General features: G+C 43.0%; 3 protein-coding genes across 9 annotated transcripts; 2 read left to right on the top strand and 1 right to left on the bottom strand.

Moving 5' to 3' along the window:
- Positions 1–16,006: 16,006 nt before the first annotated feature.
- LOC110492622 (peptidase inhibitor 16) lies at positions 16,007–24,436 on the bottom strand. 2 transcript variants are annotated; one of them, XM_036947640.1, is made up of 6 exons: positions 23,982–24,436; positions 18,386–18,610; positions 18,066–18,175; positions 17,397–17,488; positions 16,727–17,020; positions 16,007–16,657 (listed from the first exon to the last, which is right to left on the bottom strand). In XM_036947640.1, exons 1-6 carry the CDS (start codon positions 24,147–24,149, stop codon positions 16,419–16,421), a joined length of 1,128 nt encoding a protein of 375 aa, XP_036803535.1. In that variant the 5' UTR covers positions 24,150–24,436; the 3' UTR covers positions 16,007–16,418. The 2 variants fall into 2 exon arrangements, with proteins under 2 accessions (XP_036803535.1, XP_036803534.1); XM_036947639.1 differs by having other exon boundaries at positions 16,007–17,020; positions 23,982–24,435.
- Positions 24,437–37,289: 12,853 nt separating this feature from the next.
- LOC110491166 (tyrosine-protein phosphatase non-receptor type 7) lies at positions 37,290–51,203 on the top strand. 6 transcript variants are annotated; one of them, XM_036947635.1, is made up of 11 exons: positions 42,204–42,417; positions 42,544–42,602; positions 43,106–43,241; positions 43,548–43,737; positions 43,835–43,919; positions 44,028–44,113; positions 44,413–44,550; positions 47,682–47,792; positions 48,556–48,713; positions 50,273–50,386; positions 50,722–51,203. In XM_036947635.1, the coding sequence occupies exons 3-11, from the start codon at positions 43,123–43,125 to the stop codon at positions 50,870–50,872; spliced, it is 1,152 nt and encodes a 383-aa protein (XP_036803530.1). In that variant the 5' UTR covers positions 42,204–42,417; positions 42,544–42,602; positions 43,106–43,122; the 3' UTR covers positions 50,873–51,203. The 6 variants fall into 6 exon arrangements, 4 of the variants coding, with proteins under 4 accessions (XP_036803528.1, XP_036803532.1, XP_036803530.1 ...); XR_005036606.1 differs by lacking the exons at positions 42,204–42,417; positions 42,544–42,602 and adding an exon at positions 37,290–37,480 and having other exon boundaries at positions 50,175–50,386; positions 50,722–51,066; XM_036947633.1 differs by lacking the exons at positions 42,204–42,417; positions 42,544–42,602 and adding an exon at positions 37,291–37,480.
- A 2,597-nt stretch (positions 51,204–53,800) lies between these two features.
- LOC110492621 (ADP-ribosylation factor-like protein 8A) lies at positions 53,801–58,024 on the top strand. The gene is made up of 7 exons (XM_021567048.2): positions 53,801–54,419; positions 55,109–55,189; positions 55,415–55,488; positions 55,600–55,693; positions 55,875–55,942; positions 56,036–56,106; positions 56,215–58,024. Exons 1-7 carry the CDS (start codon positions 54,297–54,299, stop codon positions 56,268–56,270), a joined length of 567 nt encoding a protein of 188 aa, XP_021422723.1. The 5' UTR covers positions 53,801–54,296; the 3' UTR covers positions 56,271–58,024.
- The last annotated feature ends 5,491 nt before the right edge of the window (positions 58,025–63,515 follow it).

Raw genomic sequence — 63,515 nt, 5'->3', positions numbered from 1 at the left:
AATTGTGTTAATTATGGAACAGAGTTGGGTTTGGAATGCTGGGGAATTGTGTTAATTATGGAACAGAGTTGGGTTTGGAATGCTGGGGAATTGTGTTACTTATGGAACAGAGTTGGGTTTGGAATGCTGGGGAATTGTGTTAATTATGGAACAGAGTTGGGTTTGGAATGCTGGGGAATTGTGTTAATTATGGAACAGAGTTGGGTTTGGAATGCTGGGGAATTGTGTTAATTATGGAACAGAGTTGCAGAGTCTAATAATGTGTGTAGGAGGAGAGGGGATAATGTAAGAAACATTAACGATGGTTAAGGAGTTTTCATTGTAAACTCCAAGGAGAGAAAGGGCATAAACACACAGAACCACACATTCCTTCACTGACTCACACCCCTCGGAGTTCAGTTTGCAGTGGTGGTGCACCTCTAATGCATAGAGAGGGAAACACTGGTGTGTGTGTTGGTTTGTTTTTTATTTTTATCAAGTATGTTATTAAGAACAAATTCTTATTTACAATGACGGCCTAGGAACAGTAGGCTAACTGCCTTGTTCAAGGACAGAACGACAGATTTTTACCTTGTCAGCTCGGGGATTCGATCTGCAACCTTTCGGTTACTGGCCCAACGCTCTAACCACTAGGCTACCTGTTGCCCCGATGTGTGTGCGTGTGCGTGTGTGTGTCGGTGTTTCCCGGTGTGTGTGCCGGTGTGTGTGTGTGTGTGTGTGTGTGTGTGTGTGTGTGTGTGTGTGTGTGTGTGTGTGTGTGTGTGTGTGTGTGTGTGTGTGTGTCGGTGTGTGTGTTTCGGTGTGTGTGTGTGTGTGTGTCGGTGTGTGTGTTTCGGTGTGTGTGTGTGTCGGTGTGTCGGTGTGTGTTTGTTTCGGTGTGTCGGTGTGTGTTTGTTTCGGTGTGTGTGTGTGTGTGTGTGTGTCGGTGTGTCGGTGTGTGTGTGTTTCGGTGTGTGTGTGTGTCGGTGTGTCGGTGTGTCGGTGTGTGTGTGTTTCGGTGTGTGTGTGTGTCGGTGTGTCGGTGTGTGTGTGTTTCGGTGTGTGTGTCGGTGTGTCGGTGTGTCGGTGTGTGTGTGTGTGTCGGTGTGTCGGTGTGTGTGTGTGTGTGTGTGTGTGTGTGTGTGTGTGTGTGTGTGTGTGTGTGTGTGTGTGTGTGTGTGTGTGTGTGTGTGTGTGTGTGTGTGTGTGTGTGTGTGTGTGTGTGTGTCGGTGTGTCGGTGTGTCGGTGTGTATGTGTGTCTCAGTGATAAAGTCCAGGGTTCCAGTTTTCCTGCATTCTCACATGAACCCAGTGTCTTCTGTTTCTAAGATTGTTCTGCTCACCGATCATTTCCTGTTGTAGATGTTTAGTCTATTAGTTTGAGGGATAACGAAAGTGAAATAGATCAGTTACAGGCAGCCTAGCTGTTTCTGAGAACAGAGTGATTTTGTTTAGAGGAGAGGAGCTAGAAGGATAGATAAAGAGGTAAAATAGATCAGCTTTTGAAGGAGGGGGGAGAGAGAGGGAGGGAGGGAGAGAGAGAGTGAGGGAGAGAGAGAGAGAGAGAGGGAGGGGAGAGAGGGAGGAGGGAGGGGGAGAGGGAGGGAGGGAGAGAGGGAGAGGGAGAGGGAGGGGAGGGAGGAGGGAGGGAGAGAGAGAGTTAGAGGGAGAGAGGGAGGAGGGAGGGGGAGAGAGGGAGAGGGAGAGGGAGGGAGGGAGAGAGGGAGAGAGAGAGAGGGAGAGGGAGGGGGAGAGAGGTAGGAGGGAGGGGGAGAGGGAGGGAGGGAGAGAGGGAGAGAGGGAGGGAGGGAGAGAGGGAGAGAGGGAGAGGGGGGAAGGGAGAGAGACAGGGGGGAGAGAGAGAGAGAGAGAGACGGCACACTAGTTCATGTCATCTACAATTACATCCTCCCTCCCTGCACCTGCGTGTGGTAGTTTAAGTGTGCGTGGTATTCCCCTGTCCAGCTGGTGCAGTCAGTGTTCTAGAATTATCTACTGTATCACACCTAGAGTATCTATCTATCTATCTCTCTCTCTCTCTCTCTCTCTCTCTCTCTCTCTCTCTCTCTCTCTCTCTCTCTCTCTTTGATTATGATTCATTAAAGTCCTTGTGCACACACCCGTTAGTACAGGTATAGACGCTCACTTTAACAACTGACAGGGTTGGTTTCCTGCTAATGTCAGTGATGGGAGAAACCCAAAACATTTCACATCCTATTACCGGGAGTAAGTCATGCATTGTGATGTAATGTGACATTTCAGTGCCTGGTCTCTTAAAGCTGAGATCCACGTAAGGTGAAACAGCACCACTGGCACATTTTGTTTTGTTTTTTTGTTCTATTTTTTTAAACGTGACAGAGGATCATGTGTGCAGGGTTGCACATTTTGGAGAATATTCAGAGGTGGAAACTTTCCGTGGGAATTAACGGGAATTAATGGGAATATATGGGAATTAACAAAAATATATACAAATGAATATTAATATTTAAATGTAGATGTTTTTTGCATTGGATATATTTACCATAGCATATGGAGACATAAATGCCAGTTGCAAACCGTAGTCTGTCTTTTTTATGGCAGTTTTTGAGCAGTGGCTTCTTCCTTGCTGAGCTGCCTTTCAAGTTATGTCGATAGAGGACTAGTTTTACTGTGGATATAGATACTTTTGTACCTGTTTCCTCCAGCATCTACACAATGTCCTTTGCTGTTGTTCTGGGATTGATTTGCACTTTTCTCACCAAAGTACGTTCATCTCTGGGAGACAGAACGCGTCTCCTTCCTGAGCGGTATGGCGGCTGCATGGTCACATGGTGTTTATACTTGTGTATTATTGTTTGATCAGATGAAAGTGGTACCTTCAGGCGTTTGGAAAATTGCTCCCAAGGATGAACCAGACTTGTGGAGGTCAATAATTGTTTTCTGAGGTCTTGGCTGATTTCTTTTGATTTTCCCATGATGCCAAGCAAAGAGGCACTGGGTTTGAAGGTAGGCCTTGAAATACATCCACAGGTACACCTCCAATTGACTCAAATAATGTCAATTAGCCTATCAGAAGCTTCTAAAGCCATGACATAATTTTCTGGAATTTTCCCAGCTGTTAAAGGCACAGTCAACTTAATGTATGTAAACTTCTGACCCACTGGAATTGTGATACAGTGGATTATAAGTGAAATAATCTGTCTGTTAACAATTGTTGGAAAAATCACTTGTGTCATGCACAAAGTAGATGTCCTAACCGACTTTCCAAAACTATAGTTTGTTAATTAACAATTAATTTGTGGAGTGGTTGAAAAATGAGTTTTAATGACTCCAACCTAAGTGTATGTAAACTTCCGACTTCAACTGTATGTATATGGTGTATATGGTCTTCAGGCAGAAGGCTTCACGCTTTTTGATCTATTTCAGAACTGCAGTGTCCTCTGCTTGGAGCAACAGTGACGTGGGCAGGGCAGTACAGATTTCTTCTGTTACATCTGCAAGCAGAGTCTGAACATCAGACAGGATGGCATTGTCTTCCTCAATCTGTGTGAATGCTACTGCTATAAGTTTCAGGAGTTTCAGGCTGCTTACCACTCTCTCCCAAAATACATCATCCAGGATGATCCTCTTGATGGGGCTGTCCATATCGGCAGACTGTGATTTGGCCATTTCTTGGAGAGACTCCTTCCCCTCCAGGGGACTGTCAAACATTATGAAAACACCACCCCAGTGAGTGTTGCTGGGCAGCTTCAACGTGGTGCTCTTATTCTTCTCAGTTTGCTTGGTGAGGTAGATTTCTGCTATAACTTGATGACCCTTCACATACCTAACCATTTCCTTGGCTCTCTTGTAGAGTGTATCCATTGTTTTCAGTGTCATGATGTCCTCAAGGAGCAGATTCAATGCATGAGCAGCACAGCCAATGGGTGTAATGTGAGGGTAGGACTCCTCCACTTTAGACCAAGCAGCCTTCATGTTCGCAGCATTGTCTGTCACCATTGCAAATACCTTCTGTGGTCCAAGGTCATTGATGACTGCCTTCAGCTCATCTGCAATGTAGAGACCGGTGTGTCTGTTGTCCCTTGTGTCTGTGCTCTTGTAGAATACTGGTTGAGGGGTGGAGATGATATAGTTAATTATTCCTTGCCCACAAACATTCAACCACCCATCAGAGATGATTGCAATACAGTCTGCTTACTCTATGATTTGCTTGACCTTCACGTTAACTCTGTTGAACTCTGCATCCAGCAAATCAGTAGATAAAGCATGTTTGATTGGAGGGGTGTATGCTGGGCGAAGAACATTCCGAATTCTCTTCCAATACACATTGCCTGTGAGCATCAGAGGTGAACCAGTTGCATACACAGCTTGAGCAAGACATTCATCAGTATTTCTCTGACTATTTTCCTCCATTGAGTTAAAAAAAACTTCTGATTCCAGGAGGACCATGAACTGTTGCCATCGATAAGGTGTCTGATTCATCATTTTCACCTCGAATAGAAGTAGAGGTACTCTGGTCAGAGGTTGCTTGTTGTGAGCACTGAGGGAACTTTATGCACTTGGTCAGATGATTCAGCATCTTTGTTGCATTCTTCACATATGATTTGGCACAGTATTTGCAAATGTACACAGCTTTTCCTTCTACATTAGCTGCAGTGAAATGTCTCCACACATCAAATAGTGCCCCTGGCAATTTTCTGTAAAGATTAGAACAAAATGAGTAAAAAAACAAACAAATATAATTCCATGTACAGATAAATAGTTAAGCAGTTAAATTAAGCAACTCCTTAGTAAGATACATTTTTTTAAATGAAACATGTATGGAAACAGGTGAATTAATACTCCTCAGTTAGCATGCTCAAGCAAACTAAAACCCACATGGTAGCAAAATGTCACGGATCCCTGTGGAACTTTCATTGCGCACACCTGGCGCCTATTCCCACGGATTGTATTTGTATATATTTGCCCTTTGTTCACCATAGTTTTGTCCATTACTGTTACAATGTCCGTTGGTGCTGTTCGGACCTGTGCTGTGTGTTTTGGGCTTTCGTGCCCTAGTGGATTGCGCAGATGATTACGGATCTCGTCCCATGTGATAATCATTGTGAGCTAGTGTTATTTATTTGAGGTACTACTCCTCGCTCTTTTGTTTGGGTTTCAACCCTGTGTTTTTGTTACGTGTTTGTTTGGTCTTCGTCCCTGTGCCTTTACACGGCACGCCGTATTTTGGGGCTTAAATTTTTTAAATGATTACGCATTCCTGTGCCTGTCTCCCGAATCATTCATACCAGCGTGACACAAAAACTAACTAGCAGAAATTGTTAACAAGTTAGAAATGATTTAAACACACTTTGCTGTAGGCTACTATTTACTAGTTAACAAAAAAATATGTATGTCATATAAAACATATTCACCTCACCCAGTATTGTAATCAAAACTTACCAGAAAGCATGTAGTCCTTGGCTTATGTTGTGCATGCAGAGGGTTACAATTTCATTGAATTGGGGATAGTTTAACCAATATATGCCACAAGACCTAGAATTGCAACAAAAAAAAGGTTCCCTGTTATAAGTTAACTTCTTTAATTAATTTATGCAAAATTCCCCAAATTCCAGGGCTTAAATTCCCATGAAAAATGTCATGATAATTTACCGGGAAGTTTCCAACCCTTTGAAACCCTACATGTGTGTGACAAAATGTTTTGCATGTTTTACAGCATTGCAGTGTGTTGAGCCCAGGAGGTTGGTGACACTATGCCACTTTGTTTACATACTCATCTCATATGTATATTCTGCACTCAATACCATCTACTGTATCTTGCCTATGCCGCTCTGTACCATCACTCATTCATATATCTTTATGTACATATTCTTTATCCCCTTACACTTGTGTCTATAAGGTAGTAGTTGGGGAAGTGTTAGCTAGATTACTCGTTGGTTATTACTGCATTGTCGGAACTAGAAGCACAAGCATTTCGCTACACTCGCATTAACATCTGCTAACCATGTGTATGTGACAAATAACATTTGATTTGATTTGATTTGACACCTTAATTGGGGAGGACAGCTCATGGTAATGACAGGAGACTAATCAGTGGAATGGTATCAAATACCTGTGTTTGATGCCATTCCATTTGGTCCGTTCCAGCCATTACACACATGATCATGGACAATGCTACACACCTACTCCACAGCACTGCAATGCCACACACCTACTGTACTCCACAGCCCTGTAATGCCACACACCTACTGTACTCCACATAACTGTAATGCCACACACCTACTGTACTCCACAGCCCTGTAATGCCACACACCTACTGTACTCCACAGCACTGTAATGCCACACACCTACTGTACTCCACAGCACTGTAATGCCACACACCTACTGTACTCCACAGCCCTGTAATGCCACACACCTACTCCACAGCACTGTAATGCCACACACCTACTCCACAGCACTGTAATGCCACACACCTACTGTACTCCACAGCCCTGTAATGCCACACACCTACTGTACTCCACATAACTGTAATGCCACACACCTACTGTACTTCACAGCACTGTAATGCCACACACCTACTGTACTCCACAGCACTGTAATGCCACACACCTACTGTACTCCACAGCACTGTAATGCCACACACCTACTGTACTCCACAGCACTGTAATGCCACACACCTACTGTACTCCACAGCACTGTAATGCCACACACCTACTCCACAGAGCGGGGGAGCGGGGGAGACAGTGGGGGAGGGAGTGGGGGAGGGAGTGGGGGAGACAGTGGGGGAGGGAGTGGGGGAGGGAGTGGGGGAGGGAGCGAGGGAGGGAGTGGGGGAGGGAGTGGGGGAGGGAGTGAGGGAGGGAGCGGGGGAGGGAGCGGGGGAGGGAGCGGGGAGGGAGTGGGAGAGGGAGCGGGAGCAGGCGTGACAACTCCACAGCACTGTAATGCCATACAGGAGCATGCAGCTTATGTATGGCCCGGGCCTGTATCCACAAAGCATCTCAGAGTCAGAAGTGCTGAGAAGAGACATTTAACTCCGACTCTTATGGGTAAAAATAAAAGCTTTGCATGAAGCCTCTTTATAATGAGTCCCATGTCGACAGATATTTAGGAGACCTCATGAGCTGTCCTAACCAGTTGAGTTACCAGCAGATGTCTTGATAGTAGAAAAAGGCAGTGAGTCAGTGATTCCTGCGTCACATGCAATTGCTTTGGCGCTATTAACATAATGTTTTGTTATTTCTACATGTTCAACCTAGATGCACAACAGTATCTCTTGGACTTTTGACATTGATTTCACATGAGGCCTATTTATACACGATATGCCTAAATACTATTAACCACAGGATAATAAATAAACATTTATTTATATTATTTAACCTACTGCACATCATGTTATCTGGAACGCATCATCATGTTGTTAAAAAATATGCCTAAATTTGGCATGCTCATAAATTGGAAAAATGAAGACACCTAGTGCTTATGTTAACTTTGAGTGTGTTCGATGAAAACTATAGACTTTTCAATAGTTGTGTGCAACGTTGTATGCAACATTTTCGGCAAGTGGGTTGATGCCTACTGTGCCAAAGCGATTTAGAGTTGTTAAACGGGAGTGATGAGTGTTATTTATTCGAGGTACTATTTATACAACGGTAATATTGTCAAAATTCCACCTTTAACAACCATAAGAATTAATCTTAATTGATCTTAATTCACTATCTTTCCTTTGCGGTACTTCAAACTGTCGTGTTCACCAGCTGAGATAAACTTTTAGGAGTTGATTATACTACGGGCTCAGATTTTCTCTGGGCAGTGTCTTAACATCATTCTAAAAACTCTGAGCTTTGAGTAAAAAATAAATAAATAAACGATTCCCACTAAGGTCTTTTCTGAGATGCTTTGTGGATATATGGGCCCAAGTCTCTATCTTTTATGCCTATTAAGTGTTATTATGTGTTTGTGTTCATACAGGTCTTTGTCAGTCTATTCTACAGTAACATCTTTGTTATTGTAATATCAAATCAAATCAAACTTTATTAGTCACACGCGCCAAATACAACAAGTGTATATTGACCTTACCGTGAAATGCTTACTTTACAAGCCCTTAACCAAGAAGAGTTCAGAAAATATTTACCAAATAAACTGAAGTCCAAAATAAAAAATAATAAAAAGTAACACAATAACATAACAATAACGAGGTTATATACAGGGGGTACCGGTACCGAGGTTATATACAGGGGGTACCGGTACCGAGGTTATATACAGGGGGTACCGGTACCGAGGTTATATACAGGGGGTACCGGTACCGAGGTTATATACAGGGGGTACCGGTACCGAGGTTATATACAGGGGGTACCGGTACCGAGGTTATATACAGGGGGTACCGGTACCGAGGTTATATACAGGGGGTACCGGTACCGAGGTTATATACAGGGGGTACCGGTACCGAGGTTATATACAGGGGGTACCGGTACCGAGGTTATATACAGGGGGTACCGGTACCGAGGTTATATACAGGGGGTACCGGTACCGAGGTTATATACAGGGGGTACCGGTACCGAGGTTATATACAGGGGGTACCGGTACCGAGGTTATATACAGGGGGTACCGGTACCGAGGTTATATACAGGGGGTACCGGTACCGAGGTTATATACAGGGGGTACCGGTACCGAGGTTATATACAGGGGGTACCGGTACCGAGGTTATATACAGGGGGTACCGGTACCGAGGTTATATACAGGGGGTACCGGTACCGAGTCTATGTACAGGGGGTACCGGTACAGAGTCAGTGTGGAGGCTATATACAGGGGGTACCGGTACCGAGTCTATATATAGGGGGTACCGGTACCGAGGCTATATACAGGGGGTACCGGTACCAAGTCAGTGTGGAGGCTTTATACAGGGGGCACTGGTACAGAGTCAGTGTGGAGGCTATATACAGGGGGTACCGGTACAGAGTCAGTGTGGAGGCTATATACAGGGGGTACCGGTACCAAGTCAGTGTGGAGGCTATATACAGGGGGTACCGGTACCGAGTCTATATATAGGGTGTACCGGTACCGAGGCTATATACAGGGGGTACCGGTACCGAGGTTATATACAGGGGGTACCGGTACCGAGGTTATATACAGGGGGTACCGGTACCGAGGTTATATACAGGGGGTACCGGTACCGAGGTTATATACAGGGGGTACCGGTACCGAGGTTATATACAGGGGGTACCGGTACCGAGGTTATATACAGGGGGTACCGGTACCGAGGTTATATACAGGGGGTACCGGTACCGAGGTTATATACAGGGGGTACCGGTACCGAGGTTATATACAGGGGGTACCGGTACCGAGGTTATATACAGGGGGTACCGGTACCGAGGTTATATACAGGGGGTACCGGTACCGAGGTTATATACAGGGGGTACCGGTACCGAGGTTATATACAGGGGGTACCGGTACCGAGGTTATATACAGGGGGTACCGGTACCGAGGTTATATACAGGGGGTACCGGTACCGAGGTTATATACAGGGGGTACCGGTACCGAGGTTATATACAGGGGGTACCGGTACCGAGGTTATATACAGGGGGTACCGGTACCGAGGTTATATACAGGGGGTACCGGTACCGAGGTTATATACAGGGGGTACCGGTACCGAGGTTATATACAGGGGGTACCGGTACCGAGGTTATATACAGGGGGTACCGGTACCGAGGTTATATACAGGGGGTACCGGTACCGAGGTTATATACAGGGGGTACCGGTACCGAGGTTATATACAGGGGGTACCGGTACCGAGGTTATATACAGGGGGTACCGGTACCGAGGTTATATACAGGGGGTACCGGTACCGAGGTTATATACAGGGGGTACCGGTACCGAGGTTATATACAGGGGGTACCGGTACCGAGGTTATATACAGGGGGTACCGGTACCGAGGTTATATACAGGGGGTACCGGTACCGAGGTTATATACAGGGGGTACCGGTACCGAGGTTATATACAGGGGGTACCGGTACCGAGGTTATATACAGGGGGTACCGGTACCGAGGTTATATACAGGGGGTACCGGTACCGAGGTTATATACAGGGGGTACCGGTACCGAGGTTATATACAGGGGGTACCGGTACCGAGGTTATATACAGGGGGTACCGGTACCGAGGTTATATACAGGGGGTACCGGTACCGAGGTTATATACAGGGGGTACCGGTACCGAGGTTATATACAGGGGGTACCGGTACCGAGGTTATATACAGGGGGTACCGGTACCGAGGTTATATACAGGGGGTACCGGTACCGAGGTTATATACAGGGGGTACCGGTACCGAGGTTATATACAGGGGGTACCGGTACCGAGGTTATATACAGGGGGTACCGGTACCGAGTCTATGTACAGGGGGTACCGGTACAGAGTCAGTGTGGAGGCTATATACAGGGGGTACCGGTACCGAGTCTATATATAGGGGGTACCGGTACCGAGGCTATATACAGGGGGTACCGGTACCAAGTCAGTGTGGAGGCTTTATACAGGGGGCACTGGTACAGAGTCAGTGTGGAGGCTATATACAGGGGGTACCGGTACAGAGTCAGTGTGGAGGCTATATACAGGGGGTACCGGTACCAAGTCAGTGTGGAGGCTATATACAGGGGGTACCGGTACCGAGTCTATATATAGGGTGTACCGGTACCGAGGCTATGTGGAGGCTTTATACAGGGGGTACCGGTACCGAGTCAGTGTGGAGGCTATATACAGGGGGTACCGGTACCGAGTCTATATATAGGGGGTACCGGTACCGAGGCTATGTGGAGGCTATATACAGGGGGTACCGGTACCAAGTCAGTGTACTGGGGTACACGTTAGTTGAGGTCATTTGTACATGTAGGTAGGGGTGAAGTGACTATGCATAGATAAGAAACAGCGAGTAGCAGCAGTGTACAAAACAAATGGAGGAAGGGGGGGTTCAATGTAATAGTCTGGTGGCCATTTGATTAATTGTTCAGCAGTCTTATGGCTTTGGGGGTAGAAGCTGTTAATGAGCTTTTTGGTCCTAGACTTGGTGCTCTGGTACTGCTTGCTGTGGGTCACTGTAATAGTCTGGTGGCCATTTGATTAACTGTTCAGCAGTCTTATGGCTTTGGGGTAGAACAGACGTGGAAGTTTCACCACTTTGGATTCCAGCTATAAAAAAGCAATATAAAAAAGCAATATAAAATATAAATATAAAATCTAAATATAAAATATAAATCCATAGACAGAAAGACAAAGTCCTTCAGTTCTGGGTACCGAATGGGGAGCCCGGCCCACCTCCCCTCAACTAAATCTAATTTCCCTGTGAACGCTGTGGAGGGCTGAGTGTCTAAATGCTCCTCCAGAAATAGCCTCACAGAGAAGTGGTGAATTAATATTTCAGTTGTACTGCTGACTCCAAGCCAGCCCAGACTGTGCTAGATGTGTTTAGTTTTTTCTCTTTTCTCCCCAGCTATAAACATTTTGTTAACGTGACTTAGCATGTTCTCCCCAGCCTTTTGTTAACATGTTCTCCCCAGCCTTTTGTTAACATGTTCTCCCCAGCCTTTTGTTAACATGTTCTCCCCAGCCTTTTGTTAACATGTTCTCCCCAGCCTTCTGTTAACATGTTCTCCCCAGCCTTTTGTTAACATGTTCTCCCCAGCCTTTTGTTAACATGTTCTCCCCAGCCTTTTGTTAACATGTTCTCCCCAGCCTTTTGTTAACATGTTCTCCCCAGCCTTTTGTTAACATGTTCTCCCCAGCCTTTTGTTAACATGTTCTCCCCAGCCTTTTGTTAACATGTTCTCCCCAGCCTTTTGTTAACATGTTCTCCCCAGCCTTTTGTTAACATGTTCTCCCCAGCCTTTTGTTAACATGTTCTCCCCAGCCTTTTGTTAACATGTTCTCCCCAGCCTTTTGTTAACATGTTCTCCCCAGCCTTTTGTTAACATGTTCTCCCCAGCCTTTTGTTAACATGTTCTCCCCAGGTGTAAACCTTTTGTTAACATGTTCTCCCCACGTGTTAACCTTTTGTTAACATGTTCTCCCCAGGTGTAAACCTTTTGTTAACATGTTCTCCCCAGGTGTAAACCTTTTGTTAACATGTTCTCCCCAGGTGTAAACCTTTTGTTAACATGTTCTCCCCAGGTGTAAACCTTTTGTTAACATGTTCTCCCCAGGTGTAAACCTTTTGTTAACATGTTCTCCCCAGGTGTAAACCTTTTGTTAACATGTTCTCCCCAGCCTTTTGTTAACATGTTCTCCCCAGCCTTTTGTTAACAAGTTCTCCCCAGGTGTAAACCTTTTGTTAACATGTTCTCCCCAGCCTTTTGTTAACATGTTCTCCCCAGCCTTCTGTTAACATGTTCTCCCCAGCCTTTTGTTAACATGTTCTCCCCAGCCTTCTGTTAACATGTTCTCCCCAGGTGTAAACCTTTTGTTAACATGTTCTCCCCAGCCTTTTGTTAACATGTTCTCCCCAGCCTTTTGTTAACATGTTCTCCCCAGCCTTTTGTTAACATGTTCTCCCCAGCCTTCTGTTAACATGTTCTCCCCAGCCTTCTGTTAACATGTTCTCCCCAGCCTTTTGTTAACATGTTCTCCACAGCCTTTTATTAACATGTTCTCCCCAGCCTTTTGTTAACATGTTCTCCCCAGCCTTTTGTTAACATGTTCTCCCCAGCCTTCTGTTAACATGTTCTCCCCAGGTGTAAACCTTTTGTTAACATGTTCTCCCCAGCCTTTTGTTAACATGTTCTCCCCAGCCTTCTGTTAACATGTTCTCCCCAGGTGTAAACCTTTTGTTAACATGTTCTCCCCACGTGTTAACCTTTTGTTAACATGTTCTCCCCAGCCTTTTGTTAACATGTTCTCCCCAGCCTTTTGTTAACATGTTCTCCCCAGCCATTTGTTAACATGTTCTCCCCAGCCTTTTGTTAACATGTTCTCCCCAGCCTTTTGTTAACATGTTCTCCCCAGCCTTCTGTTAACATGTTCTCCCCAGGTGTAAACCTTTTGTTAACATGTTCTCCCCAGCCTTTTGTTAACATGTCCTCCCCAGCCTTCTGTTAACATGTTCTCCCCAGGTGTAAACCTTTTGTTAACATGTTCTCCCCAGCCTTTTGTTAACATGTTCTCCCCAGCCTTTTGTTAGCATGTTCTCCCCAGGTGTAAACCTTTTGTTAACATGTTCTCCCCAGGTGTAAACCTTTTGTTAACATGTTCTCCCCAGCCTTTTGTTAACATGTTCTCCCCAGGTGTAAACCTTTTGTTAACATGTTCTCCCCAGGTGTAAACCTTTTGTTAACATGTTCTCCCCAGCCTTTTGTTAACATGTTCTCCCCAGGTGTAAACCTTTTGTTAACATGTTCTCCCCAGGTGTAAACCTTTTGTTAACATGTTCTCCCCACGTGTTAACCTTTTGTTAACATGTTCTCCCCAGGTGTAAACCTTTTGTTAACATGTTCTCCCCAGGTGTAAACCTTTTGTTAACATGTTCTCCCCACGTGTTAACCTTTTGTTAACATGTTCTCCCCAGCCTTTTGTTAACATGTTCTCCCCAGGTGTAAACCTTTTGTTAACATGTTCTGCCCAGGTGTTAACCTTTTGTTAACATGTTCTCCCCAGGTGTAAACCTTTTGTTAACATGTTCTCCCCAGGTGTAAACCTTTTGTTAACATGTTCTCCCCAGGTGTAAACCTTTTGTTAACATGTTCTGCCCAGGTGTTAACCTTTTGTTAACATGTTCTCCCCAGGTGTAAACCTTTTGTTAACATGTTCTGCCCAGGTGTTAACCTTTTGTTAACATGTTCTCCCCAGGTGTAAACCTTTTGTTAACATGTTCTCCCCAGGTGTAAACCTTTTGTTAACATGTTCTCCCCAGGTGTAAACCTTTTGTTAACATGTTCTGCCCAGGTGTAAACCTTTTGTTAACATGTTCTTCCCAGGTGTTAACCTTTTGTTAACATGTTCTCCCCAGGTGTAAACCTTTTGTTAACATGTTCTCCCCAGGTGTAAACCTTTTGTTAACATGTTCTCCCCAGGTGTAAACCTTTTGTTAACATGTTCTCCCCAGGTGTAAACCTTTTGTTAACATGTTCTCCCCAGGTGTAAACCTTTTGTTAACATGTTCTGCCCAGGTGTTAACCTTTTGTTAACATGTTCTCCCCAGGTGTAAACCTTTTGTTAACATGTTCTCCCCAGGTGTAAACCTTTTGTTAACATGTTCTCCCCAGCCTTTTGTTAACATGTTCTCCCCAGGTGTAAACCTTTTGTTAACATGTTCTCCCCAGGTGTAAACCTTTTGTTAACATGTTCTCCCCACGTGTTAACCTTTTGTTAACATGTTCTCCCCAGCCTTCTGTTAACATGTTCTCCCCAGCCTTTTGTTAACATGTTCTCCCCAGCCTTTTGTTAACATGTTCTCCCCAGCCTTTTGTTAACATGTTCTCCCCATCCTTTTGTTAACATGTTCTCCCCAGCCTTCTGTTAACATGTTCTCCCCAGGTGTAAACCTTTTGTTAACATGTTCTCCCCAGCCTTTTGTTAACATGTTCTCCCCAGCCTTCTGTTAACATGTTCTCCCCAGGTGTAAACCTTTTGTTAACATGTTCTCCCCACGTGTTAACCTTTTGTTAACATGTTCTCCCCAGCCTTTTGTTAACATGTTCTCCCCAGCCTTTTGTTAACATGTTCTCCCCAGCCATTTGTTAACATGTTCTCCCCAGCCTTTTGTTAACATGTTCTCCCCAGCCTTTTGTTAACATGTTCTCCCCAGCCTTCTGTTAACATGTTCTCCCCAGGTGTAAACCTTTTGTTAACATGTTCTCCCCAGCCTTTTGTTAACATGTTCTCCCCAGCCTTCTGTTAACATGTTCTCCCCAGGTGTAAACCTTTTGTTAACATGTTCTCCCCAGCCTTTTGTTAACATGTTCTCCCCAGCCTTTTGTTAGCATGTTCTCCCCAGGTGTAAACCTTTTGTTAACATGTTCTCCCCAGGTGTAAACCTTTTGTTAACATGTTCTCCCCAGCCTTTTGTTAACATGTTCTCCCCAGGTGTAAACCTTTTGTTAACATGTTCTCCCCAGGTGTAAACCTTTTGTTAACATGTTCTCCCCAGCCTTTTGTTAACATGTTCTCCCCAGGTGTAAACCTTTTGTTAACATGTTCTCCCCAGGTGTAAACCTTTTGTTAACATGTTCTCCCCACGTGTTAACCTTTTGTTAACATGTTCTCCCCAGGTGTAAACCTTTTGTTAACATGTTCTCCCCAGGTGTAAACCTTTTGTTAACATGTTCTCCCCACGTGTTAACCTTTTGTTAACATGTTCTCCCCAGCCTTTTGTTAACATGTTCTCCCCAGGTGTAAACCTTTTGTTAACATGTTCTGCCCAGGTGTTAACCTTTTGTTAACATGTTCTCCCCAGGTGTAAACCTTTTGTTAACATGTTCTCCCCAGGTGTAAACCTTTTGTTAACATGTTCTCCCCAGGTGTAAACCTTTTGTTAACATGTTCTGCCCAGGTGTTAACCTTTTGTTAACATGTTCTCCCCAGGTGTAAACCTTTTGTTAACATGTTCTCCCCAGGTGTAAACCTTTTGTTAACATGTTCTCCCCACGTGTTAACCTTTTGTTAACATGTTCTCCCCAGCCTTTTTTTAACATGTTCTCCCCAGGTGTAAACCTTTTGTTAACATGTTCTGCCCAGGTGTTAACCTTTTGTTAACATGTTCTCCCCAGGTGTAAACCTTTTGTTAACATGTTCTCCCCAGGTGTAAACCTTTTGTTAACATGTTCTCCCCAGGTGTAAACCTTTTGTTAACATGTTCTCCCCAGGTGTAAACATTTTGTTAACATGTTCTCCCCAGGTGTAAACCTTTTGTTAACATGTCTTAGCATGTTCTCCCCAGCCACTATACCATCCCATTCCCATCCATACTCTCTTTCTGCTCAGTTTTTTCCCCATCCTTTGTGGTCAAAGGTCAAACACCTATTCCCAGTCCAGACAACGGTGTAGAGCATGGAAATGTTGAGACACAACAAGTAGAAGAAACAATATTTATTATACTCTATATACAGACATTTACAGAAATATGCAATATTGACAGTAGTTATGCTCCTTTAGGTTTACGAATCACATTCATATAGAGGACGTGCTTTGCTTTAAGAAAATGTATTGCTGTTACATTTGTAACAGGTCGTAACTGTTATTATACAACTGTTATAATACATTGTTAACTGTTGTATGTTGTGTGCTTATTGATATTGCTAATAAGGCATATGTTAAACTAGCAACTGTAATTACTAGCGAGCAAATAATAACAAAATAACCATCAACAAATCCCTCTGCTATAGACATGGTTATAGCACAATGTAATTCAACTTCCAGCAATGTTCAGTTCAATTCCAGATAGTGTGTGTGTATGTGTGTAATGCCTTACTCTCATACCTTCACCTCACAATCCTACTGAGAGTAATGCCATTAGGCTGGTAACAAGAAGTAGTGGTGTAGTTATCTTTCCTGCATTGGCCGGAGGTTGGTTCCTAGTCCTCTCCTTCTCCCTCTCCGCTGCTCTCTCCTCCCCCTCCCACTCCTCCTCTTCCTCCTCGTCCCCAGGCTCCATGCCTGTCTCCTCCTCGTCCCCAGGATGCGTGCCTGTCTCCTCCTCGTCCTCCTCGTCCCCAGGCTCCGTGCCTGTCTCCTCCTCGTCCCCAGGCTGCGTGCCTGTCTCCTTATCGTCCTCCTCGTCCCCAGGCTGCGTGCCTGTCTCCTCCTCGTCCTCCTCGTCCCCAGGCTGCGTGCCTGTCTCCTCCTCGTCCCCAGGCTCCGTGCCTGTCTCCTCCTCATCCTCCTCGTCCCCAGGCTCCGTGCCTGTCTCGTCCCCCTCATACACAAGCTCTCTGTGTGGGGTAGAGCTCTCTGTTGTCTCCTTCTCAACATCAGGCTCCTCTGAAGGCTCGAGGGCATCAGGCTCCTCAACATCAGGCTTGTCTGAAGGATCGGGGGCATCAGGCTCCTCAACATCAGGCTCGTCTGAAGACTCAGGGGCATAAGGCACTGGGGGAAACAGTGATGAAAATTCAAAAGGCACTCGCACATCTGAGCAATCTTTTTTGCAGGTGCATGATAACAATTAGACAAGATGAGGGAAAAAGGAAACCGCACACTGCTCTTAATAGTATGACTGATCTTTAATAAGCTTTGATGAGAAAACAGTGATGAGAAATCTAAAGTCTTAGAAAGTTATTACAGGGCCACTAGTCCATAGCAGTCAATCTATCTCCACAAAGATGGGATATCATGATCAACCACAATTGGCTGGATACTGAGGTCAGGTTGGAGAGGATGAAGTTTGACACAAGAGCGAGATAGTGCTGTGAATTAAATGGAGGGGGGGGGGGGGTAGTGTGATTGATAGGTGCTGAATTCTTACCGCAGAGGTTCTGATCACATTGCGGTACGTTGTCTGGGCACTTGGAGCACCATTCGCCTTGCTCATAGGGTTTCTCATCCTTAAACTTATCTCTGAAATGTAAATGCAACACAAGTCAATGGTCACTCAGCTAGGGCTGTAAGCCAGGGACCAAACCTAACGCAAACCCTAACACTAACCCTAACGTAACCCCTAAGTCTAACCCTAACGTAACCCCTAAATCTAACCCTAACGTAACCCCTAAGTCTAACCCTAACGTAACCCCTAAGTCTAACCCTAACGTAACCCCTAAGTCTAACCCTAACGTAACCCCTAAGTCTAACCCTAACGTAACCCCTAAGTCTAACCCTAACGTAACCCCTAAGTCTAACCCTAACGTAACCCCTAAGTCTAACCCTAACGTAACCCCTAAGTCTAACCCTAACGTAACCCCTAAGTCTAACCCTAACGTAACCCCTAAGTCTAACCCTAACGTAACCCCTAAGTCTAACCCTAACGCAACCCCTAAGTCTAACCCTAACGCAACCCCTAAGTCTAACCCTAACGCAATCAGTGAAATGCAATGGTAAGAATTAATTATGTTAATCGATGTATTCTTAGACATTGTCTAAGTGTGGAAATAGGACATAAGTGTGTAAAGTTGTACATGTTATTTGGTACCATACTTACTTTGGGTAATAATTGCAGACTAGGAAGTTAACTTTCTCGAAGGACAGCCCCTCTATGGTGTCACAGCGATGAGCAGCACAGCCCACAGAGTGAGAGTCCGCCCACACCATCTGAAACACCCCCATCAGTCTGATCAATTTACAATGTCTTCATCGTCACCACCATCATCATCATCCCCCACCATCACAGGGGTTTATACACACAGGAGTAAGCACACCAAGGAATATCCAACCTGTTACAGTTATAGTACTGTCTCAGGTTATCAGAAGTCTAATTCTACCAATTCAGTGACACTGTCTAGCTCTTTCTAGGTCTCTCACCTGAGTGTAGTGTCCACACATCCTGTCCTCCTGGCAGCTGTTGTTGTTGTAGTCGTAGTCTAGGTGCTCCAAGAACCACTTCTCCATGGTCATGTTGAGGTCCAAGGGCTCATTCGACACAAACAGGTTCTCTCCCATGTTCAGCAACTCTAGATCCGGGTTCGGTTCCCACATACACTTCACAGCGTAGCCCTCAGCTAGGATCTTCAGCTTCTCATCCCATTTCTGCAGGGATGAAGAGACAAACTGTCATATTACCATCAGTGGTCCTCAGTAGCTTAGTTGGTATGGCAGGATGGTGGGTATGATTCCCGGGCCCACACGTTCTGAAAATGTATGCACGAATCACTGTAAGTCACTCTGGATAAAAGCATTTGCTAAATGGCATATTATTGTATCAGTAATCTACCTGATTGCCTCTAACCTGTATACTAGATGTATGTAGGTGTAGTGCTGCAGAATGACAGACAGGGGGAGACATTAACCAACATTGAGGACCATAACAGAACTCTTTGTATTGTAGCCCCCTGGACAACTCTCTTATATTAGTGTTTCAATACATTACTGTATTAATATTAATCATACTATCCACCATATTGTAAGTAAGATTCCTAAACTCACATCTTATTGTCCTATTTCCTGATTCTAAAGAGGACAGTTTTTTTTTTATTACCTGTATTACCTGTTAAGAACAAATTCTTATTTTCAATGACGGCCTAGGAACAGTGAGTTAACTGCCTGTTCAGGGGCAGAACGACAGATTTGTACCTTGTCAGCTCGGGGATTTGAACTTGCAACCTTTCTGTTACTAGTCCAACACTCTAACCACTAGGCTACTAGGCTACTAGGCTACACTATACTGTACATTAGATTACATTGAACTATACTGTACATTAGATTACATTACACTATACTGTACATTAGATTGCATTACACTATACTGTACATTAGATTACATTACACTATACTGTACATTAGATTACATTGAACTATACTGTACATTAGATTACATTACACAATACTGCACATTAGATTACATTACACTATACTGTACATTAGATTATGCTAAACTATACTGTACATTAGATTATATTAAACTATACTGTACATTAGATTACATTGAACTATACTGTACATTAGATTACATTACACAATACTGTACATTAGATTATGTTAAACTATACTGTACATTAGATTATATTAAACTATACTGTACATTAGATTATATTAAACTATACTGTACATTAGATTATATTACACTATACTGCACATTAGATTACATTACACAATACTGTACATTAGATTATGTTAAACTATACTGTACATTAGATTACATTACACAATACTGCACATTAGATTACATTACACAATACTGTACATTAGATTATGTTAAACTATACTGTACATTAGATTATATTACACTATACTGTACATTAGATTATGTTAAACTATACTGCACATTAGATTACATTACACTATACTGTACATTAGATTATGTTAAACTATACTGTACATTAGATTATATTAAACTATACTGTACATTAGATTATGTTAAACTATACTGTACATTAGATTATATTAAACTATACTGTACATTAGATTATATTACACAATACTGTACATTAGATTACATTACACAATACTGCACATTAGATTACATTACACTATACTGTACATTAGATTATGCTAAACTATACTGTACATTAGATTATATTAAACTATACTGTACATTAGATTACATTGAACTATACTGTACATTAGATTACATTACACAATACTGTACATTAGATTATATTAAACTATACTGTACATTAGATTATATTAAATTATACTGTACATTAGATTATACTAGTCACACCAACATTCCCATGTAAACTATTATCCTTCAATATTAAATCAAACCTCTACTAAGGAACCCATACGGAGAACCTTTCGGTAATATGTGTATCAGTGGGTGAGGAATGTTATCTGATCATGTCAGTCCAATTCTTCTTCAAGTATTGAGATTGACAGAACAAGAGGACGTGATTACACTTGGCAGATAAGGCCGGATCGTGACTGAGATTGATCATTGTTGTGGTTGCTAATTTGTTTCAAAGAAATGCAGAGATGCAATATCGTACGAATGCATTTTGTGTTTTTTGCATTGTGAACTGTCCAGACAGAGAGGTGCAGTGTGGAGTCATGTGAAGTTCAGTTTATGTCCTGTCACAAACAAACACTTGTATTGGAGGATACTAGTTGAAATTCCACAACATCTGGCGTGCTAGCCTCAGGACATCAGATCTCCTCCTCTCTGTGCTTTAACAAACAGAGCAGTACTGTATATCATTGCTGTGCTTCGGGCCTGAGATAACAGAGGCGTCATCTGAGACCATCTGGTCAGTGGTACAGATGTGGGATCTTAATTTGAGCCAGTTTGCGACAGCAATAAAAAATTATCCTGCAGCAATAGGAAAAAGGAATTATTATGTGGATTATAATTCATGAACATTTCTTGTAGGGGCTGATCAATTTTTCGTTAAGGCAAATCAAGTCTGACACAGTCAATTAATCACCAAGTAGTGACATAGAAACACATAGTAACCAATTACATACAATAAGGTTGTGTTTTGAAACCTCCATTAAAATTTGATGGAAGCTTCCAGAATAAAAATAAAGAAATAAAATGTATTTCTCAGATACAGTGCCTTGCGAAAGTATTCGGCCCCCTTGAACTTTGCGAACTTTTGCCACATTTCAGGCTTCAAACATAAAGATATAAAACTGTATTTTTTTGTGAAGAATCAACAACAAGTGGGACACAATCATGAAGTGGAACGACATTTATTGGATATTTCAAACTTTTTTAACAAATCAAAAACTGAAAAATTGGGCGTGCAAAATTATTCAGCCCCTTTACTTTCAGTGCAGCAAACTCTCTCCAGAAGTTCAGTGAGGATCTCTGAATGATCCAATGTTGACCTAAATGACTAATGAGGATAAATACAATCCACCTGTGTGTAATCAAGTCTCCGTATAAATGCATCTGCACTGTGATAGTCTCAGAGGTCCGTTAAAAGCGCAGAGAGCATCATGAAGAACAAGGAACACACCAGGCAGGTCCGAGATACTGTTGTGAAGAAGTTTAAAGCCGGATTTGGATACAAAAAGATTTCCCAAGCTTTAAACATCCCAAGGAGCACTGTGCAAGCGATAATATTGAAATGGAAGGAGTATCAGACCACTGCAAATCTACCAAGACCTGGCCGTCCCTCTAAACTTTCAGTTCATACAAGGAGAAGACTGATCAGAGATGCAACCAAGAGGCCCATGATCACTCTGGATGAACTGCAGAGATCTACAGCTGAGGTGGGAGACTCTGTCCATAGGACAACAATCAGTCGTATATTGCACAAATCTGGCCTTTATGGAAGAGTGGCAAGAAGAAAGCCATTTCTTAAAGATATCCATAAAAAGTGTTGTTTAAAGTTTGCCACAAGCCACCTGGGAGACACACCAAACATGTGGAAGAAGGTGCTCTGGTCAGATGAAACCAAAATTGAACTTTTTGGCAACAATGCAAAACGTTATGTTTGGTGTAAAAGCAACACAGCTGAACACACCATCCCCACTGTCAAACATGGTGGTGGCAGCATCATGGTTTGGGCCTGTTTTTCTTCAGCAGGGACAGGGAAGATGGTTAAAATTGATGGGAAGATGGATGGAGCCAAATACAGGACCATTCTGGAAGAATGTGACTCCACCTGATGGAGTCTGCAAAAGACCTGAGACTGGGACGGAGATTTGTCTTCCAACAAGACAATGATCCAAAACATAAAGCAAAATCTACAATGGAATGGTTCAAAAATAAACATATCCAGGTGTTAGAATGGCCAAGTCAAAGTCCAGACCTGAATCCAATCGAGAATATGTGGAAAGAACTGAAAACTGCTGTTCACAAATGCTCTCCATCCAACCTCACTGAGCTTGAGCTGTTTTGCAAGGAGGAATGGGAAAAAATTTCAGTCTCTCGATGTGCAAAACTGATAGAGACATACCCCAAGCGACTTACAGCTGTAATCGCAGCAAAAGGTGGCGCTACAAAGTATTAATTAAGGGGACTGAATAATTTTGCACGCCCAATTTTTCAGTTTTTGATTTGTTAAAAAAGTTTGAAATATCCAATAAATGTCGTTCCACTTCATGATTGTGTCCCACTTGTTGTTGATTCTTCACAAAAAAATACAGTTTTATATCTTTATGTTTGAAGCCTGAAATGTGGCAAAAGGTCGCAAAGTTCAAGGGGGCCGAATACTTTCGCAAGGCACTGTAAATATTCAGAATGCTGCGGATTTGTTGGTCATGACACATAATTCCAGTCAAATCCCAATAGTTCTATAATGTTCTGAATGAATGTTATGAACCCGTTCGTTCACTCTGCAATCTCAGTCCTGTTTACTGAAACAGGCATGAACGTGAAATATGAAAATGGCCCCAGTGGGGCGTCCATCAAAACACAGAGACAGGCAGAGACGTCCCTGGAACCAGTCAATGGCAGATAGCAACTTAAGCAAGCACATTACACAGTATACACACATACACCCATGCGCGCACACACACACACACACACACGCACGCACACACGCACGCACACACACACACACACACGCACACACACACGCACACACGCACGCACACACACACGCACACACACACACACACACACACACACACACACACACACACACACACACACACACACACACACACACACACACACACACACACACACACACACACACACACACACACACACACACACATTCCCATGCATTGCACAACACTGGACTCAACTCTGAACACCCACTCGCACTGAGGCACAGACAGGCTCTATCAACAAAGTAATTCCAGTAACTCTGGAGGTCGACAAAAATCTTGGGATTACTTCTATAATGTATATTCAGATTTAAAACGAAGAAGCCCTGTTTTATGGCAACTTCCTGGCGTGGTAAGATTCATTAGTGACTAAAACAAGAGTGATTATTTATGTACTAAATGTTCTATACTACAACCAACGTTTGATCAGCAAAACGATGATATTCTAGATGGTTATGACACTGTAGATGGTTATGATACTGTAGATGGTTATGATACTGTAGATGGTTATGACACTGTAGATGCAGCCAGACTTTAGTTTTTGATACGAGACAGTTTTAAAGCTGAATACCAAACAGATAATTTAATAATGAACAGCTATCAGCATGACACCAAAAGGAATCTCAATCAAAAATTCCCTCTCCGGAATTTGGCTTTGTATCTACCTTCACCTGCAACCAACTCAAGATCAATTATACTCCAGATTAGCCCCATGAGAGGAAGTAATGCTGCGAACCATACCAGGAGACAGCGGGGCTGAACTCCATCAATCCTTGCAGCCACACAGTAGGAAATCTCAGGATCCAACAAGCTCATCACCACAAAGGGGTTCAAACACACCATTTCCACACCTGCTAATGCAGAAGTGCCCTGACTGAACGTGTCCCATCCTGCAGGAGACAGCAGATGCAGCTAGAGTTAACTGCCCATCCATCCTCCCCAGTCACGCAGCCCTTACCACTTTACGCATGTAGGTGGCACTGGGTACCACCTGGCCCCGATAGCTGTTGTGCAGCTCCATGAGGGTCTCCGTGTCCTCCTGGCTCAGCTGGCAGGTGGCTGGACACTGGGTGACGATGACATACAGTCCCACCAGGCCAGTCAAGAGAGCTGTCCCCCACAGCATGTCACTCTGGGAAGTGAAGTCCCCGCTCTCTCTCTCTCGCTTTCTCTCAATAATCACTTCAGATGTCTGCCGGTGTCAGACGTTGTGCCTTGCTGTTTGTCTGTTTCTGTATGTGAGTGCGTGTGTGTTTACGGTGTGTACGTGTGTATTTTGTGAGTGTGTGTAGTGTGTAGTGTGTGTGTGTACTCCAGCTGCTCTGCTTCTTCTCTTAAATGTAAGGCTCAGCCTCCTTAGCCTGGGTATATTAAGAGGGAGTGGATCCACCCCGTTCTCCACAGGAGAACCATAACATTGACTCCCCTCCTCACCCTCACTAGGTCACATTACACGCTGCTCTGACTGGTACGCACCGACACCGCACCACCCGAAAACAATCACCCTATTCTTACAAATCTGGTGTGATTTCAGGCAGGACACAGACACAGACTGAGCTACGTAGAGATTCGGATACATGTCTCTGACTCACACACAGTTGGCCTTCACTATGTGCTCATTTGCTCTAAATACTGAGTCAGGACACAGATTTCCCCGTAGTGCACCAAACAGGAAATATCTTAAAGCCAAGCATGATGAGTGAGCGGCATTAGGCAGTTGATCTATGTTGTGTATCTCACCCTGGTGTCATGATGACTTTCGTTCTCCTTCTGTTACAGCCCTTCATAGAGGAGACATTTCGACAGCTGATAATGTGATACTATGCTTTGGGTTGGGTTGGGTTGGGGACGCACAGGAGGCTGCTGAGGGGAGGACGGCTCATAATAATGTCCAGAACGGAGCAAATGGAATGGAATCAAACACCTGGAAACCATGGAAACCATGTGTTGGATGTATTTGATACCATTCCGCTGATTCTGCGCCAGTCGTTACCACAAGCCTGTCCTCCCCAATTAAGGTGGTTGTGGTTGGACGAGATACACTTGGCACATGCTCTGTATCTTCCACATGTCGGTAGCTGCCAGACGTCTTTCTGCTGGGTGCATACCAGTTCCTTTCAATTACATTTCCAGGAATTTCCAAGAACACGTTTGTTTTTAGGGACACGTTCCTAAACCCATGAATTGGGATTTTATTATTTTCATTATGACAAATGTAGCAAATGAAGCAGTTTTCCCAGGTCATAATTCATACAATCCCGATGGAACCATCTGGAATGTACCGTCGCTCACACCAGTGCCAGAATAAGGTTCACATCCAGCACACAGAGACCATACATACATCCTCTCCATGCTAGTTAATGTAATAATATTCCCCTTATAACTGTATGGGAGGCCAGCCAGAGGTTTGCACTGCAGAACATCAACAGAGCTGATTATGTGATGTTTGCTGTCATTCATTCTAGTGGCGGACGTTCCGTTATTAATGAATTACATATGCAGAACCGATCACATTGAAACGTTCCGTTATTAATGAATTACATATGGAGAACCGATCACATTGAAACGTTCCGTTATTAATGACTTACATATGCAGAACCGATCACATTGAAACGTTCCGTTATTAATGAATTACATATGGAGAACCGATCACATTGAAGTGTTCACAGTAAAGTGCTTTGTTTCATTTCTGCTTCACTGGACTCATGGAGGGTGACGATCTTTCAGATCCTCAAAACTTCATTAGTCCAAAGGCGTGGGGCCGTCCCTCACAGTAACCAAACACTCCAGCTGGCTAGTAGCTCAACATGTCTGCAGAATGAAGTGAAACCTGAGACCTGATCAGCTGAACCTGGACCCTCTCCAAAAGCCTTTCTCCTGCACATTCTCTGTGACGGTAATGCCACAGGGAGAACAAGTACTAGAGCCGTTCTGAGAAACCTTGCCTGAGAGTAAAGCTTTCAAAACAACTACGACTTACTCACAGGAAATGTCCAGTATTACTAACAGCTGAGGAGAGGATTGCATTATTTTATTACTTCAACAACCACAGAAATGATATCTCTGTAATGTGCTGTACCTCAAATCCATCTCCTGGTGTCCTACCAGTGGTGGCTGGTGCCATTTAAGATTATGGAGGATGATTTTTCTTCTCCGTATGTATATTACAACATATTGGATGACTGTTATTGATATTCTATCCACCCAGCTCAATGTAACGTATATAGGTTTAGACTACAGCATGATACTCTAATTCTCCCTATTATGAGGTCGCTCCAACCAGAACTAGAAATTAAAGTTTACAATGTAGGTGCACAGGTCAAGAAAAAAAAAATTAATCAGGGTGACAGACAGACATTCAATACCGCCTTGCACACTCTTGCCTGCATCTACAGTAGCTGATCTGGGGTGTAATCATTAGTCCAAACAGTTGCAAATGAGAGTTTCTATTGGACAAATGCAGGTATGTTTATCCCCATTGCATTCCGTTTGCTTCCATTTAAGAAACACTTTGGAATGAATATGCCCCTTGACCACCCGCAAACACAGTTTACTTTCATAGCAGCCACATACAAACAGCATGATCACTTTGCTCATTGTATAATTCTTTCTCACATCTACGTACTCTCCTCCTCTCACCTTTTCCCTTTGCTTGTGGACGTCAGTGCAGAACACAACAGCTGTCTGTGACCATGCAAAAACAACCTTTCCAAGCCAAACCTTCATAGCAGAACCGCTACAGACAGCCGACATCGATGTCACCATATTAGTTAACGTCATAGTCTACATAGCTACTAGAACTAACGCGTTGGTAAACCCACTACAATCATGCAGTACAGTGTAGAATCAGCAGTTTAGCAGTTACACCGGCAGGTCCCAGGTGGCAATAAACTAATACAACCAAAAGCTTACCTTGACTTGGGAGAGTTCCAGTGTTAGTTAGCCATAGTCAGTTAGCTAACATAGCATCCCTCTCTGTTGGATAGCCATAGTCAGATAGCTAACATAGCATCCCTCTCTGTTGGATAGCCATAGTCAGCTAGCTAACATAGCATCCCTCTCTGTTGGATAGCCATAGTCAGTTAGCTAACATAGCATCCCCCTCTCTGTTTGGGGTGGGTGTTTGAGTAGGCTAAACTAGCTAGCTGAATTCACTAGCTAAGTAAGTGAAAGCGAAAGTGAAAAAAATACAATGAAATATAGCTACAGTGCCTTGCGAAAGTATTCGGCCCCCTTGAACTTTGCGACCTTTTGCCACATTTCAGGCTTCAAACATAAAGATATAAAACTGTATTTTTTTGTGAAGAATCAACAACAAGTGGGACACAATCATGAAGTGGAACGACATTTATTGGATATTTCAAACTTTTTTAACAAATCAAAAACTGAAAAATTGGGCGTGCAAAATTATTCAGTCCCCTTAAGTTAATACTTTGTAGCGCCACCCTTTGCTGCGATTACAGCTGTAAGTCGCTTGGGGTATGTCTCTATCAGTTTTGCACATCGAGAGACTGACATTTTTTCCCATTCCTCCTTGGAAAACAGCTCAAGCTCAGTGAGGTTGGATGGAGAGCATTTGTGAACAGCAGTTTTCAGTTCTTTCCACATATTCTCGATTGGATTCAGGTCTGGACTTTGACTTGGCCATTCTAACACCTGGATATGTTTATTTTTGAACCATTCCATTGTAGATTTTGCTTTATGTTTTGGATCATTGTCTTGTTGGAAGACAAATCTCCGTCCCAGTCTCAGGTCTTTTGCAGACTCCATCAGGTTTTCTTCCAGAATGGTCCTGTATTTGGCTCCATCCATCTTCCCATCAATTTTAACCATCTTCCCTGTCCCTGCTGAAAAAAAACAGGCCCAAACCATGATGCTGCCACCACCATGTTTGACAGTGGGGATGGTGTGTTCAGCTGTGTTGCTTTTACACCAAACATAACGTTTTGCATTGTTGCCAAAAAGTTCAATTTTGGTTTCATCTGACCAGAGCACCTTCTTCCACATGTTTGGTGTGTCTCCCAGGTGGCTTGTGGCAAACTTTAAACAACACTTTTTATGGATATCTTTAAGAAATGGCTTTCTTCTTGCCACTCTTCCATAAAGGCCAGATTTGTGCAATATACGACTGATTGTTGTCCTATGGACAGAGTCTCCCACCTCAGCTGTAGATCTCTGCAGTTCATCCAGAGTGATCATGGGCCTCTTGGTTGCATCTCTGATCAGTCTTCTCCTTGTATGAACTGAAAGTTTAGAGGGACGGCCAGGTCTTGGTAGATTTGCAGTGGTCTGATACTCCTTCCATTTCAATATTATCGCTTGCACAGTGCTCCTTGGGATGTTTAAAGCTTGGGAAATCTTTTTGTATCCAAATCCGGCTTTAAACTTCTTCACAACAGTATCTCGGACCTGCCTGGTGTGTTCCTTGTTCTTCATGATGCTCTCTGCGCTTTTAACGGACCTCTGAGACTATCACAGTGCAGATGCATTTATACGGAGACTTGATTACACACAGGTGGATTGTATTTATCATCATTAGTCAGTTAGGTCAACATTGGATCATTCAGAGATCCTCACTGAACTTCTGGAGAGAGTTTGCTGCACTGAAAGTAAAGGGGCTGAATAATTTTGCACGCCCAATTTTTCAGTTTTTGATTTGTTAAAAAAGTTTGAAATATCCAATAAATGTCGTTCCACTTCATGATTGTGTCCCACTTGTTGTTGATTCTTCACAAAAAAATACAGTTTTATATCTTTATGTTTGAAGCCTGAAATGTGGCAAAAGGTCGCAAAGTTCAAGGGGGCCGAATACTTTCGCAAGGCACTGTAGCTCTCTCTCTCTCTTGCTTCTCCTTCATTTTTGAAGAAATTAATTTGTTCAAACTGTTCAACTATTGTATTTCTCTTTGAGTCAACTACACACCACATTTTAAGCACTGCAGTGCTAGTTAGCTGTAGCTTATGATTTCAGTACTAGATTCATTGTCTGATCCTTTGATTGGGTGGACAACATGTCAGTTCACGCTGCAAGATCTCTAATAGGTTGGAGGAAGTGCTCCAGAAGTTGTCATAATTACTGTGGAAGTCTATTGAAGGGAGTGAGAACCATGAGCCTCCTAGATTTTGTATTGAAGTCAACGTACACAAAGGAGGATGGAAACTATCTGTCTACACCATGGTGCTACCATACAGAGTGCTGTCGAGGCTACTGTAGAATCTAATTTTATTGGTCACATACACGTGACTAGCAGATGTTGTTGCGGGTGTTGTGAAATGCTTGTGCTTCTAGCTCCGACAGTGCAGTAATATCTAACAAATTACACAACATACACCCAATATACACTAAGACTATATAAAGACTAAGACTATGAATGAAGAGTATATTAAGACTATATAAATATGGACGAGCGATATCAGAGAGGAACGGACTAAGATACAGTAGAATAGTATAGAAAAAACAGTATATACATATGAGATGAGTAATGCAAGATATGTAAACATTATTAAGTGACTAAGATACCGTAGAATAGTATAGAATACAGTATATACATATGAGATGAGTAATGCCAGATATGTAAACGTTATTAAAGTGACTAGTGTTCCATTCCTTAAAGTGGCCAGTGATTTCTGGTCTATGCCTGTAGGCAGCAGCCTCTAATGTCCTAGTGATGGCTGTTTGACAGTCTGATGGCCTTGAGATAGAAGCTGTTTTTCAGTCTCTCGTTCCCAGCTTTGATGCACCTGTTCTGACCTCGCCTTCTGGATGATAACGGGGTGAACAGGCAGTGGCTCGGGTGGTTGTTGTCCTTGATGATCTTTTTGACCTTCCTGTGACATCGGGTGCTGTAAGTGTCCTGGAGGGCCGGTAGTTTGCCCCCAGTGATGTGTTGTGCAGACCACACCACCCTTTGGAGTGCCTTGAGTTTGTGGGCGGCGCAGTTGCCGTACCAGGCGGTGATACTTCCTGACAGGATGCTTTCAATTGTGCACCTGTAGAAGTTTGTGAGGGTTTTAGGTGACAAGCCAAATTTCTTCAGCCTCCTGAGGTTGAAGAGGCTCTGTTTTGCCTCCTTCACCACACCGTCTGTGTGGATGGACCATTTCAGTTTGTCAGTGATGTGTACGCCAAGGAACATGAAGCTTTCCACCTTCTCCACTGTGGTCCTGTCGATGTAGAAAGGGGGGTGCACCCTCTGCTGTTTCCTGAAGTCCACGATCATCTCCTTTGTTTTGTTGACATTGAGTGAGAGGTTTTTTTCCTGACACCACACTCCCAGAGCCCTCACCTCCTCCCTGTAGGCTGTCTCATCGTCGTTGGTAATCAAGCCTACTGCTGTTGTGTCGTCTGCAAACTTGATGATTGAGTTGGAGGCGTGCATGGCCACGCAGTCATGGGTGAACAGGGAGTATTCTAGGGGACTGAGCAAATACCCTTGTGGAGTCCCAGTGCTGAGGATCAGTGGAGTGGAGATGTTGTTTCCTACCTTCACCACCTGGGGGCGGCCCATCAGGAAGTCCAGGACTCAGTTGAACAGGGCGGGGTTCAGACCCAGGGCCTCGAGCTTAATGATGAGCTTGAAGGGTACTATGGTGTTGAATGCTGAGCTATAGTCAATAAACAGCATTCTTACATAGGTATTCCTCTTGTCCAGATGGGATAGGGCAGTGTGCAGAAAGATGGCAATTGCATCATCTGTGGATCTATTGGGGCGGTAAGAAAATGGAAGTGGGTAGTCTAGTCTCTCAAAGCACTTCATGATGACAGAGGTGAGTGCTACGGGGCGAGTGTGTTTTAATAAACGTTTTGGTGACGTGAATATATTTAGTATAGTTTTATCTAAAAAGGAGAACTTTTTTAATGTTTCACTGTTTTTTTTCACTGTGTCCTACCCTCTCTATACAATGTTAATTCAATAAAGACAAGTTATTTGAATTTATTTTAACCTACTATCCAGAGGTCATAGTAAATTGATGAATGGGCAACACAACAACGTAAAGGCATTAAGCAGTCCCTTAACCCGTCCAGGGGTGTTTCAGATGTTCCCCCCTAGATGTATCCCAAGTCCTCAACAGGCCTATGATTGACTCCAGATGACCAGAGGAGAGCTCTGGAGATCCATGCTTCCAATGATCTAGAGCCCAGTGCTGAAGTCATGGTGAGCCGTGGTACTGCACCCCACCCTTCCCCAGGTCAACCTGTATCCATGTCTTCTCACCCAAGCCATGGTTGAGTAAGAAGATTCAATCCAATCTTAGGGGCAAATTTGATTGGCACTTGGGTTTATTGTGAGTACCTGTAAACAGTCTGATAGACAGTGTTTACACGGGAGGAGACTATGATGGTTTTATGGGGCATTACCAAAACAAAAAAAATGATACAACCATTAACTTTGGCATGGTAACCAATGAAAAGCAGACACACTCTCTCTGGAAGTGATCCATCCTGCTTATCATGAGTTATTGTGCTTTTAGACATTAAGAGGTTTAGTAAACCCTTCACACTGAGTTATATTACAGTATGAATTAAGTAATAGGCCAGTAGAGTCTCACATGCATGTGTTAACCCGGAGAGCTATATGGAGAAGTCTGTGTGTGACAACATGGAGCTCCTGGGTGGCTGTCTCTGTCTTGTCCTTTGCTCTGGTGCCCCTCTGTTGCGTCCTCTCCGTGCTCTGGTGCCCCTCTGTTGCGTCCTCTCCGTGCTCTGGCCTGGCTATTGCTTTGGCCACCACTGTGGAAGAGTACAGGACGGTTTTAGGGTGGGGTGTCTGTCTTCTACAGCTGAGTATGACTTCTGCTCCAGGCACTGATTCATTGTGTTCGAGCCCTGGGGATTCCCTGCAAAGCTCTCCTCCTCATCTGGAACATATTACATCACAGGCCCTCAGTGCAGAGCAGCTCTTTCTCTCTCTCTCTCTCTCTCTCTCTCTCTCTCTCTCTCTCTCTCTCTCTCTCTCTCTCTCTCTCTCTCTCTCTCTCCCTCTCTCTCTCTCTCTCTCTCTCTCTCTCTCTCTGTCTCTCTCTCTCAGGGTGAGTGCTGTGGGGAAGCAGGGTACTGGGGAGTGGCGCTCGCTGTTCGATTTGATGAATACTTTAAAGTGCCCCAGGACAGGTTAAATGAACATGTTATGCCTTGTGCTCTGCTTTGATGACAGAGACATATAAATTGTGATCGGTAACTTGTTTTGATACTCAGGTCTTGACTTCAGATGTTGGCAACAATCATCGTACATTACTTATACAGAAGTGATTACAAATACGGATGTGTAATCAAATCCATCAATGCAATGCTATAAACTTTTTCCTGAGCTAGAATTTGAGTATGACTTATCCTCTGGACCATCACAGGGACTTTTATCCTCATGGATATTACAGGGACCTTTATAGTTGGGGATATTACAGGGACTTTTATCCTGTGGGATATCACAGGGACTTTTATCCTCAAGGATATTACAGGGACTTTTATCCTCAAGGATATTACAGGGACCTTTATCCTCTGGATATTACAGGGACCTTAATCCTCAGGGATATTACAGGGACTTTTATCCTCAGGGATATTACAGGGACTTTTATCCTCAGGGATATTACAGGGACTTTTATCCTCTGGATATTACAGGGACTTTTATCCTCTGGGATATTACAGGGACTTTTATCCTCATGGATATTACAGGGACTTTTATCCTCTGGGATATTACAGGGACTTTTATCCTCTGGGATATTAGAGGGACTTTTATCCTCTGGATATTACAGGGACTTTTATCCTCTGGATATTACAGGGACTTTTATCCTCAGGGATATTACAGGGACTTTCATCCTCATGGATATTACAGGGACTTTTATCCTCTGGATATTACAGGGACTTTTATCCTCTGGATATTACAGGGACTTTTATCCTCAGGGATATTACAGGGACTTTTATCCTCTGGGATATTACAGGGACTTTTATCCTCATGGATATTACATGGACTTTTATCCTCTGGGATATTACAGGGACTTTTATCCTCTGGGATATTACAGGGACTTTTATCCTCTGGGATATTACAGGGACTTTTATCCTCAGGGATATTACAGGGACTTTTATCCTCTGGATATTACAGGGACTTTTATCCTCTGGATATTACAGGGACTTTTATCCTCATGGATATTACAGGGACTTTTATCCTCTGGGATATTAGAGTGACTTTTATCCTCTGGGATATTACAGGGACTTTTATCCTGAGGGATATTACAGGGACTTTTATCCTCAGGGATATTACAGGGACTTTATCCTCTGGATATTACAGGGACTTTTATCCTCATGGATATTACAGGGACTTTTATCCTCTGGGATATTAGAGTGACTTTTATCCTCTGGGATATTAGAGTGACTTTTATCCTCAGGGATATTACAGGGACTTTTATCCTCTGGATATTACGGGGACTTTTATCCTCTGGGATATTAGAGGGACTTTTATCCTCTGGGATATTACAGGGACTTTTATCCTCAGGGATATTACAGGGACTTTTATCCTCAGGGATATTACAGGGACTTTTATCCTCTGGGATATTACAGGGACTTTTATCCTCTGGGATATTACAGGGGCTTTTATCCTCTGGATATTACAGGGACTTTTATCCTCAGGGATATTACAGGGACTTTTATCCTCTGGGATATTACAGGGACTTTTATCCTCTGGGATGTTACAGGGACCTTTATCCTCTGGGATATTACAGGGACCTTTATCCTCATGGATATTACAGGGACTTTTACCCTCGTGGATATTACAGGGACTTTTATCCTTATGGATATTACAGGGACCTTTATCCTCATGGATATTACAGGGACTTTTATTCTCAGGGATATTACAGGGACTTTTATCCTCTGGGATATTACAGGGACTTTTATCCTCTAGGATATTACAGGGACATTTATCCTCTGGGATATTACACAATTTGTTGTCTGATGGAAGTTCTGGAACACCTTTATGATGCTCAGATATTCTGATCAGGAAGAGACATAGGCTTTTGTTTTTATTTTATTTCAATGCTTACAGTATGTGGAGTGAAGAACACTTCAGAACCCCTAGAAGCATCAGAACACTTCAGAACCCCTAGAAACAACAGAACACTCCAGAACCCCTAGAAACAACAGAACACTTCAGAACCCCTAGAAGCATCAGAATACTTCAGAACCCCTAGAAACAACAGAACACTTCAGAACCCCTAGAAGCATCAGAACACTTCAGAACCCCTAGAAACAACAGAACACTTCCGAACCCCTAGAAGCATCAGAACACTTCAGAACCCCTAGAAACAACAGAACACTCCAGAATCCCTAGAAGCATCAGAACACATCAGAACCCCTAGAAACAACAGAACACTTCAGAATCCCTAGAAGCATCAGAACACTTCAGAACCCCTAGAAGCATCAGAACACTCCAGAACCCCTAGAAACAACAGAACACTTCAGAACCCCTAGAAGCAACAGAACACTTCAGAACCCCTAGAAGCAACATAACACTTCAGAACCCCTAGAAGCATCAGAACACTTCAGAACCCCTAGAAGAATCAGAACACTTTTCTCTGACTGGAGACATGCACTGACTATACTCTATGATACACAGCAATCTGTATTTCAACAGAAAACCAAAATATAGCATTGCCAAATCAAAAGCATTAGTCATTTTCCAGGCAAGACAAATGCAACATAAAATCACTCAACTGACATCTGCTGAAATACAAAAATTAGACCCTCTCTGAAAATCCAAAATTAGATACTCTCTGAAGAGCAACTGACATTGTATTGGCAAAACCATTTGAATAATGATTACATAACCTTGCTTTTTATTAGATTTGTCCTAGTGTGCAATAGCTCATGAATACAGCATTGTGAAAACCAATCAGAAAACGATAAGACTAAAACATGCAGTGCCCCCTGCTGTTGATGACTTATACGTCACTATGTACAAGGATTGTATTGATAGTAATTCAACCGTGTGGGGTACAATATTACTGTTGTGTAGCATACAGTCTAATTCAATCAACATATATTACTGTTTCTAACACATTCTTGTTGTACTATTTGCAGAGTGTTGTGTAACAATGTTTCAAGGGCAACAACAGTCCCACTGGGCACACACCGGTTGAATCACTGTTGCAACCATGTCATTTCAATGAAATTGACGTTGAATGAACGTTGAACAGATGTTGAATTGACATCTGTGCCCAGTGGGATGTGTGTGTGTGACATATTCATCAGTAGGAAGTAAAAGGACAAACAAAACATCCTCGTCACATCACGAGTTTCACTGCCTGGCCTGCGTGGGGAGGAGACGTGAAAGGACACATATCATCATCACAGCTGGTCATGCAATGGTCTATATGGATCTCCATTCAACTGTTCAGAGCACTACTAAAGGATATAGGTTGAACGATACCTTTGCTTCAGCTCACATTTTCCACATCATGCAAATTATTGATTACTCATGTACTGTATGCCTCACAGTATCTTTCATTCGGGCTACGTTGATTTATTGAATCCATCTGGGCAAAGTCTATGAGATGTAGTCCTCAATAACGGAACTGACTTATAAATCTACAGTCTCACAGTCTGGCGCTGTATTTACATTCATGTTTATCATGTGTCTGACTAACACTGTATGGCTAAGTGACTTAAGCAGTCCAATGAATGTCTGTTAACAAGAGGAAGTGTTGTATTGGCATGACAGGAAGTGGCTTGCACAAACTCTTGTTACCAGATTCAGGCCGATTGACCTCCCACGTAGCAACCACCACAAGCCTGACTCATCTGTGATAGCTGTACGGTGATGCATAGTAGATCTTACGTTAGAATTAAGCAGAATCACATTCACCCTCACCAAGTTTCATGTGTTGCATTGGCCACCTACATGGATCAACACAACACTACCTCCAATGTGAATACCGCCAACGTGTTACTATGAGCTTTAATATACAATAAATTGTTTTGTGCCGAAGTTCCACTTCCACAAACTTACTGTAATATTTACCTGTCCTTTTTGTCTTAGCATTGATGACCAGGTTGTTAGTTGAAATACCCACATTGCACTGTGGTAAATCAACATCACATTTTATTTTATTAGGCAAGTCAGTTAAGAACTAATTCTTATTTTCAATGACGGCCTAGTGGGTTAACTGCCTGTTCAGGGGCAGAACGACAGATTTGTACCTTGTCAGCTCGGGGATATGAACTTGTAACCTTTCGGTTACTAGTCCAACGCTCTAACCACTAGGCTACCCTGCCGCTGTCAGCGATTGGGTGCTGAGTGAAAGCGGAGTCAGGTGCAGGACACAGGTATAGAGTAATCCAACTGAGTTTTACTCAAAGAATAAAGCAAAATTCCAAATAGGAACATACAACACAACACAACTCTAACACAAACACAAACACAACCACTAACGACATGAACAATCACGGACAGAACAGAAATATATGTCAGATGGTTAAACAGGGAATGTAATGAGGGAATGTAAAACAGGTGTGTGTGTGTAATCAGACAAAACAAAACGAAACAGAAAAATGGATGGGTAGTGACTAGAAAGCCGGTGACGTCGACCGCCGAACACCACCCGAACACCACCCGAACACCACCCAGACAAGGAGAAGGGCCGACTACAGGGACCTTTATCAGCCGCCCCATAATAGGAAACTATTCAGCGTTTCTACAGGAAGAAGACTAATACCCGTGTTCTATCAAGATTATTGATGTATTTCAGGTTGTTCATGTAAAAGATCATGTGGTATCAATGACTTACCTGGTTAAATAAAGGCTAAATAAATTTAATGAATAAAATAATCCTGTTATTCTCTTTGTCACCCAGCTGTTTCCATCACAGCAATGCTTATTTTCACGACAATTTCATAAACATTAGACCATTTCGCCCACAGCGACTGTTATTCACTTTTGCACTGTGGAGACACTGTGATGAAATGAGAAAATACTTGCAATAGGGCTCTTACATTTGACATAGTATATTATTGTCTCAATGGTTGTATTGTTGTAATTGTGGACATTGGTCCCTTGTTGCTGTAGAGAAAATAATAGCCAACATAAAAATTCACATTTGAGGTTAGTGTGCTCTCCTTGGAGGTTACACAAAGCCTGTGGCACTGAGTCTGCAGGGGTGAGGCAGCCTTGAATGTTGTGTGTGTTTGTGTGCGTGTGCGTGTGCGTGTGTGGAAATGAGGGTATGAGAGTATGAGTGGGTGGGTGGGTAGAGAGGAAGCGGTGGAGAGGTAGAAAAAAGGAAGAAAAAAATGATTGTCTCATAAGCTTCCCTATAAAGCCAAGCAGTAAAAGAGTCAAACCTGCCTGTGTCTGTGCTGCTGGCTCGTCTGGACTGAGACCTTGGTCCAACACACATCCACACGGTACACAGGAACACAAGGAGAGAGGCGATAACTGAGGGCCAACTTCGACTTGCAGTCCCCTTGCGCTGGTGAGTTACCTGCTGGGCCTGTCTCATTGACAGTGTGATAGTGACAACCAAGAGGCATGTGCATGCTGTACTGTATGCCTGCGGATAAACTACAGATTGTCTTCAGCTTGTTATAATGTTTACCCCGTCATCATATCACTTGGAATTAACCTCACTTTTTCGCCCAGAACATGGAAGACTCGCTAGTCAGTCTGAGGCAGCGTTTCAGCCCAGCTGATGCACGGTTTCAGCTCAGTCTTCCATCCTTACAGTACGGCTTACGGTTATGTTCTGAGCTTCCTTACCATATTTTTGTTGTTATGTAATAATTATAAACTGGGTGGTTTGAGCCCTGAATGCTGATTGGCCTGCAGCCGTGGTATATCAGACCGCATATCACAGGTATGACAAAATATGTATTTTTACTGTTCTAATTATGTTGACAACCAGTTTATAATAGAAATAAGTCACCTGGGGGGGTTTGTGGTATGTCAAATCAAATCAAATCACGTTTTATTGGTCACATACACATGATTAGCAGATGTTATTGCGGGTGTAGAGAAATGCTTGTGCTTCTAGCTCTGACAGTGCAGCAGTATCTAACAAGTAGTCTAACTATTACACAACATATACCCAATACACACAAATCTAAGGAAAGGAATGGGATTAAGAATATATAGACTAAGATACAATAGAATAGTATGGAATACAGTATATATATATGAGATGGGTAATGCAGGATATATGTAGACATTATTAAAGTGACTAGTGTTCCATTTCTTAAAGTGGCCAGTGATTTCAAGTCTATGTATATAGGTCAGCAGCCTCTGACGTGCTAGTGATGGCTATTTAACAGTCTGATGGCCTTGAGATAGAAGCTGTCTTTCAGTCTCTTGATGCCAGCTTTGATGCACCTGTTCTGACCTGTACTGACCTTCTGGATGATAACGGGGTGAGCATATGGCCAATATCCACGGCTAAGAGCTGTATCCCAGCACTCCGCGTTGCATCGTGCTTAAGAACAGCCATTAGCCGTGGTATATTGGCCATATACCACAGCCCCTTGGGCCTTTTTGCTTAACTATAAATAAACACATCACCTCTTCATCATTTAATATTCTAATAGTCACTGAAGTCTTATTTATATTTTAAATGTTTCTATTTTTATTTGAAAAAAATATATATATTTTCTTTGAAAATGCTTTTGAGCTCATATCAAACTTGAAAGCTATTTACAGTGCTTTCAGAATGTATTCTCCTTTTGTTGTGTTACAGCCTGAATTACGTTGATGTATTTTTCTCACCCATCTACTCACAATACCCCATAATGACAAAGTGAAAACATGTTTTTAGAAATGTTGGCAAATTTAGAAAGAGTCTATACATTGTAGAAGCACCTTTGGCAGTGATTACAGCTGTGAGTCTTTCTGGGTAAGTCTCTAAGGGCTTTCCACACCTGGATTGTGCAACATTTGTCCATTATTATTTTCAAAATTCTTAAAACATCTGTCAAATTCGTTGTTGATCTTTTGCATTTTCAGGTCTTGCCATAGATTTTCAAGTAGATTTACCTGTACGTCAAAACTGTAACTCAGCCACTCAGGTACATTCACTGTATTCTTGCTAAGCAACTCCAGTGTAGATGTCGCCTTGTGTTGCCTTGTGTTTTAGGTTGTTGTGATGCTGAAAGGTGACTTCATCTCCCAGTGTCTGGTAGAAAGCAGACTGAACCAGGTTTCCTCTTGAATTCTGCCTGTGCTTAGTTAGCTTCATTCCATTTATTTTTTATTCTTGAAAAATTCCCCAGTCCTTAACGATGACAAACATACCCATAACATGATGCAGCCACCACTATGCTTGAAAATATGAAGAGTGGTACTCAGTGATGTGTTGCATTGGATTTTCCCCAAAAACATAACACTTTCCGGACAAAAAGTGAATTGCTTTGCCACATTTTTGCAGTATTAATTTAGTGCCTTGTTGCAAACAGGAAGCATGTTTTGGAATATTTGTATCTTGCACAGGCTCTCTTCTTTTCACTCTGTCAGTTAGGTTAGTATTGTGGAGTAACTACAATGTTGTTGATCCATCCTCAGATTTCTCCTATCACAGCCATTAAACTCTGTGACTGTTTTAAAGTCACCTTTGGCTCATAGCAATTGAGTCAGGAAGGACGCCTTTATCTTTGTAGTGACTGGGTGTATTGATACACCATCCAACGTGTAATGAATAACTTCACTTCAAAAGGAATATTCAATGTCTGCTTTTTTTATTTTTTATTACCCATCTACCAATAGATTAATTGGAATTCACTGCTTGACTGAGGGACCTTACAGATAAATTGTATGTGTGGCGTACAGAGATGAGGTAAGCATTCAAAATCATGTTAAACACTATTATTGCACACAGAGTGAGTCCATGCAACTTATTATGTGACTTGTTAAGCACATTTTCACTCTTGAACATACTTAGGCTCGCCACAACAAAGGGGTTCAATACTTATTGACTCAAGACATTTTATTTTTTCATTTTTCATTCATTAGTAAAAAATATATATATATTAATGAAAACCACTATTCCACGTTGACATTATGGGGTGTTGTGTAAATTCAGGCTGTAATACAACATTGGGAAAACGTGAAGGGATGTGAATACTTTCTTAAGGCACTGTACTTCTTCTGTACTTCTCTGAGATTATTTCTATTTCTTTTTTTGGTACGTTATTTATTTCTGTCATACAATCCCGCTTCAAGGTCTTCATCAGCAAATATACTGTATGCGAACGTTTATGTTAGTATGATGAATAAATCATTGCATATTTGCAGCTGCCTTGAGCCTAGAGTCACTGAGGAATGGCTCTACTGATTCACCTATTGGCAAAAAAAACAGCTTTACAACACCAGCTTTACAACACCAGCTTTACAATACCAGCTTTACAATACCAGCTTTACAACACCAGCTTTACAACATCAACTTTACAACACCAGCTTTACAACGCCAGCTTTACAACACCAGCTTTACAATACCAGCTTTACAACATCCACTTACAACATCCACTTTACAACACCAGCTTTACAACATCCACTTTACAACATCCACTTTACAACACTGACTTTACAATACCAGCTTTACAATACCAGCTTTACAATACCAGCTTTACAATACCAGCTTTACAACATCCACTTTACAACACCAGCTTTACAATACAAGCTTTACAACATCCACTTTACAACATCCACTTTACAACACCGACTTTACAATATCAGCTTTACAATACCAGCTTTACAATACCAGCTTTACAATACCAGCTTTACAACATCCACTTTACAACACCAGCTTTACAATGCCAGCTTTACAACATCCACTTTACAACACCAACTTTACAATACCGGCTTTACAACACCAGCTTTACAATACCAGCTTTACAATACCAGCTTTACAACATCCACTTTACAACACCAGCTTTACAATACCAGCTTTACAACACCTGCTTTACAATACCAGCTTTACAACACCAGCTTTACAATACCAGCTTTACAACACCAGCTTTACAACACCAGCTTTACAATACCAGCTTTACAATACCAGCTTTACAACATCAGCTTTACAATACCAGCTTTATAACACCAGCTTTACAACATCAGCTTTACAATACCAGCTTTACAATACCAGCTTTACAATACAACACCAGCTTTACAATATCAGCTTTACAATACAACACCAGCTTTACAACATCAGCTTTACAATACCAGCTTTACAATACCAGCTTTACAATACCAGCTTTACAATACCAGCTTTACAACACCAGCTTTACAATACCAGCTTTACAACACCAGCTTTACAATAACAGCTTTACGATACCAGCTTTACAACACCAGCTTTACAATACCAGCTTTACAACACCAGCTTTACAACACCAGCTTTACAACATCCACTTTACAACATCAGCTTTACAACATCAGCTTTACAATACCAGCTTTACAACATCCACTTTACAACACCAGCTTTACAACATCAGCTTTACAATACCAGCTTTACAATACCAGCTTTACAATACCAGCTTTACAATACCAGCTTTACAACACCAGCTTTACAACACCAGCTTTACAATACCAGCTTTACAACATCCGCTTCACACTACCAACTTTACAACATCCGCTTCACACTACCAGCTTTACAATACAAGCTTTACAACACCAACTTTACAATACCAGCTTTACAATACCAGCTTTACAATATCAGCTTTACAATACCAGCTTTACAATACCAGCTTTACAATATCAGCTTTACAATACCAGCTTTACAATACCAGCTTTACAATACCAGCTTTACAATACCAACTTTACAATACCAGCTTTACAATACCAGCTTTACAATACCAGCTTTACAATACCAGCTTTACAATACCAGCTTTACAACACCAGCTTTACAATACCAGCTTTACAATACCAGCTTTACAACAGCAGCTTTACAATATCAGCTTTACAATACCAGCTTTACAACACCAGCTTTACAATACCAGCTTTACAATACCAGCTTTACAATACCAGCTTTACAATACCAGCTTTACAACACCAGCTTTACAATACCAGCTTTACAACACCAGCTTTACAACACCAGCTTTACAACACAACACCAGCTTTACAATACCAGCTTTACAACACCAGCTTTACAACATTCTCCCCCTTCTTTTCCCTCCCGGAACTTCTCAGTGATTGATCCACTCTCACGTTTAGACATGTGCACCTGAAGCCAAAGAAGAGGCTAGCTATTAACATACTGAGTCACTGTGTCAAAAAGACTGCATGTCTGTGCCTGCTCACTCTCTACTTCTCACTGTGTTACTCTCTCTCTCCCTCTCTCTCTCTTTCTGTTTCTCACTGTGGTTGGTTCATGTCAATGGCAGACATTTCATTTGGTTTAGGATTACTCTGACATATTGACAGACCAGGATTCAGGTATGGATAGATCCTAGTTTAGCAACAATCAGGCAACAAAGGAGAGAAATGATGTCTGATGTTCTGAAAAATAAATGTTTAGTCAATGGTGTTTCTCTACTGCGTGTCATGTGTTGTGAATGTCAGTTTCAGGGGATGTGAGATCTTTCATTAACTGCTGTTCTTTTGACAAGAAGAGTTGACAAGTAGGGTGAAATATTTTAAATTCCATTTGAATTGAATTACTTTTGTGGTGTGTTCACTGTGTAGGCATAGTAAGGAAATAATGTGATCTCTCTCCCTCTCTCCCTCTCTCCCCCTCCCCCTCCCACTCCCCCTCTTTATTCTTCTCCATCTCTCCCTCCCTCCCACTCCCCCCCTCCCTCCCTCCCTCCCACCCTCTCCCTCTCTTTCTCTCTCCCTCCCTCCCTCCCCCTCTTTCTCGCTCTCCCCCTTCCTCTCTCTCTCTCTCTCTCTCTCTCCCTCTCTCTCTCTCTCTCTCTCTCTCTCTCTCTCTCTCTCTCGCTCTCTCCCCTCTCTCTCTCTCTCTCTCTCTCTCTCTCTCCCTCCCTCCTCCCCTCTCTCCCTTCCTCCCTCCCTATCTGTCTCTCTCTCTCTCCTGCCTCTTTGTCTCTCTCTGTCTCTCTCTCTGTCTCTGTCTCTCTCTCTCTCTCTCTGTCTTGGGATTGTTTTCACTAAATTCAACCAGTAATTCAACACAGCACCATGAGTGAGTCAGTAGAATCCACATCATCATCATCAACATCCCACCCTGTGGACAAAGACCAGTCAGCCTCCTGCCCTGCTGCCACAGCCCCTCGCAAAACAGTCCGTCTCCAGGAGAGGTACACACATCCATGATATTCAACTCACAGTACTGTCATCGAGGCCAGGATAAACTACAGTACCAGTCAAAAGTTTGGACACACCTACTCATTCAAGTTTTTTTTGTTTTTTTTACTATTTTTTACATTGTAGAATAATAGTGAAGATATTAAAACTATGAAATAACACGTATGGAACATGCAGTAACCAAAAAAGTGTTAAACAAATCAAAATATATTTTATGATAACCTATAAGTGATACATTACGTAAATGCATATAGAGTCTTTGATCGTTTTGTCCTCTCTGTGGTTCCAATCATCCTCAGACGGGGGTCCAATGTTTCCCTGGTGCTGGGCGTGAGCAGTCTCAGTCTGGAAGCAGTGGAGACCCTATGCTCCATCTCCACTCCCAGAGAGACCATCCTCCACCTGCTGAGGACCTCAACACGCCCTCTGACCCCCTCTCAGCTGCAGGAGGCGTCTGAAGAGACCAGCAGGCTGAACTCAGAGTACCAGGTTGGTATCTACTGTAACTGTTACTATATGCAGACAATTGACTGCAAGCAGGATCAAGTTGAATCTGGACCTTAAGCCTGTCCGTTTTTTCCAACAGAAAATTCCTCCAAACTTTGTGAATCCTTCAGAGCTGGATATTCCAGGACGTGCTTTAAAGGACAGATACAAGACCATACTGCCAAGTGAGTGACTAAGTAAAAATTGATAAGCATGAGTTGATAAATCCCGAAACACACTGGCACCCAGACAATATAATAACCTATGTATAAACTATAATCATGTTTAACCAGATCCTGAGACCCGTGTGTGTCTGAGGAACCCCGCAGCAGAGGAGGCGGGCGAGACTGAAAGATACATTAACGCTAACTACATAAAGGTTAGAACCACCTGTAATTTGTTTTTATTTGTGTTTAAGTTACGCAGACTTAAAGTCATTCTAGACCTTATGGGGATGAAGAAGTGTAAGTAGGTGAACATGAAGTCATGCAAAAAGGTCATAAAAATGTATATAAAAGGTTGTGTGAAAGTATAGCATACGCATTGCACAGAGGATGTTAAGGATGTGGAGAGTGATATAGTTGATTTACGTGGGTGTATCATGATGTCAACCAAGGAAACCCACAGGAAGTCAAAGTGGAAATGACACAGCCCCATATCTTGCTGTCGCCCACGCAGGGTTACAACGGTGCACCTAGCGCCTACATCGCCACCCAGGGCCCCATGCTCAACACCGTGCTTGACTTCTGGGAAATGGTGTGGCAGGAGAGATCCACCACCATTGTCATGATCACCAAGCTGAAGGAGAAGAAGGAGGTGAAATCCCATCCTGCTTCCATTTCTCTCCTAACCTCTAAAAGTCTAAGCCGTTGTGTGTGTGTGTGTGTATGTGTGTGTGTGGGGGGGGGGGTTCTACTACGCTAGTAGAGGTTGTTAAAACAATCCATATTTCAGCTTAGTAGAACACCCCCCCCCCCTTCTTTTAGCTATTTCATTTAGTTCATCTAGCTATTTGTTTTCTAATTTTAGGACCCCTTTATGTAAAACAAAAAATAAATATATATGTACATATACAGTTGAAGTCGGAAGTTTACATACACCTTAGCCAAATACATTTAAACTCAGTTTTTCACAATTCCTGACATTTAATCCTAATAAAAATTCCCTGTCTTAAGTCAGTTAGGATCACCACTTTATTTTAAGAATGTGAAATGTCAGAATAATAGTAGAGAGAATTATTTATTTCAGCTTTTATTTCTTTCATCACTTTAACTTCCTGACAGATGTCTTGAAATGTTGCTTCAATATATCTACATCATTTTCCTCCCTCATGAAGCTATCTATTTTGTGAAGTGCACCAGTCCCTCCTGCAGCAAAGCACACCCACAACATGATGCTGCCACCCCGTGCTTCACTGTTGAGATGGTTTTCTTCGGCTTGCAAGCGTCCCCTTTTTTCCTCCAAACATAATGATGGTCATTATGGCCAAACAGTTCTAATTTTGTTTGATGTATGATCTTTGTCCCCATGTGCAGTTGCAAACCATAGTCTGGCTTTTTTATGGCAGGTTTCGGAGCAGTAGCTTCTTCATTGCTGAGCGGCCTTTCAGGTTATGTCGATATAGGACTCGTTTTACTGTGGATAAAACTACTTTTGAACCAGCATCTTCACAAGGTCCTTTGCTGTTGTTCTGGGATTGATTTGCACTTTTTGCACCAAAGTACGTTCATCTCTAGGAGACAGAACGTGTCTCCTTCCTGAGCGGTATGACGGCTGTGTGGTCCCATGGTGTTTATACTTGCATACTATTGTTTGTGCAGATGAACGTGGTACCTTCAGGCGTTTGGAAATTGCTCCCAAGGATGAACCAGACTTGTGGAGGTCAACGATTTTATTTCTGAGGTCTTGGCTGATTTCTTTTCATTTTCCCATGATGTCAAGCAAAGAGGCACTGAGTTTGAAGGTAGTCCTTGAAATACATCCACATGTACACCTCCATTTGACTCAAATTATGTCAATTAGCCTATCAGAAACTTCTAAAGCCATGACATCATTTTCTGGAATTTTCCAAGCTGTTTAAAGGCACAGTCAACTTAGTGTATGTAAACTTCTGACCCACTGGAATTGTGATACAGTGAATTATAAGGGAAATGATCTGTCTGTAAACAATTGTTGGAAAAATGACTTATGTCATGCACAAAGTAGATGTCAAATCCATAGTTTGTTATCAGAAAATTTGTGGAGTGGTTGAAAAAACTAGTTTTAATGACTCCAACCTAAGTGTTTGTAATCTCAGACTTCAACTGTATATATATATATATATATATATATATATATACATTTTTTGGGGGATAAAATATTGAATTTGGCCTATTCTACTAAAGCCCATAGAAACACATCAATAAATGGCAACAAAGAGTCAAAAAATGTATCATAAGGAATAAGGTGTGTGAGAGTCTTTCTGTCGAGTGGTGCTATTAATTTGCATGGACGTTTTCGTGAGAAGACCAATTTTCAAGATGTCTCATGGACTGACAAACACCGCTGTGGCTCGGCCACCTTCCAACACAGATGGGATGTCTCCTGGTCTGACAAACACGGCTGTGGCTCGGCCACCTTCCACCACAGATGGGATGTCTCACCGCAGATGGGATGTCTCATGGTCTGACAAACACGGCTGTGGCTCGGCCACCTTCCACCACAGATGGGATGTCTCACCGCAGAGGGGATGTCTCCTGGTCTGACAAACACGGCTGTGGCTCGGCCACCTTCCAACACAGATGGGATGTCTCATGGTCTGACAAACACGGCTGTAGCTCGGCCACCTTCCACCGCAGATGGGATGTCTCATGGTCTGACAAACACGGCTGTAGCTCGGCCACCTTCCAACACAGATGGGATGTCTCATGGTCTGACAAACACGGCTGTAGCTCGGCCACCTTCCAACACAGATGGGATGTCTCCTGGTCTGACAAACACGGCTGTGGCTCGGCCACCTTCCACCACAGATGGGATGTCTCACCGCAGAGGGGATGTCTCCTGGTCTGACAAACACGGCTGTGGCTCGGCCACCTTCCACCGCAGATGGGATGTCTCCTGGTCTGACAAACACGGCTGTAGCTCGGCCACCTTCCAACACAGATGGGATGTCTCCTGGTCTGACAAACACGGCTGTGGCTCGGCCACCTTCCACCACAGATGGGATGTCTCCTGGTCTGACAAACACGGCTGTGGCTCGGCCACCTTCCACCACAGATGGGATGTCTCATGGTCTGACAAACACGGCTGTGGCTCGGCCACCTTCCACCACAGATGGGATGTCTCATGATCTGACAAACACCGCTGTAGCTCAGCCACCTTCCACCACAGATGGGATGTCTCCTGGTCTGACAAACACCGCTGTAGCTCAGCCACCTTCCACCACAGAGGGGATGTCTCATGGTCTGACAAACACCGCTGTGGCTCGGCCACCTTCCAACACAGATGGGATGTCTCATGGTCTGACAAACACGGCTGTAGCTCGGCCACCTTCCAACACAGATGGGATGTCTCCTGGTCTGACAAACACGGCTGTGGCTCGGCCACCTTCCACCACAGATGGGATGTCTCACCGCAGATGGGATGTCTCCTGGTCTGACAAACACGGCTGTAGCTCGGCCACCTTCCACCGCAGATGGGGAAGGCCGACATAGGCGGATGCAGTGGGTTGAGACGCACAGCCCATGTAAAAAGATATCTCTAGCTTAAACTGACAGATTTTGATGGGGATTTTCTTATTATGTTTCTTAGATTGATGCACGGGTGTGTCAATAAATCTTGAAGTCTAACCTCCTAACGGGTTTCCTTTGACAGACCCATTGGTGATAAAGCAGAGATGGTTTATAAAATCCTTGTTAGAGACTTTGGTTCATGTCTGAAGTATACAGAAAGTGTGTTCTGTGTTTCAGAAGTGTGAGCTTTACTGGCCAGAGAAGGAGGGCAGCTATGGCAGATTTGAGCTCAGAGTGGCCATTGTGAAAGAATGTGATGGCTACACAATTCGAGACACAATTATTCAGGTGAGATAGTAGGTTATTGTTGTCTGAACATCTCATAATGCCAGTAAAAGCTATGGGTTACACCAGTTTCAGAACTTCAACACTTCTGAATGAAAGAAGGGATGGATGGATGAATAAATGAATGCATGGATGGACCGATAAATGATTGAAGGGATGGATGGATGGATGGATGAATGAATGAATGAATGAATGGATGAATGGATGGGTGGATGAATGAATGAATGGATGGATGATGGATGGATGGATGGATGGATGGATTAATGAAGGGATGGATGGATGAATTAATGAAGGGATGGATGGATGAATGTAGGGATGGATGGATGGATGAATTAATGAAGGGATGGATGGATGAATGTAGGGATGGATGGATGAATTAATGAAGGGATGGATGAATGTAGGGATGGATGGATGAATGTAGGGATGGATGGATGGATGAATTAATGAAGGGATGGATGGATGAATGTAGGGATGGATGGATGAATTAATGAAGGGATGGATGAATGTAGGGATGGATGGATGAATTAATGAAGGGATGGATGGATGGATGGATGAATGAATTAATGAAGGGATGGATGGATGAATGTAGGGATGGATGGATGGATGAATGTAGGGATGGATGGATGAATGAATTTTGGGATGGATGGAATGATAGATGAAGGGATGTATGTATGAATGAAGGGATGGATGGATGGATGAACAAAGGGACGGATGGATGGATGGATGAATGAAGCAGTTAACTTACTAACAACAATGTGTCATACAGGTGGGCTCAGAGAGCAGGCAGGTGAGGCACTACTGGTACTCCACATGGCCAGACCACCAGACTCCAGACTGTACTGGACCTCTGCTCAGACTGGTGGTGGACGTGGAGGAACACAGGCAGTCCCACCCCGGCCTAGGAACCACCATTGTCCATTGCAGGTCCACACTAAAACAACCCTTAACACTGGCTCTCATCAACACAACCCTTAACACTGGCTCTCATTAACACAACCCTTAACACTGGCTCTCATCAACACAACCCTTAACACTGGCTCTCATCAACACAACCCTTAACACTGGCTCTCATTAACACACCCCTTAACACTGGCTCTCATTAACACAACCCTTAACACTGGCTCTCATCAACACAACCCTTAACACTGGCTCTCATTAACACACCCCTTAACACTGGCTCTCATTAACACAACCCTTAACACTGGCTCTCATTAACACAACCCTTAACACTGGCTCTCATCAACACAACCCTTAACACTGGCTCTCATCAACACAACCCTTAACACTGGCTCTCATCAACACAACCCTTAACACTGGCTCTCATCAACACAACCCTTAACACTGGCTCTCATTAACACAACCCTTAACACTGGCTCTCATCAACACAACCCTTAACACTGGCTCTCATTAACACACCCCTTAACACTGGCTCTCATTAACACAACCCTTAACACTGGCTCTCATCAACACAACCCTTAACACTGGCTCTCATCAACACAACCCTTAACACTGGCTCTCATTAACACAACCCTTAACACTGGCTCTCATCAACACAACCCTTAACACTGGCTCTCATCAACACAACCCTTAACACTGGCTCTCATCAACACAACCCTTAACACTGGCTCTCATCAACACAACCCTTAACACTGGCTCTCATCAACACAACCCTTAACACTGGCTCTCATCAACACAACCCTTAACACTGGCTCTCATTAACACAACCCTTAACACTGGCTCTCATCAACACAACCCTTAACACGAGCTGTCATTAACTGTCACTTTGATAAATGTGAGAGAACTAACATTGGCATATGTTATAGAATGTCCTTGATAAGAAAATAGTCTGAGGCTAATTGAACGGTTCTCGCTTCCAGCGTGTTTATACAGTATATATACAAAAGTATGTGGACACCCTTAAGGGAGGCTCCATTTCACATACCATGTCAGTCAGAATTAAATTCTTACAATGATGATTTACCGTGACTAGCTTGAGTTCACTTACTGACGACAAAAGGTGAATGCTATGGAATTCATTTTGTTTTGTGTCCGATCCGTGTATGTTCTGTATGTGGACTGTGTATTGCAGGCAAATACTGTAGCAGAGGCTGGAGAATAGATACATGTCCTTTCCAACAAGTCAGTTCGTCAAATTTCTGCTCTGCTAATTTAGGACCGTTGTCTGGAGACTCTCAGGATTTCCAATGTCTCCATCACGTGTTTCTCTGTCTGTGTTGTTTATTATAAGACCCCTGGCTGCCTTCACATTCCTTTCACATTTTAAAAAGGGGTGACTAGTAGAACAAGTTGTCAGGAGGATCCGGGTTGGAGTCAGACATGCTGTGACTCTACTTGACTTAATTTGTCATATGCTCTCCACTACAGTGCAGGGATTGGTAGAACAGGTTGTCAGGAGGATCAGGTTGGAGTCAGACATGCTGTGACTCTACTTGACTTAATTTGTCATATGCTCTCCACTACAGTGCAGGGATTGGTAGAACAGGTTGTTTCATCGCCAGCAGCATTGGATGCCTGCAGCTAAAACACACCAGTAAGGCTGACGTGCTCGGAATCGTCTGCAAGCTACGCCTCGACAGGTACTAGCTACTACACACTGCCCTGCTGCTGCCCTGCTGCTGGTAGTAAAACGCCAAGCACATTTCAATCAAACTCTGTTTCTATCAAGTAAACTATCAAGTGAGCACCTTGCTTCTAACAATGCATTTGAAATTTGTCTTGAGTTATTTAAAAAGTGCTGTAGTGATAGGGATCTCAGATGCGGAGCTTGGGGATGCTGCTCCTTCACTCTCTGCCGCTCTGTGTTGCTCTTTGGGGTTTTAGGCTGGGTATCTGTAAAGCACTTTGTGACAACTGCTGATGTAAAAAATGCTTTATAAAATAAATGTGATTGATTGATTGTTTGTTTTGTCAGGGGTGGTATGATACAGACCAGTGAACAGTACCAGTTCCTGTACCTTACCCTGGCCCAGTACAGCCGACAGCTGGTGAACACAGACTGTGGCTCAGAGAGCCCTGTCTCTGTCCCTGTCCAGACTGGCAGTACTACAGGAGAAACGCGGTGACAGAGAAAGCCCAGCTGAAGCTCTGTCTTTCTGTATGGGAGAACAAGCTTCTGGAACTCTGTCTTTCTGTATGGGAGAACAAGATTCTGGAACTCTGTCTTTCTGTATGGGAGAACAAGATTCTGGAACTCTGTCTTTCTGTATGGGAGAACAAGCTTCTGGAACTCTGCTCATGTGCTGTCTGTGGCAATCTCATCCCCTTGACTGTGACAGTTATTGCAGCATTTTTATGGACACGTGGGACTGGTTTGAATTGTATTGAAATTCATGAATAATCATTTTGTCCATATTTGCTACCCTGATAATAAATATGTTATGCCCTTGGCTTTAATTAATTGCAGTCTATTTGACATTCTGAAGACAAAATACATATACCACAGTTCAAATGTTTGGGATCACTTAGAAATGTCCTTGTTTTTGAAAGAAAAGCAAATGTTTTTGTCCATTAAATTAACATAAAATTGATCAGATATACAGTGTAGATATTGTTGATGTTGTAAATGACTATTGCAGCTGGAAACGGCAGATTTTTAATGGAAAACACCAGTCTCAACGTCAACAGCAAAGAGACGACTCCGGCATGCTGGCCTAGGCAGAGTTCCTCTTTCCAGTGTCTGTGTTCTTTTGCCCATCTCAATCTATTATTTTTATTGGCCAGTCTGAGATATGTATTTTTCTTTGCAACTCTGCCTAGAAGACCAGCATTCCGGAGTTGCCACTTCACTGTTGACGTTGGTGTTTTGCGGGTACTATTTAATGAAGCTGCCAGTTGAGGACTTGTGAGGCGTCTGTTTCTCAAACTAGACACTCTAATGTACTTGTCCTCTTGCTCAGTTGTGCACCGGGGCCTCCCACTCCTCTTTCTATTCTGGTTAGAGCCCGTTTGCTCTGTTCTGTGAAGGGAGTCGTACACAGCGTTGTACGAGATCTTCAGTTTCTTGGCAATTTCTCGCATGGAATAGCCTTCATTTCTCAGAGCAAGAATAGACTGATGAGTTTCAGAAGAAAGGTCTTTGTTTCTGGCCATTTTGAGCCTGTATCAAACCCACAAATGCTGATGCTCATGATACTCAACTAGTCTAAAGAAGGACAGTTTTTTTGCTTCTTTAATCAGAACAACAGTTTTCAGCTGTGCTAACATAATTGCAAAAGTGTTTTCTAATGATAAATTAGCCGTTTAAATTGAGAAACTTGGATTAGCTAACATAACGTGCCATTGGAACACAGGAGTGATAGTTGCTGATAATGGGCCTCTGTGCGCCTATGTAGATATTCCATTAAAAATCAGCCATTTCCAGCTATAATAGTCATTTATAACATTAACAATGTCTACACTGTATTTCTGATCAATTTAATGTTATTTTAATGGACAAAAAATTTGCTTTTCTTTCAAAAACAGGGACGTTTCTAAGTGACCCCAAACTTTTGAACGGTAGTGTAGTAGGTTATAATTTATTGTTTTTCTAGGTTCCAGGTTGATTTGCTAATTGATTAATAAATACATATTTATATGTAAAACAGAATTGATCAATAAATGTTGATATGTAAAACCGAAAGTGAAATGCAGAAGAGCTACGGTGACGATCCCCGTCTCTCCAGCAGAGGGCAAGTGTCGTGAATTGAGAACATAATTTGCGGTGAGTCCCTCTTTATCGAGCGCCTCTCTCACTTGGTGTTTCTGATTAGCATCATGGCAGCAACATTAGAGTCCCGGAAGCAACATCGAGAACTCCGGTTTTCTGATTTTGCCTTCAAAATAAAAGTCTGCAGTAAAACGCTATGCGTATGATACGAAATCAATCATTTGTGCAGCTTTGCAGAGAGCATAATGTTAAAATAGTGTTACAAAATTATAACTACATCAATCTAAACTAAAGAGAATTGCTTCTTTATATGTGATAAATAATATTAAACGTTGGAGCACATTGAGAAATGGCTGAATCTTAAGTAAATATATTGTACAGACCCTATTGATCTAGCACTAGAGTCTACATACAGTATATGGTGTTATTTCTGATTGTGGTCTAAATACCCAGCAGCACTTTCTACTCCACTCATTCCATTGCTCCCAATGCAATACACTGTAGGGCTATAAATTACATATTGCCTTATAGAGAAAAAAACTATTCTGTGCCGATGTAAAAGTGGGGTTGGGAGTACTGAGTAGGATCTGAAGAATGTGGTGGTGTCATTTCATGGAGCTCTGAATATACAGAGTTTTGCTGTCCTAATAGTCTTTGCTCTATAAGCCAATATGTACTGCATGTACAGTGATTCATATTGGGGCTATTTATTTCACTTTGGAACATTTAATGGAAATGTTACTTAAATATGAAAAAATGTGAATCATTGGTAACGTTTAGACAATTATTTGTCATATACCATGAATAAATACAGGATAACAGTGGTAAACCTGATCACTGACAACGATGAGACAGTCTATAGGGAGGAGGTCAGAGACCTGGCAGTGTGATGCCAGGACAACAACCTCTCTCTCAATGTGATCAAGACAGGAGATGATTGTGGACTACAGTAAAAGGAGGACTGAGCACGCCCCCATTCTCATCGACAGGGCTGTAGTTGAGCAGGTTGAGAGCTTCAAGTTCCTTGGTGTCCACATCAACAACAAACTATCATGGTCCAAACACACCAAGACAGTCATGAAGAGGGCACGACAACATTGCATTGTTGGTTAAGGGCTTGTAATAATTTCACGGTAAGGTCTTCTTCACCTGTTGTATTCGGCGCATGTGACAAATAACATATGATTTGATATTGTGACACGTGGGGGACTTTTGTTTTGAAAATAATCCGAAATTGCGTGACCAGAAGTACTTTTTTAATGTTGCTGACGAGACGCTGATGCAAATACTTGTTTGTGGCTGATGCGATTCTGAAACCCCACCCAATGAGGAAGAACAACCCTTAACAGGGGGGGTTCCACTAGTTACCACAGCCACAAAGTCAGAATGGTATTTTTCGAAAAAATTAATGAAAACAAAAATGTGCTTTTTGGTGTTAATTTTAGTTTAGACATACGGTTAGCATGTGGTTAAGGTTATGGTTAAGGTTAGGCTTAAAATCACACGTTAAGAACATAAATTGTATAAATGGGCAGGGTTTATGACTTTGTGGCTGTAGTAACCAGTGACGACCCTTGTCAGGCAGGAAAAGACAAACAGGGAGGAAGGAGGCGTAGTAAACAAGGCAGATAACTACAACTTACTTAAAAAATAACAGTGCCAATACTTGCGCACAACAGTTTGTTTGGTGAATATTCACGATAGGCACGTTATTCCACCGTTAGTAATACATCCTGTACCCTGTGTTGTCACTGCAAGCTAGATAGTTAGCTAGACAAACTTGTCGCTAGCAGGCTAACAGGCTCCAGTTCCAGTAGCAGTGCCATCACAACGCGCCCAGGATGATCGCATTGATCAACAAGCTCCTTGACTGGTTCAAAGCACTGTTTTGGAAGGAAGAGATGGAGTTAACATTGGTGGGACTCCAGTATTCGGGCAAGACAACTTTCGTTAACGTGATCGCGGTACGGTCAATCTGCTGTCTTCTGATGGTGTCCGTTGTTGTTAAACAGATCGAGATGTTTGCTCGTGTTAACTAGCACCTGCTAGTTAACCATGTTTATATGTTTCAATCGTGTTTCTGTAACCTGATGTTTTGTAATGATACTATAGCTAGCTGGTAAACTAGCTGGCTCTGTGTGGTCCCAGACATGCTCGGGCGGTGGCGATCATCCTAGCTAGTTTGGTTAGCTAACGACAACATGCACATGAGGCATGAAGCAGTATAACGTTAGTCCATCATCACTCATCATCACATCTGTCTAGTCAAGACAATCCGGTGTATTCATTCAGTTCACTTGATGTGCATTCAATCTTGTCTGTGTCTTCTCTCTTTCCTGAATTGACTAGGATAACAGTTTTATGAGCAACATTACCATATTTCAGTACATATTTTATTAACCATAACTAGTTGCCAGGCCCCAGTTGTTTTTTTTTTAAAATAAGTCATTTATCTGGATTTTGGCTATCAAATACTATTAAATTCATAGAAATGTAATTAATAGAACAGGAGTCCCCATTCAAGTCAATAAATCAACTGTTCTATTCTTTCTGTGAATTAACCCTATCTGAGAGAACTTTTGAAAAACTGGGCCCAGATGATTTGAACAACTTAAAATGTAACCCCCCTTTGTTCTTTCCCCTTGCTTTGCAGTCGGGTCAGTTCAGCGAAGACATGATTCCCACAGTGGGCTTCAACATGAGGAAGATCACCAAGGGAAATGTCACCATCAAGGTCCGTATACTGCCAGGTTCGAGGTCAGGCCACTTCATGGTCATCTCTTGATTCATGTCTTATTTGCTTACAGAGGGAGTAGTATGAAGTGGAGGGGGTGATCTTGGATGGTCCCTGTGATTGACTGTGACTCACTTAAGCTATTTTATTAATTGTGAAAGGTTGAAAACTGATTAGCTATGCCGTGTCAATGCTGTGCTGATGTTTTGATGTCATTCTTCTTAGCTGTGGGATATCGGCGGTCAGCCTCGATTCAGGAGCATGTGGGAGCGATACTGCAGAGGAGTCAGTGCCATTGTGTGAGTAACAGCATCCTCCCAGTCCCTTGTGCAGGGAGTGGTCAATTATATTGGTAGCTTATTTCAAATAAGGCTATTTATTGTAACTTTTGAAACCATATCATTTTTAAGGTACATGGTTGATGCAGCTGACCCAGAGAAGACAGAGGCGTCTAAAAATGAACTACACAACTTGTTGGACAAGCCCCAGCTCCAGGGTATTCCTGTGAGTACCCCCCCCCCCCCCCCCCCCCATACAGTGCTAGCTGATCTAGTAGCTACAGTAGGTCTACTACTGGACTTTGTCCAACGTTCCGGTGTTTCCTATGCTACTGCTTGGTCTTGTCATGCAGGGCTCCCCTTGACTGTCTAAAGAACGATTCAATACTAATGTTTCCCCCTCACAGGTTCTTGTCTTGGGGAATAAGAGGGATCTTCCTGGGGCGCTTGATGAGAAGGAGCTGATTGAGAGAATGTAAGAATCAGCTCTCTCTGTCTTGTCTGTCTGTCTGTGTCTCTCTTTCTCTCTTTTTCTCTGTGATGCTCATGTCTCCTCTGTGGTCCACAGGAACCTCTCGGCCATCCAAGACAGAGAGATCTGCTGTTACTCCATCTCCTGCAAGGAAAAGGACAACATCGGTAAGAATCTGACGTCTGACTTGTTCTAGCTTGTATCACAGAAAATGTTACCTTTTTAGTTTTCCTGTGTATTTCATGGCATTTAAACATCTGTTATTTCACCTCCAGATATCACGCTACAGTGGCTGATCCAGCACTCCAGAACCAAGCGGAGCACTTCATGAGAACCTCATCTCAAGACACAGGCCGTCACCTGTCCCAATTCCCCTGCCCTCTGTCCTCCCCAGCCTGTCCATCCTCCTTTTCTTTGGATGACCCTCTCTTGCCAATACCCCCCCCCCCCCCCCGCCTGCAGTGTTCATTTTATTTTTGTAATATAACACTTCTTGTGACCTATGACCTCTGATGGACAAAGTGGTACTTAGCGTCCCTGATGTTCATATGTCATACTTCACCATCTCTGTTGATATCGAGGTTTATATTCAACTGATCCAGAGACAGGTCAGAGTACTGTACAGTACATAACCTCTGTTCCCAATAGGTAGAGAAGACTGGAGTCTGAACACTGCATCACTTAGCAGCTTCAAAGTCAACTTTACCACACTGATATCACATTTCAAACAGTATTTATGTCTTAGACCAGTGGTTCCCAACCTTTCTCTGTTAATGTGCCATCAACTGAATTTTTCTCTGCCCAGAGTACCCCTGATGTACCCCGTGTATATTTTACCAGAAAGCCTATGTTTTCATGGATCTTCAATTACCCCCTGTGGGTAGGCCAGGTACCCCCTGTGGGTAGTGTCCCTGGTTGGGAACCACTGTCTTTGACCATAGTCCTATTACTTCCCAACGACAGTGGTACTGTGTGTAATGATACTCTATGTACCTTTTGAAGGGGGAGTGTTACAACATTTGATTGAAATACTTGGGAGTTTGCACAAGTCTCTCCATTTCTCTTTTTCTTTATAAGGCTAATGGGAGGTGTTGTTAAAGATGTCCTTGATGTAATCTCTATTGTGATTATATATATATATATACATTTGCATTATGTCATCTTCTCTGTCTGTTGCTTGTCCTGACACACGTTTGGTAGTTTAGAAACAGCAGGAAGATTTTCTTTAAAGTAAGCAACATGGACAATTTTAATTTCCATTAGCCATGTCAATGGGCAAGCATTATCTGCACATTATTTACAAACAAAATATCAATGTTTAGATTTATGCATCCTTCTTTTCCCATTTCCTGTCATTGATTTATATCATTATGCAATAGCTCCTTTCCACCCAGTAATGTACAGCTACTATTTGACCAGTTTTCATGTCATTACAGGATCATGAATAACCCATTTAGAAATTGAAAATCTGTGATAAAGAAGTCCCCCCCCCCCCCCCCAGATAAATTGAGATTATACAGGTGTCAGCCAATATAATCTAGGTGTTGGAAATTTCATATTAACTAACGATGAAGGCTTCTGTCTTAATTTTGTATTTAACTTCCATGTCTATGATATATTACCTCCGACATGGCCAATGTAACCATTGACAACCGCAACAACATCTCTGCTTTTTTGTTTGCATGCTGGGGCATAAGTATTTGTGGGATCTTTGAGAATTAACTATAAAACCTTTTTTTTTTTTATGGCAAATATAGTAAATACTATATCTGCTTTAACCTGTTTGTACATTATTGTTTCAATTAAGTTGATGATTGTGTTTTTAATAGGATATGCTTATGTATGATAACTAAAAACATTGGTGAAAACCACTTTCTACATGGTCTGCAGAATTCATATGATTGTTGCCACACAGGGCTCACAGTGGCTTTAGATTGTTAATGATGGTTGGTGCTTTTCATGTGGTGTCATGTGTATGTTTGTCTGGCTGTTTTCATGTATATGAAAGAATCAATGTGGGAGAAGACGTAGTGTTTTGGTTGTTCTCTAATTAAAGGATCCATGCCACGGCACTCGTCACAACCTGAGGAAAAGTGCCTCTCATTTCTAATCACTCCAGTCAATGTGGAAAATAGCTGTGGCTCCGACCAACTGCTACCTCTGAGAATTGCACTTCCCATGACCAGTGCGGCTAAAGGTGCAATCTACAGTTATTATATCAATTTTTGGACTTGTAAATTAATTAAATACACCCATTGTTTCTGGAAGAATATATCACAAATGCCTCATGACCTTAGTTCAACTGTCGTACCTCATCAGAACCCAAAATAGAAGCTTCTTTTACTCCATTGTTTGTCAACATTTTTAAATATTATAATAAAAATCATTTAAAAAAGTAAATCTCAACAAACACTGTATAGCCTTAAAACATGCTTAAAAATCTAATTCTGATATACAGTGGGGAGAACAAGTATTTGATACACTGCCGATTCTGCAGGTTTTCCTACTTACAAAGCATGTAGAGGTCTGTCATTTTTATCATAGGTACACTTCAACTGTGAGAGACGGAATCTCAATAATCCAGAAAATCACATTGTATGATTTTTAAGTAATTAATTTGCATTTTATTGCATGACGTAAGTATTTGATCACCTACCAACAAGTAAGAATTCCGGCTCTCACAGACTTGTTAGTTTTTCTTAAAGATGCCCCCCTGTTCTCCACTCATTACCTGTATTAACTGCACCTGTTTGAACTCATTACCTGTATAAAAGACACCTGTCCACACACTCAATCAAACAGACTCAAACCTCTCCACAATGGCCAAGACCAAAGAGCTGTGTAAGGACATCAGGGATAAAATTGTAGACCTGCACAAGGCTGGGATGGGCTACAGGACAATAGGCAAGCAGCTTGGTGAGAAGGCAACAACTGTTGGCGCAATTATTAGAAAATGGAAGAAGTTCAAGATGACGGTCAATCACCCTCGGTCTGGGGCTCCATGCAAGATCTCACCTCGTGGGGCATCAATGATCATGAGGAAGGTGAGGGATCAGCTCAGAACTACACGACAGGACCTGGTCAATGACCTGAAGAGAGCTGGGACCACAGTCTCAAAGAAAACCATTAGTAACACACTACGCCGTCATGGATTAAAATCCTGCAGCGCACGCAAGGTCCCCCTGCTCAAGCCAGCGAATGTCCAGGCCAGTCTGAAGTTTGCCAATGATCATCTGGATGATCCAGAGGAGGAATGGGAGAAGGTCATGTGGTCTGATGAGAAAAAATTGAGCTTTATGGTCTAAACTCCACTCGCCCTGTTTGGAGGAAGAAGAAGGATGAGTAAAACCCCAAGAACACCATCCCAACCGTGAAGCATGGAGGTGGAAACATCATTCTTTGGGGATGCTTTTCTGCAAAGGGGACCGGACGACTGCACCGTATTGAGGGGAGGATGGATGGGGCCATGTATTGCGAGATCTTGGCCAACAACCTCCTTCCCTCAGTAAGAGCATTGAAGATGGGTCGTGGCTGGGTCTTCCAGCATGACAACGACCCAAAACACACAGCCAGGGCAACTAAGGAGTGGCTCCGTAAGAAGCATCTTAAGGTCCTGGAGTGGCCTAGCCAGTCTCCAGACCTGAACCCAATAGAACATCTTTGGAGGGAGCTGAAAGTCGGTATTGCCCAGCGACAGCCCTGAAACCTGAAGGATCTGGAGAAGGTCTGTATGGAGGAGTGGGCCAAAATCCCTGCTGCAGCATGTGCAAACCTGGTCAAGAACTACAGGAAACGTATGATCTCTGTAATTGCAAACAAAGGTTTCTGTACCAAATATTAAGTTCTGCTTTTCTGATGTATCAAAATACTTATGTCATGCAATAAAATGCAAATTAATTACTTAAAAATCATACAATGTTATTTTCTGGATTTTTGGTTTAGATTCCGTCTCTCACAGTCGAAGTGTACCTATGATAAAAATGACAGACCTCTACATGCTTTGTAAGTAGGAAAACCTGCAAAATCGGCAGTGTCCTCTTCTGGCTGTGCTGGGTGGAGGTTATAACAGAACATGGCCAAGATGTTCAAATGTTCATAGATGACCAGCAGTGTCAAATAATAATAATCACAGTGGTTGTCGAGGGTGCAACAGGTCAGCACCTCAGGAGTAAATGTCAGTTGGCTTTTCATAGCCGATCATTCAGAGTATCTCTACCGCTCCTGCTGTCTGTAGAGAGTTGAAAACAGCAGGTCTGGGACAGGTAGCACGTCCGGTGAACAGGTCAGGGTTCCATAGCCGCAGGCAGAACAGTTGAAACTGGAGCAGCAGCACGGCCAGGTGGACTGGGGACAGCAGGGAGTCATCAGGCCAGGTAGTTCCGAGGCATGATCCTAGGGCTCAGGTCCTCCTCCGAGAGAGAGAGAGAAAGGCTTTGTTATTGTTTCAACTACGGATAGGCCCTTTAAAGAGTTGTTGCTCTCTGTCCTCAGTTAGGTCTTGTCTTTGAATAGTAAGATAGTGACAGTCCTATTAGGACTGCATTAGACACTTAAGTAAAAAATATATATCTCATTTTTGGGCAAACCACAAAATATTATTTTCTGAAACTATTTCTAAAGGATTTGGTTAAGGGAAGATCCAAGCCTACCAAAATAATATTATTGAAGCAGGAGTTGCATTGAGGTAACAGCAGGGGGCAGTAGGTTCCCGTCACAGATCATTTCTGGGTGATTGAGAGTAGACTATAAGGCAGTCAATCCCTCTAAAAGTATTTTAAACACACACATGGCCTAAATGTGTATGTGTGTGGTCTATACTACTTCTGATCATAACGTTATAGTGAGTATTCTGGGGGCACTTTGTTAATGAAAGGAGGTTGTGCGTTAGACTGAGGACGTTTAGCAGGATTGGTGGTTAATAACCTCAGGACTGTCACTTGGAGCTGATCTACTGCTGAGGTACAGCCTAGTAGCAGACTGAGCAGTCCACTGGGTTGGACCATTATGTGTCTTCTGTCTGTTTCACACAATGCTGCCCTGTGACAAACTCATACCGCTGACTGGCACTTTCACGCATTTTTTGATGTTTCAAATCATAGCTTTTAGTGATCTATTGTGACTGTGTATTGTTTCTCTATATATTTCATTATATAACAATTACCATTTTAGATTTAGTCAACGGCTGGTATGGAACAGGGATTTGTGAACCAAGAACTGTACACCTAAACCAGTAGATTCTCGAACAGCTGGGATCTTTTGATGTTAATGGTACTGACTCTGTTTTTACAAATCTTTCATTGAGAGTATTTAAACTTGTTGTATTGTTTGTTGGTTTGGCAATTCCACTGTCAGCCAGAGAAATATGTTGAGAAGGATCATCACCACAGCAAGCAAGGTACTTGGAGTCAAACAGAAAGGCCTGGATGAGATCTTTAAGGTCAGGGCCCTCCCCAAGGTACTTGGAGTCAAACAGACAGGCCTGGATGAGATCTTTAAGGTGAGGGCCCTCCGCAAGGCTCACAAAATCATTTTAGACCCAAGCCACCCCCTGTACCCGTACTTTGAACTACTCAGGGAAAACAGAACTAGACAGTCATTTGTGCCAGGTGTGATATCTCTCCTAAATAGCTCAGGCTAATGTTCCTACCGGCCCAGTAAGACCAGCAGGCTAATGTTCCTACCGGCCCAGTAAGGCCAGCAGGCTAATGTTCCTACCGGCCCAGTAAGGCCAGCAGGCTAATGTTCCTACCGGCCCAGTAAGACCAGCAGGCTAATGTTCCTACCGGCCCAGTAAGGCCAGCAGGCTAATGTTCCTACCGGCCCAGTAAGGCCAGCAGGCTAATGTTCCTACCGGCCCAGTAAGACCAGCAGGCTAATGTTCCTACCAGCCCAGTAAGGCCAGCAGGCTAATGTTCCTACCGGCCCGTCATTGTCATTGTAAAATAAGAATTTGTTCTCAACTGACTTGCCTAGTTAAAAAAGGTTAAATACAAATAAATAATACATTACACACGTATGGGGAGGGCGTTCTTCCCCTACAACACTCTCACCTCTTTCTCAATGCTGATCTTCAACAAGTGGGTAAAGCCTTTGTGTATGACACATCTAAGCACCAATGTGGTTTTAGAGAACTTCCCAAGCACCCAGACCCCAGAGAGGGGAGGAACTGTTGTGTTGTTTTAGAGAACTTCCCAAGCACCCAGACCCCAGAGAGGGGAGGAACTGATGTGTTGTTTTAGAGAACTTCCCAAGCACCCAGACCCCAGAGAGGGGAGGAACTGTTGTGTTGGTTTTAGAGAACTTCCCAAGCACCCAGACCCCAGAGAGGGGAGGAACTGTTGTGTTGTTTTAGAGAGCTTCCCAAGCACCCAGACCCCAGAGAGGGGAGGAACTGTTGTGTTGTTTTTAGAGAACTTCCCAAGCACCCAGACCCCAGAGAGGGGAGGAACTGTTGTGTTGTTTTTAGAGAACTTCCCAAGCACCCAGACCCCAGAGAGGGGAGGAACTGTTGTGTTGTTTTTAGAGAACTTCCCAAGCACCCAGACCCCAGAGAGGGGAGGAACTGTTGTGTTGTTTTAGAGAACTTCCCAAGCACCCAGACCCCAGAGAGGGGAGGAACTGATGTGTTGTTTTAGAGAACTTCCCAAGCACCCAGACCCCAGAGAGGGGAGGAACTGATGTGTTGTTTTAGAGAGCTTCCCAAGCACCCAGACCCCAGAGAGGGGAGGAACTGATGTGTTGTTTTAGAGAACTTCCCAAGCACCCAGACCCCAGAGAGGGGAGGAACTGTTGTGTTGTTTTAGAGACCTTCCCAAGCACCCAGACCCCAGAGAGGGGAGGAACTGTTGTGTTGTTTTAGAGAACTTCCCAAGCACCCAGACCCCAGAGAGGGGAGGAACTGTTGTGTTGTTTTAGAGAACTTCCCAAGCACCCAGACCCCAGAGAGGGGAGGAACTGTTGGTACCAGAGAGGTACTATGAGATGGGTGATCTCAGAATGGCCCAGACTAAAGCTGAATAGAAGTTACTTGCCTCCCTACTCTCCTTCTTCTCTGGTTTGAGCCGCATTAGGCCATGAATATGAACGAGTTGTGACAACAAGCTCTGTTCTTGTCCCTCCTTGGCATGACAATAATGAGGCTTCCTGTCCAGAGAGAACAAGGTGGTCCGCTATAGAGGCCTGGGTCTGGACCGGACCGGTGTGTGTGGACATTCATGCTCAGGATCCACGCCAGCCTCTCTGATTCAGATCAATTTGTGTTCCTCAGAGGGCCAAAGCTCTCTGGCAGGCCTCTGCCATGACAACAGAGCTCCCCCCAACCCTCGTCAGTTTCCCCACAGAACAAAACAAACATTGTCCCCCCATCAGGGGGAGGTGAGGCAGCCCTGTGTTCATAAGTGGGGACATTCAGGTCATATTAGTCTACGTTCACTGAGCCAACCCAAAGAGGCCCCTCTCTCTCTCTCTCTCTCTTTCTCTCTCTCTCTGATATCTCTCTCTCTCTCTCTCTCTCTCTCTCTCTCTGCCTGTCCTCTCTCTCTCTCTCTCTCTCTCTCTCTCTCTCTCTCTCTCTCTC

Source organism: Oncorhynchus mykiss, chromosome 16, assembly GCF_013265735.2.
Source record: "Oncorhynchus mykiss isolate Arlee chromosome 16, USDA_OmykA_1.1, whole genome shotgun sequence".
Taxonomy (NCBI): domain Eukaryota; kingdom Metazoa; phylum Chordata; class Actinopteri; order Salmoniformes; family Salmonidae; genus Oncorhynchus; species Oncorhynchus mykiss.
This window is presented reverse-complemented; position numbering and strand designations above follow the sequence as displayed.

Coding starts and splice junctions, on each gene's coding strand:
- LOC110492622 (XM_036947639.1), bottom strand. CDS start 24,149: ATGCTGTGGGGGACAGCTCTCTTGACTGGCCTGGTGGGACTGTATGTC. Junction 18,611..23,981: donor CCACCTACATGCGTAAAGTG/GTAAGGGCTGCG, acceptor TCATCCCTGCAG/AAATGGGATGAGAAGCTGAA. Junction 17,021..17,396: donor ATGTGATCAGAACCTCTGCG/GTAAGAATTCAG, acceptor TGTTTCCCCCAG/TGCCTTATGCCCCTGAGTCT.
- LOC110491166 (XM_036947633.1), top strand. CDS start 43,123: ATGAGTGAGTCAGTAGAATCCACATCATCATCATCAACATCCCACCCT. Junction 43,738..43,834: donor GGCTGAACTCAGAGTACCAG/GTTGGTATCTAC, acceptor TTTTTCCAACAG/AAAATTCCTCCAAACTTTGT. Junction 43,920..44,027: donor ATACAAGACCATACTGCCAA/GTGAGTGACTAA, acceptor ATGTTTAACCAG/ATCCTGAGACCCGTGTGTGT.
- LOC110492621 (XM_021567048.2), top strand. CDS start 54,297: ATGATCGCATTGATCAACAAGCTCCTTGACTGGTTCAAAGCACTGTTT. Junction 54,420..55,108: donor CTTTCGTTAACGTGATCGCG/GTACGGTCAATC, acceptor CTTGCTTTGCAG/TCGGGTCAGTTCAGCGAAGA. Junction 55,190..55,414: donor AGGGAAATGTCACCATCAAG/GTCCGTATACTG, acceptor CATTCTTCTTAG/CTGTGGGATATCGGCGGTCA.